The sequence below is a fragment of the Anastrepha obliqua genome, chromosome 6 (assembly GCF_027943255.1).
Source record: "Anastrepha obliqua isolate idAnaObli1 chromosome 6, idAnaObli1_1.0, whole genome shotgun sequence".
NCBI lineage: Eukaryota > Metazoa > Arthropoda > Insecta > Diptera > Tephritidae > Anastrepha > Anastrepha obliqua.
Genome location: NC_072897.1, coordinates 68,804,270 through 68,876,358, shown reverse-complemented (window position 1 = coordinate 68,876,358; position 72,089 = coordinate 68,804,270). Strand labels below are relative to the sequence as shown.

Genomic DNA, 72,089 nt, shown 5'->3' with positions numbered 1-72,089 from the left:
TGCACCGCTGTTACCAGCGAACTGGGACCGGTTTCTAGTGGAAGGTCCAACGATCATTTTCCCCACCAGCCGATTTGGTTGATCGCTTGGCAGACGCTTCGCTCGGGAAGGCTCATTACTTTTCAATCGAACCCTATATATATTTATGAATTGCAGTGCCAAAATTCTAATTGGTGTTTTAAATTTTTAAAGCCAGGAATAGGTGCATTATGCCTAATGGTCTTTAAAATGAAAGCTGCTCCTTGTGGAATGAGTATGAGTGTATGAGAGGGAAACAATCCAAAATTTTTTTGGACGATGCCCAATATTAAAACAATACTGCTGAACTTTCTTGGAAAAGACCATCCTTAGCACCGAAATAGTTCATGTTCTAAATGGTGTAAATGATTATCAATGGACAAACTTAATACATTTTATTACTAGCGATTAAAGGTACGGACATTTTATTATAGATGAATAGTTTTGTAAATAAATATATACCAAATTTTTCCGGCAGACGTCTTTTAAAGTCATTGCCGTATATTCATTTAAATGAAGTAAAAAATATTGTAAATATTTTGGTAAAATTTTTGTGAAAAATAATTTTTTTATCTACATATACCTTCTACTCAAATATGAACGAGACGTTACGGCAAAAATAATTTTTTTGTTTTTTGGTAGGACTGTTATAAGCTCACATGGCAAATTTCAGCGTGATATGTCACATAGTTAGTTTTCTGTGCTACTGTAAACAAGTCATGCTCGAATGTGTTCTTCGAATTTAACGATGGAAATTCAAGTTGAACAAAGAATTTGTTTGAAATTTTGTTATTCCAACAAAATGTCGGCTTCAGACGCCTTAAAAATGTTGCAGACAACCTATGGGGACTCTGCTCTATCGCGTGCACGTGTTTTCCAGTGCTACAAATCGTTCAAAGAGGGCCGTACATCAACCCAAAAAACCACGCCAAGGTCGCTCAAAAATTAAGGTTATGCTGACTGTTTTTTTCGATTACGAAGGTGTGGTGCACTCGGAGTTCCTTCCGCAAGGCCGATCGGTTAACGCTGAATATTATTTAGACGTTTTAAAGCGTTTGCGCGAGAACATTCGTCTTAAAAGGAAGGAATTGTGGGACAACAAGTCATGGTTCTTGCAAAAAAATTGTACTAAGCGGATGGACCATTTGAAGCACAGTCGCGGTCAACATTTGCATAAAATAATCTTCAAACATTAAATTATATAGACTCCACTATCGATTTAAATAAAAATGTCAAGAATTTTTCTGAATTTTACGTATGTTTTTTTGAAAAACTTCTCTTAAAAAATCACACTTTATAATTGGCGCGTACACCTTTTTTGGGTGTTCGGACGAGCTCCTCCTCCTATTTGTGGCGTGCGTCTTAATGTTGTTCCAAAAATGGAGGAACCTACAGTTTCAAGCCGATTCCGAACGGCAGATATTTTTATGAGGAGCTTGTTCATGGCAGAAATACACTCGGAGGTTTGCCTTTGCCTACCGAGGGGTGGCCGCTATTAGAAACAACTTTTCCTTTATTTTGGTCTTTCAACGAGATTCGAACCAACGTTCCCTCTCTGAAATCCGAATGGTAGTCACGCAGCAGCCCATTCGGCTACGGCGGCCAACTTGTACATAGTTCACTGTTAAGAAGTTCCCCGCTGTCGAGTTGAGCGAGGTGAAAAAGTCTTCGCAGTTTCATTTCATTTTTGACAATTTACACTATTCGCAGCCCGTGCGACTTCTCTACACATTAACGTTCTCTGCAGTAGGCTGTAATTGTTTTTTGGTTTGCTAATTTTTTTGGTGGTTTTTGTTGTTTCTATATTATTATCTGGAGAATTACGTGTTCTCTTTGGAAGAGAAAGTTCTTTGTTGTTCTCACCTACTTTTGCCTGCATAACTATGTTTGGACATGTAGACATGATTAGCGAGTATGAGAAAATTGAAGAGTTTGTAGTAGCGGTTCTGCTTGTTAATGCTGATGTTGTAACTGTTGTGGTTGTTGTTGCGCTTGTGAGAGCTACCAGACAAATGGTGGGATGAGAAATGCTGATAAGAACAATTGGAGTTTGGCATTGCTCATCTCATTCCGTGAGAGAAGAGTTGTGGGTATAGAGTTAACGGCGGTAGAGAGGTGAGGTTTTACAGCTGATGATTTATGCTGAAAACAGTGACCGACGTATGTAGTTCATTACCGCAGCCCCTAACGAGCACAAAACTGAGCAAAACTCATCCCGTAGAGAGCAACTGCGTTCTTTTAGTTACATATTTACACAATACATCGGTTTGTGTGTGTATGTGTTTGGTTGTATCTACACAATGTTGCCATTGATATTTTTGCTTACACACTTTTCACACATCTGCGTTATCAGTTAAAAATTTTCATTGTTTAATAAACCAAAGCCAAAAACCAACAAATGCAAATAGTTCATTTATCTATAATTAACATTATTCAAGAGTTTTTTTTAAATTATTTTAATACAAATTATATTTTTTCTAAGTTTATTTTGTAAATGATTTCGAAATGTACTGCTTGGCAAGACTGTGTGGTGAGAGAGCAATCAGCTGACAGGGTTCTACGGGAATTTTCAAAAATCCTGCGTTAAAATCTACGATACTACGATACGGAAAGTAATTTTTCATTTACATGGGGTTCTCATTAGTTTGATCGTAACAGCTGACAGGGGACTGCGTTTGCGTCGGTGACTGTTTCCAGCATTACTCTTTATTTCACTTGCCGAGAACGGAACATTGTAGCTGGATTTGGCACTTATTAGTTGCTTTTGTGCTGGTGAACGGAACCTCTCTTTAGGAGGAGAGCGCCCCACAGGCATCTTAAATGTTAAATTTTTCACAAGTTGTTTTTATTATTTTTATGTTTTTATTTTGTTTGTATTTATATTTACAAAACAAAAGTTGGGCTAAGATAGCACAAGATATATTGTGTTGCAGTATTAAAGCCAATATATCGCTGTTTGTTTTTATATATTGTACGATTGGTAGATTCACTACGAAACTTTCTCAAAGCAAGAGCTAATACCGGGTGGGCCATATAGCGTTAGCTTTTTGAACCACCTATTTCTTTGAGAATGGTAACACAAATGACATGTCAAATGTGTTCATAATTTACTTAAAGGTTTGACATTTACGAAATGGGACGCTATACGCTTGAACTAAATTGGGAAATATTGAAAACCTATTTCCAAAGTGGTGAGTCTTCTTTTTCTTCCGCGGTTACAGTAAATGGCGAGCGTTACCGTGACATGCTTAACGAGTTTTTGTTTCCAAAAATTGAAGAGGATGACATGGACGACATTTGGTTTTAACAGGATGGTGCACCTTGTCACACTGCCAGAGTTACACTCGAACTTTTGGCTACCATTTTTGAATTCCGATATCAATTGGCCGCCTCGGAGCTGTGATTTAAGCCCGTTGGACTATATTTTGTGGGGAGCCGTTAAGGGCAAATGCTATGCGAACCATCCAGAGACGATTGATGCTTTAAAACACGAATTCGGAGTTGCCATTCATGAAATTGCCCACTGTAAAGCCAGTTGTGGCAGTAATTTGAACGATATTATTTTTCATTCATAAATGACAATGTTCAATCTTCAAAATAAAAAAAAGTTTGAAAAAATATTGATTAGTTTTTTTTGAAGTGAAAACTTCTTTAGAATCGTTGGGAGTGATTTGAGACTCGATGAAACGAAAAAGCGACACCAAAAAGAAGAAGAAAAAAGATATACGTATATATATGTATGTATAGAAAATGCTTCATTACCAGGCACACAGAAGGATGGCATAAGCAAATTTAAATTTGTGAATTTATATATGTATGTATATATGCGGATATATGTATATATGGTGTGTGTATGTACATATGTGCCTCGCCACAGCAAAACATACGGTAAAATTTCTCAAGAAATCCAGCGCGCATTCATAGGCACAGCGCACATTCATAGGCACAGCATTGCATGTACAGTAGGGCAGGTCGATTTAAAAATCGCTCATTGCTCTATGAAAATCGTATTCTAGGGATCAAAATAAGAAACTTTGCCGAAGGAACCATACCTCTAAAACGAATTCTGATGTCCCCCAATTTCAAAATATCACCATTTTTGGCCTTTACACGAAAAAATCAGCTAAATGGCTATGTTTTTTCTTTATTTTTATTTATTTATATTGTAATATTATCTATTTTTTCTCTTAAGAAATTTATTTAGTCAGAACATATGTAAATGAATGAATGTGAGTTATAGAAAAGAAACTAAAAAAGTTCGACCCATATTGGGGGACATCAGAAATCGTTTTAGAGGTATGGTTCCTTCGGCAAAATTTCTTATTCTGATCCTTAGAATATGATTTTCACAGAGCAATGGGCGATTTTTTTGCCTTCCCACAAATCGATCCGGCCTAATGTACAGTAACCTTGAACAGGCAGCTGCGGTTGTCGAGCATTTAGAAACATATATTTACATACATATATGGATGCAAACATATTTACGGAGCCGGGGGCACTCGACTTGACAAAAATTGAATATTGGCAAATAATTCTACGCGAAATATTCCAATATTGACTATTTTCGAATTGTCGAGAAAATTAGCATATGGGCGGCTCGTTTTATGAATGAAAGTACTTGCTCTTAGAACTATGAGCTCGAATTTATAAATCAATTTTTTGATGATGAGTTTTTGTTGCACAGTACAATAGTTGAAACTGTTCGGCGCTGCCGCGACTGTTCAGCGCTATGGCAACTAGGATGATGGCCGCTACGCCTGCGCCTATTAATGCATTTTGTTCTTGTAGTCGCTAGGCATAGAATTTTAGCTTTGGACGACATACGCATTTACAGGAATAAAGTGAGTGGCCTGTGTGTGCGGTTGTATGTAGATGCATATGTGTATATTAATAAGCATTGTTTTGCTGGAAGTTCAGAACACAAATATGTATGTACGTACATAGGCTAGGCCATAGTATAGCATACATACATATGTATAAAAAATTCAAACCAAGCGTCCTACGAATGTTTGCGTGTATGTTAGTACGTCTGTGTATTATACGCGTTACGACGCTCATAATAGCAACCGCGTGTGCTGTATTGCGTCCGTATTTTTATATTCGTAAATATTTTCATTTTTAAATATTTACCGCAATTATGCCGAAAAAAAAATGCAGAAAAGTGTCGTGAATTTCGACAGAAAAAAAAACAAAAAGAAAATAAAACTAAACATAAGCCACTCGTATCATTTGTTGAAATTGAAAACATTGAGGATGAATAACAATAAAATGAAGAAAATAAAATATGAACTTTATAGCAATATTATAATGAACCTATAATTATCCCGCTCCTAATGCTGCTTTCGTCTCATTCTCTCTCAGTTTGTTTTACGGAAGGTTTCACTTCTATCGCGTCTAACCGTTAGACTGGTATTTTTTTTTATAGCCGATTCGAAAAGCAAATTTTACATGGCCCACCCTATAAAAGCACGTCTAATCAATGGAAAAGTTTAACTGGATGAGTATGAAGATACAATGCAGATTAATAAGGCCCTAGGATATTTTTTACGCAAATTCATTTTGGGATGACCGCCCATCATAAAAAAACTGAGATACAATAAAATTATAGCTTATATCATTTGAATTATTCGATTTTCATTTATAATGGAAAAAATAAGCAAGTCAGTTTATATTCATATTATAATAAATAATATTCTCTTTGCTGCCATGGAGGTAAAAAATGGTTTCTTAGGCTGGCCAGTCTCTGTAGACGAAATAGTTAATAAAACGAAAGGAAATAAATAATGACAGGATTTCAAATGAATATTTCAAAAAATTCAACCAATTTTATTAAACCTTTTGGCTTATGCAACTAATATTCTTCAAAATAGGACCCTTGAGCGGCAACACACCGCTGGTAGCGGTCCTTCCACTGCAGGAAACATTTTTTAAACTCATCCGCCGGAATCGCGTTCAATTCGTCTGTCACAGTTTTTTGGATCGCCTCGATGGAGTCGAAACGACTCCCCTTCAGCTTTCTTCAGGCGCGGAACAAGAAGAAGTCCGGAGGGGACAGATCTGGGCTGAAGGGAGGGTGGGGAAGCACCGGAACCCCCATCTTGGCCAATGCAGTGGTGCAGAGGAAGGCGGTGTGCGCCGGCTCATTGTCAAATTGTTGACGAGGTCGGGTCGAACCAGTCACGATTTCCCGCACATTGTAATAAGTGAAATTAAACTCTTCACTGATCTCACGTAGACTGGCATGACGGTCAATGCTCAAAAGTTCACGCAAAATATGATCGAGTAACGTTGCTCCAACGATCGCTGCATTTTCGCCACTGCAAAATCGTAACACACTTTTAAAACAGCTTTCACGCGCGGAGCGATGTTGACTGCACCGCTGTTACCAGCGAACTGGGACCGGTTTCTAATGGAAGGTCCAACGATCATTTTCCCCACCAGCCGATTTGGTTGATCGCTTGGCAGACGCTTCGCTCGGGAAGGCTCATTACTTTTCAATCGAACCCTATATATATTTATGAATTGCAGTGCCAAAATTCTAATTGGTGTTTTAAATTTTTAAAGCCAGGAATAGGTGCATTATGCCTAATGGTCTTTAAAATGAAAGCTGCTCCTTGTGGAATGAGTATGAGTGTATGAGAGGGAAACAATCCAAAATTTTTTTGGACGATGCCCAATATTAAAACAATACTGCTGAACTTTCTTGGAAAAGACCATCCTTAGCACCGAAATAGTTCATGTTCTAAATGGTGTAAATGATTATCAATGGACAAACTTAATACATTTTATTACTAGCGATTAAAGGTACGGACATTTTATTATAGATGAATAGTTTTGTAAATAAATATATACCAAATTTTTCCGGCAGACGTCTTTTAAAGTCATTGCCGTATATTCATTTAAATGAAGTAAAAAATATTGTAAATATTTTGGTAAAATTTTTGTGAAAAATAATTTTTTTATCTACATATACCTTCTACTCAAATATGAACGAGACGTTACGGCAAAAATAATTTTTTCGTTTTTTGGTAGGACTGTTATAAGCTCACATGGCAAATTTCAGCGTGATATGTCACATAGTTAGTTTTCTGTGCTACTGTAAACAAGTCATGCTCGAATGTGTTCTTCGAATTTAACGATGGAAATTCAAGTTGAACAAAGAATTTGTTTGAAATTTTGTTATTCCAACAAAATGTCGGCTTCAGACGCCTTAAAAATGTTGCAGACAACCTATGGGGACTCTGCTCTATCGCGTGCACGTGTTTTCCAGTGCTACAAATCGTTCAAAGAGGGCCGTACATCAACCCAAAAAACCACGCCAAGGTCGCTCAAAAATTAAGGTTATGCTGACTGTTTTTTTCGATTACGAAGGTGTGGTGCACTCGGAGTTCCTTCCGCAAGGCCGATCGGTTAACGCTGAATATTATTTAGACGTTTTAAAGCGTTTGCGCGAGAACATTCGTCTTAAAAGGAAGGAATTGTGGGACAACAAGTCATGGTTCTTGCAAAAAAATTGTACTAAGCGGATGGACCATTTGAAGCACAGTCGCGGTCAACATTTGCATAAAATAATCTTCAAACATTAAATTATATAGACTCCACTATCGATTTAAATAAAAATGTCAAGAATTTTTCTGAATTTTACGTATGTTTTTTTGAAAAACTTCTCTTAAAAAATCACACTTTATAATTGGCGCGTACACCTTTTTTGGGTGTTCGGACGAGCTCCTCCTCCTATTTGTGGCGTGCGTCTTAATGTTGTTCCAAAAATGGAGGAACCTACAGTTTCAAGCCGATTCCGAACGGCAGATATTTTTATGAGGAGCTTGTTCATGGCAGAAATACACTCGGAGGTTTGCCTTTGCCTACCGAGGGGTGGCCGCTATTAGAAACAACTTTTCCTTTATTTTGGTCTTTCAACGAGATTCGAACCAACGTTCCCTCTCTGAAATCCGAATGGTAGTCACGCAGCAGCCCATTCGGCTACGGCGGCCAACTTGTACATAGTTCACTGTTAAGAAGTTCCCCGCTGTCGAGTTGAGCGAGGTGAAAAAGTCTTCGCAGTTTCATTTCATTTTTGACAATTTACACTATTCGCAGCCCGTGCGACTTCTCTACACATTAACGTTCTCTGCAGTAGGCTGTAATTGTTTTTTGGTTTGCTAATTTTTTTGGTGGTTTTTGTTGTTTCTATATTATTATCTGGAGAATTACGTGTTCTCTTTGGAAGAGAAAGTTCTTTGTTGTTCTCACCTACTTTTGCCTGCATAACTATGTTTGGACATGTAGACATGATTAGCGAGTATGAGAAAATTGAAGAGTTTGTAGTAGCGGTTCTGCTTGTTAATGCTGATGTTGTAACTGTTGTGGTTGTTGTTGCGCTTGTGAGAGCTACCAGACAAATGGTGGGATGAGAAATGCTGATAAGAACAATTGGAGTTTGGCATTGCTCATCTCATTCCGTGAGAGAAGAGTTGTGGGTATAGAGTTAACGGCGGTAGAGAGGTGAGGTTTTACAGCTGATGATTTATGCTGAAAACAGTGACCGACGTATGTAGTTCATTACCGCAGCCCCTAACGAGCACAAAACTGAGCAAAACTCATCCCGTAGAGAGCAACTGCGTTCTTTTAGTTACATATTTACACAATACATCGGTTTGTGTGTGTATGTGTTTGGTTGTATCTACACAATGTTGCCATTGATATTTTTGCTTACACACTTTTCACACATCTGCGTTATCAGTTAAAAATTTTCATTGTTTAATAAACCAAAGCCAAAAACCAACAAATGCAAATAGTTCATTTATCTATAATTAACATTATTCAAGAGTTTTTTTTAAATTATTTTAATACAAATTATATTTTTTCTAAGTTTATTTTGTAAATGATTTCGAAATGTACTGCTTGGCAAGACTGTGTGGTGAGAGAGCAATCAGCTGACAGGGTTCTACGGGAATTTTCAAAAATCCTGCGTTAAAATCTACGATACTACGATACGGAAAGTAATTTTTCATTTACATGGGGTTCTCATTAGTTTGATCGTAACAGCTGACAGGGGACTGCGTTTGCGTCGGTGACTGTTTCCAGCATTACTCTTTATTTCACTTGCCGAGAACGGAACATTGTAGCTGGATTTGGCACTTATTAGTTGCTTTTGTGCTGGTGAACGGAACCTCTCTTTAGGAGGAGAGCGCCCCACAGGCATCTTAAATGTTAAATTTTTCACAAGTTGTTTTTATTATTTTTATGTTTTTATTTTGTTTGTATTTATATTTACAAAACAAAAGTTGGGCTAAGATAGCACAAGATATATTGTGTTGCAGTATTAAAGCCAATATATCGCTGTTTGTTTTTATATATTGTACGATTGGTAGATTCACTACGAAACTTTCTCAAAGCAAGAGCTAATACCGGGTGGGCCATATAGCGTTAGCTTTTTGAACCACCTATTTTTTTGAGAATGGTAACACAAATGACATGTCAAATGTGTTCATAATTTACTTAAAGGTTTGACATTTACGAAATGGGACGCTATACGCTTGAACTAAATTGGGAAATATTGAAAACCTATTTCCAAAGTGGTGAGTCTTCTTTTTCTTCCGCGGTTACAGTAAATGGCGAGCGTTACCGTGACATGCTTAACGAGTTTTTGTTTCCAAAAATTGAAGAGGATGACATGGACGACATTTGGTTTTAACAGGATGGTGCACCTTGTCACACTGCCAGAGTTACACTCGAACTTTTGGCTACCATTTTTGAATTCCGATATCAATTGGCCGCCTCGGAGCTGTGATTTAAGCCCGTTGGACTATATTTTGTGGGGAGCCGTTAAGGGCAAATGCTATGCGAACCATCCAGAGACGGTTGATGCTTTAAAACACGAATTCGGAGTTGCCATTCATGAAATTGCCCACTGTAAAGCCAGTTGTGGCAGTAATTTGAACGATATTATTTTTCATTCATAAATGACAATGTTCAATCTTCAAAATAAAAAAAAGTTTGAAAAAATATTGATTAGTTTTTTTCGAAGTGAAAACTTCTTTAGAATCGTTGGGAGTGATTTGAGACTCGATGAAACGAAAAAGCGACACCAAAAAGAAGAAGAAAAAAGATATACGTATATATATGTATGTATAGAAAATGCTTCATTACCAGGCACACAGAAGGATGGCATAAGCAAATTTAAATTTGTGAATTTATATATGTATGTATATATGCGGATATATGTATATATGGTGTGTGTATGTACATATGTGCCTCGCCACAGCAAAACATGCGGTAAAATTTCTCAAGAAATCCAGCGCGCATTCATGGGCACAGCATTGCATGTACAGTAGGGCAGGTCGATTTAAAAATCGCTCATTGCTCTATGAAAATCGTATTCTAGGGATCAAAATAAGAAACTTTGCCGAAGGAACCATACCTCTAAAACGAATTCTGATGTCCCCCAATTTCAAAATATCACCATTTTTGGCCTTTACACGAAAAAATCAGCTAAATGGCTATGTTTTTTCTTTATTTTTATTTATTTATATTGTAATATTATCTATTTTTTCTCTTAAGAAATTTATTTAGTCAGAACATATGTAAATGAATGAATGTGAGTTATAGAAAAGAAACTAAAAAAGTTCGACCCATATTGGGGGACATCAGAAATCGTTTTAGAGGTATGGTTCCTTCGGCAAAATTTCTTATTCTGATCCTTAGAATATGATTTTCACAGAGCAATGGGCGATTTTTTTGCCTTCCCACAAATCGATCCGGCCTAATGTACAGTAACCTTGAACAGGCAGCTGCGGTTGTCGAGCATTTAGAAACATATATTTACATACATATATGGATGCAAACATATTTACGGAGCCGGGGGCACTCGACTTGACAAAAATTGAATATTGGCAAATAATTCTACGCGAAATATTCCAATATTGACTATTTTCGAATTGTCGAGAAAATTAGCATATGGGCGGCTCGTTTTATGAATGAAAGTACTTGCTCTTAGAACTATGAGCTCGAATTTATAAATCAATTTTTTGATGATGAGTTTTTGTTGCACAGTACAATAGTTGAAACTGTTCGGCGCTGCCGCGACTGTTCAGCGCTATGGCAACTAGGATGATGGCCGCTACGCCTGCGCCTATTAATGCATTTTGTTCTTGTAGTCGCTAGGCATAGAATTTTAGCTTTGGACGACATACGCATTTACAGGAATAAAGTGAGTGGCCTGTGTGTGCGGTTGTATGTAGATGCATATGTGTATATTAATAAGCATTGTTTTGCTGGAAGTTCAGAACACAAATATGTATGTACGTACATAGGCTAGGCCATAGTATAGCATACATACATATGTATAAAAAATTCAAACCAAGCGTCCTACGAATGTTTGCGTGTATGTTAGTACGTCTGTGTATTATACGCGTTACGACGCTCATAATAGCAACCGCGTGTGCTGTATTGCGTCCGTATTTTTATATTCGTAAATATTTTCATTTTTAAATATTTACCGCAATTATGCCGAAAAAAAAATGCAGAAAAGTGTCGTGAATTTCGACAGAAAAAAAAACAAAAAGAAAATAAAACTAAACATAAGCCACTCGTATCATTTGTTGAAATTGAAAACATTGAGGATGAATAACAATAAAATGAAGAAAATAAAATATGAACTTTATAGCAATATTATAATGAACCTATAATTATCCCGCTCCTAATGCTGCTTTCGTCTCATTCTCTCTCAGTTTGTTTTACGGAAGGTTTCACTTCTATCGCGTCTAACCGTTAGACTGGTATTTTTTTTTATAGCCGATTCGAAAAGCAAATTTTACATGGCCCACCCTATAAAAGCACGTCTAATCAATCGAAAAGTTTAACTGGATGAGTATGAAGATACAATGCAGATTAATAAGGCCCTAGGATATTTTTTACGCAAATTCATTTTGGGATGACCGCCCATCATAAAAAAACTGAGATACAATAAAATTATAGCTTATATCATTTGAATTATTCGATTTTCATTTATAATGGAAAAAATAAGCAAGTCAGTTTATATTCATATTATAATAAGTAATATTCTCTTTGCTGCCATGGAGGTAAAAAATGGTTTCTTAGGCTGGCCAGTCTCTGTAGACGAAATAGTTAATAAAACGAAAGGAAATAAATAATAACAGGATTTCAAATGAATATTTCAAAAAATTCAACCAGTTTTATTAAACCTTTTGGCTTATGCAACTAATATTCTTCAAAATAGGACCCTTGAGCGGCAACACACCGCTGGTAGCGGTCCTTCCACTGCAGGAAACATTTTTTAAACTCATCCGCCGGAATCGCGTTCAATTCGTCTGTCACAGTTTTTTGGATCGCCTCGATGGAGTCGAAACGACTCCCCTTCAGCTTTCTTCAGGCGCGGAACAAGAAGAAGTCCGGAGGGGACAGATCTGGGCTGAAGGGAGGGTGGGGAAGCACCGGAACCCCCATCTTGGCCAATGCAGTGGTGCAGAGGAAGGCGGTGTGCGCCGGCGCATTGTCAAATTGTTGACGAGGTCGGGTCGAACCAGTCACGATTTCCCGCACATTGTAATAAGTGAAATTAAACTCTTCACTGATCTCACGTAGACTGGCATGACGGTCAATGCTCAAAAGTTCACGCAAAACTTGATCGAGTAACGTTGCTCCAACGATCGCTGCATTTTCGCCACTGCAAAATCGTAACACACTTTTAAAACAGCTTTCACGCGCGGAGCGATGTTGACTGCACCGCTGTTACCAGCGAACTGGGACCGGTTTCTAGTGGAAGGTCCAACGATCATTTTCCCCACCAGCCGATTTGGTTGATCGCTTGGCAGACGCTTCGCGCGGGAAGGCTCATTACTTTTCAATCGAACCCTATATATATTTATGAATTGCAGTGCCAAAATTCTAATTGGTGTTTTAAATTTTTAAAGCCAGGAATAGGTGCATTATGCCTAATGGTCTTTAAAATGAAAGCTGCTCCTTGTGGAATGAGTATGAGTGTATGAGAGGGAAACAATCCAAAATTTTTTTGGACGATGCCCAATATTAAAACAATACTGCTGAACTTTCTTGGAAAAGACCATCCTTAGCACCGAAATAGTTCATGTTCTAAATGGTTTAAATGATTATCAATGGACAAACTTAATACATTTTATTACTAGCGATTAAAGGTACGGACATTTTATTATAGATGAATAGTTTTGTAAATAAATATATACCAAATTTTTCCGGCAGACGTCTTTTAAAGTCATTGCCGTATATTCATTTAAATGAAGCAAAAAATATTGTAAATATTTTGGTAAAATTTTTGTGAAAAATAATTTTTTTATCTACATATACCTTCTACTCAAATATGAACGAGACGTTATCAATAAAACGGTCCGCGGATGACATACGGCAAAAATAATTTTTTTGTTTTTTGGTCAGACTGTTATAAGCTCACATGGCAAATTTCAGCGTGATATGTCACATAGTTTGTTTTCTGTGCTACTGTAAACAAGTCATGCTCGAACGTGTTCTTCGAATTTAACGATGGAAATTCAAGTTGAACAAAGAATTTGTTTGAAATTTTGTTATTCCAACAAAATGTCGGCTTCAGACGCCTTAAAAATGTTGCAGACAACCTATGGGGACTCTGCTCTATCGCGTGCACGTGTTTTCCAGTGCTACAAATCGTTCAAAGAGGGCCGTACATCAACCCAAAAAACCACGCCAAGGTCGCTCAAAAATTAAGGTTATGCTGACTGTTTTTTTCGATTACGAAGGTGTGGTGCACTCGGAGTTCCTTCCGCAAGGCCGATCGGTTAACGCTGAATATTATTTAGACGTTTTAAAGCGTTTGCGCGAGAACATTCGTCTTAAAAGGAAGGAATTGTGGGACAACAAGTCATGGTTCTTGCATCACGATAATGCACCAGCTCACACATCACGTCTTATTCGCGATTATTTGAACAAAAATAATGTTAATATCGTTCCGCAAGCACCGTATTCGCCTGATATGGCTCCATGTGACTTTTTCCTGTTTCCCAAGCTCAAGTTGCCGCTCCGTGGAAAACATTTTGAGACAATTGAAGTCATAAAAGAGAATTCGAGGAACACACTCGAGCTTGACTTGTTTACAGTAGCACAGAAAACAAACTATGTGACATATCACGCTGAAATTTGCCATGTAAGCTTATAACTGTCCTACCAAAAAACAAAAAATTTATTTTTGCCATATGTCATCCGCGGACCGTTTTATTGATAACGTCTCGTTCATATTTGAGCAGAAGGTATACAAGGTAAAGTCCAAAATAATTGGTTTTAAATCGGTACCGAAACATTTGAATTGATGAAAAAAGTTTATGGCGGTGATTGTCCATCGCGTGCCAGAGCTCGTGAGTGGTTTACACGTTTGAGAGATGGTTGTGAAAAAACCGAAAACTCCATCAAAATTGTTTGTAAATTTATCAAAAATGAACCGAAGTCATCGTTGAAGTTCATGGAATCGGATTGGAATATCTCCAAAACATTGATTTATCGCATTTTAACCGATCATTTGGGCTTACGAAAGGTCTGTGCACGTGTCATTCCGCACAAGTTAACTGAGGACCAAAAATTGCTCAGAATTCAACATTCGGAAGACCGCATTAAAGAGGCGAGAAAATACGAGAACTTCCTTCACAACACTGCAACTGGTGATGAAACGTCGTGTTTCCAACACGAACCTGAAACTAAGTGTCAAAGTGCCGAATGGAAGGCCCCAGGCGAGCCACCACCAAAAAAATCGCGTTTGGAAAAGTCAAAAATCAAGTCGATGCCGCTAGAAATCGCAATTTAACCATCAATCACTCACCGTATTCGCCTGATATTGCTCCCTGTGATTTCTACATATTCGGAAAATTGTATTTGGTCATGAAAGGAAACCGTTTTGCGTGCGTAGATGCCATCCAAAAGGCTTGTACTGACATTCTGAAGGACATTCCAGTCGATGACCTGAAACACTCTCTTACCTATGTATGTATGTAAATAGACCTGATAATATGTTGTTATGGAGGCAAATGCAAATGTGTCGAAATCAAGACATATTGTGTACAAGCATTTCTATGAATGAAAAATCCCCAACCAAGTTTTTAACAAAATATTTCAAAGTGGTTTTAAGTGAAATTGGTTTAGCCACAGCAAACTCTTAAGGGCTAACAGGTGTTATCTATCGCTATCGAGAGATGATTAACGATTTTTATGGCCGGAATTGGATGGTATTGATCTGGACAACGTTTATTAAGCCATTGATCTTTTACGGGCAAAGTTTCCGGATCGTGTTATCACTCGAAGAGGTGTGATTTAACACCTTGACACTTCTTTCTTTGGGGCCACGTGAAAGAGAAGATCTACGCCATCAGCCCAGGGCCAATTCAAGACCTCAAATATGGAATTCGTGAGGCTATCGAGAACATAGGGCAGCCACTTTGCAATTCCGTTATGGAAGATTTCATGAAAAGGATATTGTCCTGTAAGCGTGGTCGTGGTGGTCATTTGCGGCGTGCCTTCCTCTTTATAATGAAATAAACATCCCATCATTTATATTAAAAAATAGCATTTTTCTTTGAATATCAAAATAACACCTCTGTTTGGAAAACCCTAAGCTATTCACTGCGACAATATTTCCCTAGACCCATATAAAAAATAATCCATACATATGTACTAGCATATATAATTGGCGCGTACACCCTTTGTTTTGGGTGTTTGGCCGAGCTCCTCCTCCTATTTGTGGTGTACGTCTTGATGTTGTTCCACAAATGGCCGTAGCCAAATTTGGCGGCCGCCGTAGCCGAATGGGTTGGTGCGTGATTACCGTTCGGAATTCACAGAGAGAACGTTGGTTCGAATCTCGGTGAAAGCAAATTTAATAAAAACATTTTTTTAATAGCGGTCTCCCCTCGGCAGACAATGGCAAACCTCTGAGTGTATTTCTGCAATGAAAAAGCTCCTGTGTACTAGCATCCCACATACAAAATAATTTTTTTTCGAAATCGGTTTAACCATTGAGTAAGTAATAACATAGAGTCACAATCACGGAATTTTTGGTAAACGGGCATATCTATTTATTTATTTATATCAATAAAACAGAGTAGAAGTAAGGACTTTTAATAGTACTTCAACATTAGTATTATATATTCACGTACAACTAGAATGATTTTAACATGAAAGTTTCTTAATCTAAATTTTTACACCAGTTCATTAACAAATCAATTCAGTATATGTAACTTAACTATTTATAATAATAAGAATATAAGGCTTTGGTAGTAGGAAAAGAGAAGAAGGATTTAAACAAAAAGTAGTAAATAGAGAATATAGAGAGAAATTCAATGCAATCAAACTCTTTTAAAGTAATTATAGACTTGTGCCCTTAAGATAAATCTGTAAAGTCCAGCCTTCACAGTGTCGGGTAATTCGTTCCAAATTCTAACAGCGTTAATGAAAAGAAATCTAAATGATGCTAGGTTATTATGGTAAATGTTGGAACGAAGAAATTGTGGTGTCTGCGAGACCTTAGTGATATCAACTTCTCTTGGGGCAGGGAGGTGACTTGAATAAAGTAAGTTTCAACATAAATAAGGGGTGATTTTGAAGCTATTATCTTTATAAACAGTTGGTTTAAACAGCTGATGCACGTTTCTTGTTTTGTTTCACTGTCAAACATCTTCAGTTTGGTCTATAATTTAACCATGAATCGTCTTACAAACGAACAACGCTGGCAAATCATTGAATTTTATTATAAAAATGCGTGTTCTGTTACGAAAGTTTAAAGTCGAAAAATTGTGTTCAGCGACGTAGCTCATTTTTGGATCAATGGGTACGTAAATAAGCAGAATTGTCGATTTTGGACTGAAGATCAGCCAGAAGAATTGCAAGAGCTACCAATGTATCCAGAAAAGGTCACAGTTTGGTGCGGTTTATGGGCTGGAGGTATCATTGGACCGTGCTTCTTCAAAGATGCCGCGAATCGTAACGTAACTGTGAATGGTGAGCGCTACCGTGAAATGATATCCAACTTTTTTTTACCCAAAATGCAAGAGCTTGGCTTGCATGACATGTGGTTTCAGCAGGACGGTGCCACATGCCACACAGCACGCGTAACTATGGACTTGTTGAGAGGCGAGTTCGGTGAACATTTTATTTCACGTTCGGGACCTGTGAATTGGCCACCCAGATCGTGCGATATAACGCCTTTAGATTATTTTTTGTGGGGCTATGTTAAAGCTCATGTCTATTCAGACAAGCCTGCTTCCATTAACGCATTGGAAGACAACATTAAAGCATTTATATGTGAGATACCGGCCGAAGCTTTGGAAACAGTATGCCAAAATTGGACTAAGCGGATGGACCATTTAAAGCACAGTCGTGGACAACATTTTCATGAAATAATCTTCAAACATTAAACTATATGGACTGTACTATCGATTTAAATAAAAGTATTGTGCATTTTTCTGAATTTTACGAATGTGTTTTTGAAAAACTTTCCTATAGCTCTTAAAAAGCCACCCTTTATATAATTTCTAGCAGACAAATAACTGTTAAGGCAACAGCCCAGTAACCTTGTTTCCCAAACAGAGATATGATCATATCTACCAATCCTTATTAAATGCCATATTAAGTTTACAGTAAGATGTGAAGTCAAGTTTGCTATATATAACCTCAGAGTAGGTAATAAGAGACATAATTAGCTGGAGAACTAATTTACGCCTCCTTTTCTCTGGCGTGAATGTTGCAGACTCTCAGCTTACGGAATGTAGCATAAATATTCCCCAAAACCATATTAATATGGTCAGCGCAGGTAAGTTTTGTGTTAAGAATAAAACCCAAATTGTTTACCTTATCCATTAAGGCAAAGGCCTTATCCACAAAGGCAAACGCGTTCAAACATAGGGAGTTATCATTAGCCCAAACAGAAATAGCAGACAAATCACTGTTTATTTTGAAACATAAATCTTCAACGAGACCAATACGACTGGACAAGTATGGTACAATTATATATGTATCATCAGCACAAGCATGGACATTCACATACTGACAAACGGTAAAAACATCATTGAAAACAAGACTGAATAGAAGTGGACCGGGGATAGGCTCTTGGGGAACACCAGTGTGTATATATTTCTGGTCTTAACCTTCCGCGTTCTCCTTGGTCGAAAGCCAATAGTGTTTAAATTTCAAACATAAACATTTAGAAAAATCAAGTAAACAAAGTATAGTCAAGTCTCCGTTGTCAAAACTAAGGTAAATATTTAGTATAATGTCTATTGCTTTGAAAAAAAAACGGTTAAAAGGGGGGGATAGAGGGGTGTATCCCCATCTTAAAACTGAAAACCGCACCTGCCAGAGGCTTATAGTTTTTAAGTAATTTAATGTTAAAGTTCTGTAATTTAGCGAAAAGTTGGTGTTGCCACACACCTGAAATAAAAACGAAGTTCGTATGCAGGGATGTTCAGTGGAAGGTTCATTGTAAAACTGCAGTATTTTTTGCTGTAATTTAAAATTGAGAAATATTTTTGAAAATAAAAACATACAACTCATCGAAACTTAAAAACAATGATATTAAGCGCATCACAACAAATAATAAAGTAATTAAAAGCCAAAAATTACGGCTTATGAGTGTATTGTATTGCTTCGATCAGTTTTACAAACGGGTCCTCATGCCTTTTGTAAACATATTTTCTGCACAAAAATTCGATTATCATGTCTGCAAACCAAATAGGGTGGTCGTAGTTGTCGTTAATAAAAATCTCGTTTCCTTTAAAAAAATAACCCTCATCAGTCCAACTCCGGCTACGCAATCCACAGTATTTTGGCGTAGAGCTCCTTTCCGTGTTAAAACCATTGAGCCCAAAATTAAAACGTCATATAAGTGTATGTAGTAAGGAGGCACAATAACCCCCATCCCCATCATTAACACTAAACTCAAATACTTAATTTTTGTTCATATTTTTGTGTTCATTTGCAGGCATCCTGCAACACCATACCTACTGTTGTCATTCCAATCTTCTTCTTATTCGCGTTTAAAATTGGAAAGTGATTGTATATAAATGCATTTGCATTTAATTTTAATAAAAATAATTCGAATATAAGGAAAAAAATAAGTAAAAACACGCGTGTGAGTGTATATTTGGTGAATTTTAGTGAAGTGTTAAAAAATATGTAGCGTAATGTGGCATATTATAGTGAAGTTCCCGAGGGCATTTTGAAGGCAAATAATTACGAGATTATTAAGGAGTTATAATTTGGAGTTACAAAGAGTGCTTCTTAACACCTCGCTAACATCTCCACCAAGTTTAGTTAATAAAGACATTATAGGTTGCCAAAAATTGCCCAATTATTCTAAATTCCAGCCAAAACTAATTGTAATATCGCCCAGTATTTTAACCATTGCTGTCAAACAACTGTGACTTTGTTTGAAGCCAGATTGTAGTGGAGAAAATATACGATTGACTACAAATGATGAAATTTGCGTGGGCATCAAGTTTTCGCAAACATTGGAAAAAGTGGGCAGTATGCTGATAGGTCTATAGTCTCCAGCATAAATAGGATTTCTCTTTTTTTGCGACTGGGAAAACTATAGCCTTTTTCCATACTGCTGGGAAACATGAACTAGTCCAGCAATTTATTTTATTATATGGGTCCTACATATTTTATAATATATTGGATGACTATACGTCATCATTGCCTACAGCATTAGGCTTTATTTTGGATAGAGCTTTCAGGACATCTACCTCACTAACTGTCATAAATTGAAACTGTTTTCTCTTGTCGAAATGTGACGGATCAAGTTTTGAGTAACTGTACCAACGTTTTGTTTCTCGTATTATTGCAGTGGTTTCATTTCGGATTTCATTGTACCGGTGCCAGGAACTTGTTGCGTTTTCTAATCTCAGATCCAACTTTCAAGTGCACCAAGGACATGAACTATTTAAAACATTTACAGAACGAAGCGGAACATGCATGTTAAATAACGAGGACAAGTAAAGGTTGAGGAAGTCAAGTTTATTATCAACAGTACTAAAAAACCAACAGTTATTCCAATTTGTAAAGCCCATGTTTGAATACAGAGCGAACAGCGAGAACATTCAACCATTTAAAATCACGATACTGGCACATAAATCTGGACGATTCATCACATCTAAAGTACAAAATATTAATTCATGGTCAGAGATAAAATCAGCTTAGTTGTTGTTGTTGTTGTTGTAGCAGCATAAACATTTCCCATACACGTGCAGAGAATGCTGCTGGAGTGACAGTCCTTGGCCGGATATAAATTCGGGTCGTTCCGACTATCGTGGGACCGAAAATCAGCTTGGTCGAAGTCACTGGTTATAAAATAATCAAGAAGACTAGGTTGGGAGTTATTTGCATATCTCGTTAGTGTAATTCTGTTAACAACATAAAATCCTGCTATTGCCAACTGGTCAAATAGTTTACTACTACTAGGCTCATTTTTAAAAGGTTTATATTAAAATCACCAAATAACATTTTTTTGTCTCGTAAATTAAGACAAATTCAAACAAGTCAAAAAATATTGTATCAAAAGAAATACTTTTGTTAGGATTCCAAACACATGCAATTAAAATTTTATTCATGCCATCAGATACTTCAGTAAATAAGTATTCATTTTCGCAGTTATTTGAGTTTGCTATCAGTTTAAATTTCAGACTTCTTTTACAATACACTGAAACGCAAATTATATCGACTGCAAAATCTCCAAAAGTGCACCTACTAAAATCAAGATTCTCTTCGTGCATCAAAATGTATTACATTAAAACCATCATTTTGTTTGCACATAATATTATATCAATGAGAATTTTCTTATTTTCATTAACGCTGGAACTCAGTTTACCGAACATACCTATAAATTTAAGCAATACTGAACAAAAACAGAAACAACAAAGCACAAGCACGCAAAAGTGTATGTATGTTTGCAAAAATGCTTGGCATAAACAAAGATAAAAGAGCAAGAAACACAAAAAAAATGGAGAAGTTAAAAGAACAGAGAAAATTAAGAAGTAGCACAAGAAGTAAGAGTAAAGCAATAAAATAAAGGAAGAGAATAAAATAGGAGAGAGTATAAACATAAACACATATTAAAAATTCTGAGTAGCTATTAAAGAGCATTAGGTGGCTGCAGCAACTGCATTTTGAATGCAGTCATTATTATACGGAGTAGAGTTGCTCTGCTTATTCAGTCGAGAGGCGGAGGAAACTTGTGGTGCTGGCATATTAAGAGTGGGACACAGACTACCAAAAATATTATCAATATTCTCACCATCCATGTGCGGCAAACCATTGAGGATGAGATCGGTGGAGACGGCTTGATTTTAGCACTCATCCAGCTGAGTCTTCAGTAGGGCAATTTCACCCTGTAGTTGACCATTCAGTTCAATTTGTGCTTCAGCTTTCCCCACACGTTCTTCCATTATTTTAATGGCTTTTCGAAGATTCGCCAGCTCAGCCGCTATTTCGCCAAACTGCTGCAGTACTCGCTCTTCGGAAGTTTTCACTCATTCGGAAATCTCTTCGATGATATTCCTTCTCTGCAACTCGAGTTATTCGTCTATCCGCTCAAGCTAGAAAGGAGGTGGCGAGCTCCCTTTTTTCTTCGCTTTAGTTAAAGTGCTCACGCTGTTATGGCGTGTAATTTTTCCTCTTGTAGTAATTTTTTGCTTGTTATAATTCGCCAAAGTTTTTACTTTAGTGTGTTTTAACACATTATTTTCACGGTTACATAATTAGAATACTCAATAAGTGTTCAAAGAGACACGTATTCGCTAAAAGCAATACAAATAAGCTGGCTACAAACTCAAGTAAATAAGAAATAATTGCAGCGCATAAAACATAATAATTTTTGTTGACACTGCAACTAGTTACACATAAACTAACGACCAGTACAATTTTGTTAACATACAAGGAATTTTGTAAAAAGATTTTCATAGTCCCTTCCTTAAGTTAACAGCCATCATGCCGGATCATGTGGTTTGATTCGATGGAATCGGCGGGTTAGGCTTGAGGTGGTGAAGAGTTTACTAGCTTCCTCCTTCACGTGCCTTTGGAGGTCACGATGAATATCCTTATTGCGAACGAACCAAGGTGAGTTGAGAATATCTCGAAGGATTTTATTCTGGAATCGTTGAATATTTATATTACTTTGAATGGCGCAACTGCATAGTTGCGCGCCTTAGGAAAACACAGGCTTTATAGTTTGTTTACATGTATATACATAGATATTTTATTATAAAGGGTTTTCCAATAACAGGTGTTATCTATCGCTATCGAGAGATGACGAACGATTTTTTATAGCCGGAATTGGAGGGTATTGATCTAGACAACGTTTATTTTCAACAAGACGGCGCTACGTGCCACACAAGCAACGAAACCATTGATCTTTTACGGCAAAAGTTTCCCGACCGTGTTATCTCTCGAAGAGGTGATCACAATTGGCCACCGAGATCTTGTGATTTAACACCTTGTGACTTTTTTCTTTGGGGACACGTGAAAGAGAAGGTCTACGCCAACAGCCCAGAATATTGTCCTGTAAGCGTGGTCGTGGTGGTCTTTTTCCCTATGTTATTTTCCACTATTAACGGCATACCTTCCTCTTTATAATGAAATAAACATCCGATCATTTATATTAAAAATAGCATTTTTCTTTGAATATCAAAATAACACCTCTTATTGGAAAACCGTTTATATAGTTAGATAGCTTTGATCTTCGTACAATTAGCCACTTCATTTTTATTATCTTCAGATGGATTTTATGCCGTTTAAGTTTAACATGCTCCTTTCATCGAGGCTTAGCATCATGCGTTATGCCAAGGTATTTTGTATTATTTGCATGTGGTATTGCGGAACCTAGTAGTATTATTGGATGCTGATTAACTTTTTTGTTACTGAAGTTTACACGAGCTGACGTGGTATTGTTCAATTTTATGCGCCAAGTCTTCGCCTATTCCTCAATAGCCTTTGTTGCAATTTCAAGTGTGGGTGCGGCTTCCAATAGCTAGGATGGCTGTGCCGTCTGGAAAAGTATCAATCAAGCTATTCGGGGTATCGCCAAGTCTCTGATATATAAAAAGTATAAGAGCGGACCAAGAATGCTTCCTTGTGGTAACCAGCGTTTCATTCTTGAAGATTAGAGCATTCATTTCCATGTTTAACACGAAAGTTGTGTTCGCTCAGATACGACTCTAGAAGGGAGCAAAAATCATTTGGAAGGCAGGTATTTAGTTTATTTTATTTAGTGGAGATGGGTTGTATGATTAAAAAACATTATTAATTTAACCAAACTTATACAGGATAATTTTTTTAACAGCTCCGCTGTAATTAAATCGAATCCGGCAGCTTTTTTATCTTTTAGTTGTTTTATTTCTCTTTTGAGTTTTTTATAGAATTGAATGAAATAGGGGTGTTTTCGTTTTCAGTAAGAGTGTAAAAATTTTCTCATTGATTTTCGTTGGGTTAGAAAGTTTTTGTTAAGTGCTTTGCAAAAGCTATTGCCTTGCCCTTGTCACTTTTTGATTGGAGGAAAAAGACAGTTTGGTTTTTAAATATTTAAGAAACTTCCAAAGTGAGTTTTAATCAGGTCGTAAGCTTGAAGTGTATTGATTTATTAACTCATTTTTAGTCAAATCTATTTCACTATTCAATTCTTGTGATGCTTTTTTAAGTTTTGTTTTGTCACTGAGCGAACGCGTTTATTGCCATTTTCGCCGTAATTTTCCTTTGTTTATGATGAGCTGCTTAATTTCTTTGGGGTAGTTAGCTCTAGTTGTTTTCCTTTTGAAATTGGGTGCACTCATGCGGCTCTCCGAATTTCTTGGACAAACCTTTGAACTTCTTCCTCTAATTGATCTTTGGTGGTTACCAAGTAATCATTTTGTTGATTATGTTGGAATATATGAATATTCAACATTATAACAATAATGTATTTAATGTGACTTTGATACCCCTGGCGCCATCTTTCGGGAATTAAATGTGTGCGCGCACCAGTACACATTGTACAGCAGAGACTATGATGTAGTTATAACAACAAATATAGTTATCATACATGACTTCGTGACAATAAAGATTATTTAATCGTTGACCAGTCAATAGAGCGCATCGTCACTTTGTTTAAAGGCAGAGTCCAATTTGTACATCATGGTAGCAGAGCAAGGTTCGAGAAAAAAATTTGTGCAAGAAGCTGATGCGCTTGGATTAAAAGTGAGCACATGTTCATCGCCCAGAAGGCTGCAAGTCCACGAGGCATTTTGAGGTTAGCACATGTTTGCTAAATTGAAGACGACACTACAAAGTTTGGCTTCCGACGAAGATAAATCAACTGACCACTTAGTTGAGGAAATAAAAAAAGAAGATTTCGAGTTAAGCAGAGAAAACCGGAACTTTTTGAGAAAAAGTTTTTTGAAAATTTTGAAGAGGACTCTGATCTTGAAGACTATAATCGAAAATAATTGGAAAATTCAGGAAGAAGAAGAAATGGCTAGGCAAGCAAAAATTGACGACGTGAGTATTCCAGTGTTTGATGGGGCTGGAAGTTTCGACTTTTAAACATTTTGGAGTATAAGGAGTGCCAAGGTCCAGCAAAAAGGGAAAAGACCGCCGCCGACGATGAAGGTACGTGGAAGAAAAGCGACCTAAAAGCCAAGACAATCGTGATAAGCGCTCTGTCGGACAGACAGTTAGAGTACATAAATGAGTGCACATCGACTTACACAATAATGTCGAAATTAGAAAAAATGTGCTCAACGCAGTCAACTTCACTACAAACTATCAAGAGGTAAAAATTAGAAGAAGTGAAATTGAGGAATTACAGCAATGTTGACGAATTTCTCGTTGACTTCGAAAAGGCATGCAACGAGTTGAAATCAGCTGGGGCCACATTAAAAGAAGAAGAAAAAATGCGGTACCTGATAAAAGCCCTACCACCTAACTACAACTACATAGGAGACTTCATCGACCTGGTGCCTGAAGAGTCAAGGACTGTCGAATATGTGATGTCCAAAATTAAGGAAAAAAACTTGAACAAAAGTGATTGTAAAAAAAAGACCAATGTGAGCACTTTTAGTGCAAAGACAAGAGGAGAATGCTTCTAGTGTGGAAAACTTGGGCATTATCAACGAGACTGCTGGCACAAACCGCAAGGCAGCTACGGACGAGGATCTCAATACAGCCAGGGCAGAGGAGCACAATCAAACCCCAGAGGACATCGTGGTACACCGAGAGGCAGAGGCGCGTCGCAACGAGGTTACGGTCGCGGCAAAGGCCAAGGACATCAGGCGGCAACATCCACCAGCGAGCAGCACCAGGAGCTGTCTTCTGAGGCGTGGGCAACGCAAGTGGTGAAAGTGAATGCGAATGATGTTGTGAAAGATGTGTGTGAGAATGAAAATGAAATTGAATGGTTGTTGGATAGTGGTTCCACAGACCACATCATCAACAATGAAGATTATTTTTCTAAGTATATTGGTTTAAAAAATCCTATTGAAGTAAGATTTCCAGATGGAAAAAATTTAAAAGCAACAAAAATAGGAACAGTTAAGACATTATTCAAAAATTATTATAATCAAGTAGAAGTTGAACTAAAAAATGTATACTTTGTTAATGGCATTCGAAAGAATTTGTTGAGTTCTTCTAAAATAACTGAAAATAGTACAATTGTTTCAAGAGGTCAAAATGTAAAAATTTATAATAATGATAGAAAGTTGATAGCTGTTGCAAATACAATAGATAGATTATATATAATGAAAAGTTTTATGCACAAAAAAGAAAAGAATGAGATTTATGCAAATGTAGTTAGACTAACAGATAAAGAAAAATGGCATAGAGCGCTAGGCCACGTAAATTTTCAATATTTAAACAAATTAGTAAATGACAAATTAGTAGAAGGATTACCTGAAAAATTGGAAAATAATATAATGAAATGCGCAAATTGTATACAAAGCAAAATGGCTAATGTACCGTTCGAAAATAAGCGAACTAAAACTTCTGAAATTTTAGAATTAATTCATACCGATTTATATGGACCACATAATACCTCTGGTAATCGTGGTGAAAAATATTTTCTTACATTTATAGATGATTATAAATAGTAAATGCGCGAAAATTTACTGTATCAAAAGTAAAGATGAAACTGCAGAATATTTCAAAGAATTTGTTAATTTAGTCGAAAATAAATTCAATAAAAAAATTTAGATGTGACAATGGTAGAGAATACGTAAACAAAGAAATTGAACAGTTTACGAAAAATAAAGGAATTGAATTATTACCATGTCCACCATATGTTCATGAATTAAATGAAGCAAAAATAAATCACAGCTTTTGGCCTGGAATAATGAAAACAGTCGCTTATTTGAAAAACCGTGCAATAGCCAATACTCAAGAAAACAAAAAACCATATGAAATATTTTTTGCCTAATGTAAACATTTGAAAATTTATGGAAGCAGAGTTTTTGTCAGATTACCCGAAACTTTGAGAAAAAATAAATGGGATGATAAAGCAAAATTGGGTCTACTCGTAGGTTACAATGATAATAGTTACAGAGTCTTAGTAAATAATAAAATAATTAATGCCAGACACGTTCAAGTAGTTGAAGAGGGCACAGAATTAATTTGATTAGAAAAAAATAATAATAATGATGACAGAAATTTTGATGATGAAAATGTTGTAAATTTGAATCTAGATAATGATCTGAATGAAATAAATGAAGATAATGAAGATGGTTTTGATAATGCTATTGATAATGATACTGAAGTAAATAACGAATCAAATGTTTTACAAAATAACAATGAGAAAATAGTTGAAAGAAGAGCGTCAGAGAGAAAAAGAAATCCTGTGAACAGATTTGGTAACCCTGTAATACACCATATTTATGTAAACCATGTAAACGCAAACGTACCTAATACATTTGATCAACTCCCAAGAATCCAGATAATGGAAAAAGGCCATGAATTCAGAGATAGAAAGTTTAAATAAAAATAAAACATGGATAGTAGTTGAAAGAGCTAAAGATAAGAAAATTATAGATGTGAAATGGATTTATAAAAAGAAAATTGATAATACTTATAAAGCAAGATTAGTCGTAAGAGGTTTTCAACAAAAATGTTTATTCGCCAGTCGGCAAAATGCAAACTTTGAAAATTTTATTAAGCTATTGTTGTTCACATAATTTATTCATAGATCAAATGGATGTTGAGACAGCTTTTCTTATTGGTACTGTTAAACCTAAAGTTTATATTAATCAACCTAGAGGCTATGAAACAGATAAAAATAAAGTATGCAAATTACAAAAAGCGTTGTATGGTCTGAGAGAAAGTCCAAGAGCCTGGTATGAGTGTTTTCATCAACATGTAAAAAAATTAATTTTGTCAAAAGTAATTATGACTACTGTTTGTATGTAAATAACACAGGCAAAGATCCAATATACATTTTAGTTTTCGTAGATGATCTTTTGATAAAAAGAAAATTGATAAAATTGATTTTCAATGAAAGATTTAGGTAAAATTAATAATTATATAGGAATCGATATAAATTATAGTGATGACAGAAAAACAATGACATTAAGTCAAACAAGATATATTGAATCTTTGGCTGTAAAGTACAATTTGGAAAATTCAAAATTATATGATACTCCAATGGAAAGTAATTTAAAATTAGAACAAGCGAGTGAAATCGATGAGAGAGTAAAGTACAGAAATTTAATTGGTGAATTATTGTACATTAGTACAGGCACAAGGCCAGATATTGCTTAGAGCGTTAATTACTTAAGTAGATATCAAAGCTGTTATAATCAAACGCGTTTTAAATATGCTTTAAGAGTATTAAAATATTTATACAAGACTAAAAATTTAAAATTAACGTATTCAGATAAAAATATAATACAAAAGATGGACATTTAGATGGTATGGTTGATTCAGATTATGCAGGAGATAATGTAGATCGAAAATCTACAACGGGACTCGTAATAAGATTATTTGGTAATTTGATTTATTGGAAAACACGTAAACAAAACACAGTAACTATATTAAATGTTCAACTTTTGCAGAGTATACCGCTATGTCGGAAGCAGTAACAGAAGTTTTATTTTTGAGAAATTTGTTGAATGAATCATTTAATTTGAATATAGACAAACGTATAAAAATATATGAAGATAATTCAGGCGCAGTAGCAATCGCAAAATTTGGAAATTTCACAAAAAGCTCGCAGCACATTGAAGTGCAGTATCATTATATTAATGAAAATTATGAAAATGACGTGATTGATATTGTAAAAATCGATTCTGAACGTAATTTAGCAGATATACAATATTAACAAAGAGTTTAAACAGAATTAAATTTATGAAAAATAGAAAAGAGCTAAAGTTGATTTGAGTTATTGCAGACTAAAACATTAATTGTAAACCTTAGAGTACAAAGCAACAATGAAATGATACGCGTAAAATTTGAAAATAGAATTATTTGATGTAAGGTAAGAATGAATACTGATGTAAAATGTTGAAAATTCAAGGAGGCGTGTTGTAATATATGAATATTCAACATTATAACAATAATGTATTTAATGTGATTTTGATACACCTGGCGCCATCTCTCGGGAATTACATGCGTGCGCGCACCAGTACACATTGTACAGCAGAGACTATGATGTAGTTATAACAACAAATATAATTATCATACATGACTTTGTGACAATAAAGATTATTCAATCGTTGACCAGTCAATAGAGCGCATCGCCACTTTGTTTAAAGGCAGAGCCCAATTCGTAGTTATTACATCATATATGAAGAATTTTCGCAAAGCCAATATTTTTACTAATATATGAAGCGTCGGATTACTTTCTTTCTCGATTCTTATTTCACTAATAGTTAAAAATAATGGTGAATGATAAAAATTGCGATCAGAACCTGCGGCTATTTGAATCAAATTAGTTGACAGTTTTTTTACAATAAAAAAGTCGATCAGGTCTGGAGTTTTGTAGACATCAGTTGGCCAATATGTTGGTTTCGCCGTTGAAATGAAGTCACATCCAGTTTCTCGCGCTGCTTTGTACAACTCACGTCCTTTCACTGTGGTGAACGTGACCCCCAATAAACATTTTTTGCGCTAAAATTTCCACCAAATACGAACTTAAATTTGTGCAATTTGTGGGTGTCTTGTATTCGTCTGAGGATATATTGTATCTTGTATGGCAATATACTATATTGTATCTGGGTGGGCAATATATAGCAGTGATTGGAAGTGGTTGGTTTTTTGTTTTAGTTGTTACATTTGTGGCTTGGTATGTTTCTGTACTTAGTCTTTTGAATACTGCGGGGATATATAAGTCCGCTTTAAACGCGCTGGGATGGGATTAAACCGTAGGTTGTAGTCAGTACTTCACACATGTGTTTCGGTTAACATAACCTAACTAATTTGTGCTTGATTTACGATCATAAGTTTAAGAGTGTTCTTCGTTCATACACTGTAAGCAATATTGTAAGTTTTCTCTACGTGTTTTAGTGAAAATTTTTTCTGCTTCTCATTACGAAAGGAAAAGGTAAATTGCAGTTCACATATACATATAAAAGAATAAATTGATCTGTATGCATATTTACCTTGTTTTGTTGCATTGGGACATATACATCCCTGCAGTGCCGTGGTGTGGGATGTAATTGTCCCAGCCGTTTTCTATCAAACGAATTTAGTTTTTTTACTGAAATAATTTTAGGATTAATCGAACACTGTCTAACGAAGAAATTGAGGACGAGCTTGATAATTCATCTGATATGGAGGTGGATCCTTACCAAGATAGTGACGATAGCAGTGACACAGATTATAAAGGCTCTGATGCCTCCATATCTTCTGAAGTAGATAGCACGGATTCTTCAGATGATGAAGATATACAGATGCATGAAAATGTACAAACGGTAAATGAAGATAGTGATTACAACTCTGAAGATATAAATTTCACTGATACAGCTCCTGCACAATCAACAAGCAATAGTAAGTTTATTTGGCACGGCGGTATTGACAATTTTTCCCCAAACATGTTACTGCCTCAAGAGGACAAGCCAGTTATAATGGTTAACCTAACCAGAGGTTCCACCAAGCTTGATGGTTTTTATAAACTTTTTCCAAAGAGTCTCATAATGCAGATTAGTCATTAATATGCGTCTACTGAAGCTCAATAATGCAAAGGTGGCATCACCAGGAGAAATAAAAATTATTCTGGGCTGTTCATATAATCTTGTACCACGAATGCATCAGTATTGGTCTCGCAACAAATCCCTCCGGAACGCAGCAATATCAGAATGCATATCCCGAGATCGTTTTATGCTACTGATATTAAAATTGTATTTCTGTGACCCCGAAAAACCTCCAGATGCATCAAAAACGTATTACATTGAAGAAGTTTTATCTTGCTTGAAATATACATTTTTGAAAGCGAGAACTGACAGATGTGCTCAATCCATTAATGACAATGACGAAATTCAAAGAGAAGTCCCGTCCAAAACAGTATCTCCCTCTAAAACCTCAAAAGAGGATTCAAACTTTGACAAGATGCGATGCAGAAACCAGGTATATTTATGACACAAACACATATAGTGGACGGGAAACTGAAGTTACTGATGGAACTTTGGCAGAGCGTGTGGTTCTAAAATTGGCAGAAACAATTATGAGTTCAAACGTTGCTTTGTGTTTCGACCATTTTTTCACTTCAACACGTCTACTTGACACTATAAAATTTCTTGATATAGGAACGTTTATATCAAACCGTAAAAATGCACCTAAGTTTCAAACTAAACTAAAAGAAAGAGGTGAATGTGAAATAGCGTATGTGATGAAAGGATATTAGCAATCTAGTGGAAAGACACAAAAGACGTGCTACTTATGAGCAACTGCCATAATGCCACTATTGACACCACAGTTCGAAAAATGAAAGATGGTACTGCTAAAAATATTGAATGTCCTGAAGCTATGATTTTCTACAACATATATATGGGTGGCATAGATCATGCAGATCAAATGATTATACGATTTAGATAGAAGAAGTGCGAAATGGTGGAAGAAAGTATTTTTAGATTGCTAATGATCAGTGTTTATAATTCGTATATTTTGTATCAAGAAGTCACTCGCGAAAAAAGTCCATTTATCGATTTCATAGTACAGTTTAGCTGAAGAGTTGATAAGTCAAGGACAATCAGAATCTTTGTACAAACGAACCAGAAGACAGGGTAGGATTTCAAAGAATGTCAAAGTTTTCGCAAGTGTTGGAGATCATCTTCCAGTTGAAAAAGGCGGCCGAAACAGATGCGTGAGATGCCAGTCTAGGAAAATTGAAAAACGGACTAAAATCATTTTCCAACAATGTCAAGTAGCTTTATGTATTGATTACACAATTCCATACATAATGTAACAGTTTCGATAAAAATAAATATTTTTTACTCTTGAATACCTAAATTTGTGTTCTGATTATTTACTGCTGGGATATATTTATCCCATAATTAAACTACTGCTGGGACATATGTGTCCCAAGGTATTTTTTCGAAAACTATATTTTCTAAAATTCTGAAATTATGTAAATATGTTCCTGTTGGCAACGCAGTTTTGGCTATAGTGGTGTTGACAACACTGTTTAGGTTATGGCCGTTGTTGGCAGCGCAGCTGAGATATAGAACGTGCTAGGGTGAAATCTGACAACCATTTTTTGATCTTTTAATTAAATAAAATAGTAAAGAAAGCGAAAACGAAGTTTCATTTCATCAAAATCTGGAAATCCAACAGTGGCGACGAGGATAAACGAAAAAAAGGTTAAAATGAATCCAGACCAAATGCAAGCATTTTTAAACGAAATGCAAAGACAAAGGGAGCAAGATAGCGCTGCTATGCAAGCTCTTATAGCACAGCTCATTTCATCGAGATCTGGTGACACATTCGATGGTCCAAAAGTAGATTTGCAACCAGAGCGAACAATGGATACGCTAGCGTCCAGCATCACTGAATTCGTTTATGACCCTGAACTTAACCTCACTTTTGAAACGTGGTACGCTCGCTACGAAGATTTGTTCTTGGTAGATGCCAATAAGCTCGATGAAGCAGCAAAGGTCAGACTCCTATTAAGAAAACTAAGCACTAGTGTCCACAGCAAATACGTTGACTATATCTTACCTAAACACTCAAGAGAATTTGATTTCGCCCGTACTGTAGACAAATTAAAGCAATTATTTGGAAATCAAAAATCTCAATTAGTATGAGGTACAACTGCCTTCAAATGAAAAAATCATCACACATGAATTTTAGCACATACGCAGCGGAGGTAAATAAACAGTGTGAAAGTTTCAAACTAAGTAACATAACGTTGGATCAATTTAAATGCTTAATATTCGTAATGGGACTTAAAGACGAATCAGACTTCGATATAAGAACCCGAATGTTAACTAAATTGGACACAGAAGCCGACAAAATTAATCTTGACGCACTATCAAGAGAATGTCAACGAATAATAAATTTAAAATTGGACACAGCACTAGTAGAAAAAAAAAATTACGAATCGCAGGTAAACAAATTGATTGCGAATGAGCAAAAATTAAAGAAGCCGAAAACACCTTGTTGGTTTTGTGGAGCCATGCACTACGTACGTGATTGCACTTACAAAAATCATAGCTGTGAGAAATGTTACAAAATGGGACACAAAGAAGGATATTGCAAAATAAAATCAAGATCGACAGCAAAACAAAGCACCTGCAACAAGGGTCAAAATAAAGGTTACAACAAAGGGAGAACAAACACACAACATTTTCGAACGAACAGTATATACCAAGCAAACAGTATCACAACAATGTCGCAACGTAAATATGTGAATGTGAAAATCAACAACGTGGAAGTCAAACTCCAGTTTGATACAGCGTCCGACATCACAATAATTTCGAAAGCTAATTTCAAGAAATTAGGTTTGGCAAACACCAAGGAAGTTACGCATTCTGCGAGAAGTGCAACTGGTGAGTTACCCCTGTACACACAATTTGTGACCAAAGTGGAGCTGAACGGAATAACAAAACTCCTGACGTGTTTTGTCACTACAATCAATCTTAATGTGTTTGGTTTGGATTGGATATCTGCATTTCAACTCGAGGATATGCATCTCAGTACTATTTGTAATCATATTTCGTCAAAAAAACAGGCAAGTATCGTTCCAATATAAAAAACTTTCGATAAATCACTACTTAAAGATTTTTATCCAGCACTTTTCGACAAACAACTAGGCCTCTGTAATAAAACTAAAGCGCATTTAGTTGTAAAGGCTAACTGTCAACCTGTTTTCCGTCCGAAGCGAGTCGTAGCTTACGCAATTCAACACCTGGTTGAAGCAGAATTACAAAGACTGCAAGATCTAAACGTAATTTCTCCAGTTAATTACTCAAATTGGGCTGCGCCAATTGTGGTAATAAAAAAGCCAAATGGCAGCATACGCCTATGCGCTGACTTTTCGACAGGTCTAAACGATGCTTTGGAAACTTATCAATATCCTCTGCCTCTACCTGAAGACATTTTCGCTAAACTTAACAATGCCACAGTTTTCAGTCATATCGATTTATCTGACGCATTTCTCCAAGTAGAAGTTGACGATTCTTCCAAAGAGCTTCTCACAATAAACACCCATATGGGTCTATTCAGATATAATCGCATGGTATTCGGCGTTAAGACATTTCCAGCAATTTTCCAACAGATAATGGACCAAATGCTGGCAGGTTTAAACAACACGGCGGCATACATCGACGATATTTTTGTTTCGGGTAAGAACCAAGCAGACCACGACGCAAATTTGCGCGAAGTCTTACTTCGTATACAGCAATACGGTTTCAAATTAAAAGTAGACAAATGTAAATTTTCTTATCACGAAATGGCCTACTTAGGGTACGTTCTCAATAAAGACGGCATTAGTCCAGATCCAAAGCACATTGATGCAATCAAATATATGCCAGAACCGACTAATCAATCAGAACTAAGATCATTTTTGGGTGCGATAAATTTTTATGGGAAATTTATTAACCACATGCGAGATTTTCGAGGTCCCTTAGACGAGCTGCTACAAAAGAATAAAACGTGGCGTTGGACAAACGTTCAGCAAACATGTTTTGATAGCCTAAAAGATATTTTATCATCAAAGCTTCTACTAACACACTATGACCCAACAAAAGGTATAATAGTGGCAGCCGATGCATCTAACTATGGTCTCGGAGCTTGTATTTTCCATGAATTTGAAGACGGCTCATTGAAAGCGATTTGTCATGCATCAAGATCGCTTACGCCAGCAGAAAAACATTACAGCCAAATAGAGAAAGAAGCACTGGCAATTATTTTTGCAGTTACAAAATTTCACAGAATGATTTTTGGTCGAAAATTTAAACTACAAACTGATCACAAGCCTCTACTTGCCATATTCGGTAATAAGGCGGGAATCAGTGCACACCAAGCAAATAGACTTCAGCGATGGGCAGTTAAATTGCTTGCATACGATTTCGAATTAAAATTTGTATCAACAAATAGTTTTGGTTACGCTGACGTTTTGTCACGCTTGATAAGCAATACACTCAACCCGTCAGAAGATTATGTTATTGCAGCAATTGAATTTGAATCTGAAATAAAGCAAATTTTAGATGAATCGATTAACAAGCTGCCGATTACAAGTAAAATGGTCAGATACGAAACAGCGAAGGACCTTATACTTTCAAATATTGTTAGATATATAACTGAAGGGTGGCCAATCAAATGTGACAATATTGACTACAAGCCGTACTTTAACCGGAAAGACAGCATAAATATAGTCGAAGGTTGTTTAATGTTCGGTCGACGAATTATAATACCAACAATTTTCCAAAGGCGTATACTTAAAGAAATTCATCGTGGTCATCCAGGAATACAGTATACTAAAGCCATTGCGCGCAACTACGTGTATTGGTCGAACATCGACGCTGACATTGAAAATATGGTCAAAACCTGTCCGAACTGCACCGCAGCGGCCAAAATGCCAACGAAGACGACTTTACATCCCTGGCCAAAGCCTTCCGGACCATGGGAGCGACTTCATATTGCTTATGCTGGTCCAATTGATTCGTATTATTATCTTGTAGTTATCGACGCGTATTCAAAATGGCCAGAAGTAATTCGAACAAAATCCATCACAACAGCGCTAACGATTTTTAGTTTGAATGAAATTTTTGCTAGATTTGGATTGCCGAAAACAATAGTATCTGATAATGGCACTCAATTTACCAGTCACCAATTCCAGCAATTTGTAGCAGAGCACGGCATTCAACACATTCGCAGCAGTCCTTACCATCCCATGTCCAACGGTCAAGCTGAGAGGTTTGTGGATACTTTCAAACGGGCACTAAAAAAGTTGAACGGGGAGGGGGTATCTGCACAAAATCTTATAGTATTTTTACAAGTTTACAGATCCACACCAAATAAGCAGAACGAAGAAAACAAATCACCGGCCGAAGTGTTACTCGGAAGACAGATACGACTAAAACTCGATTTGCTTAAGCCAACTTTTTCTACTGAACCTGCAATTTATAGCGATAAACAACTTAAAATGAAAAATCAGTTTAATAGAAAGCACGGTGCTAAGCAAAAGCATTACGAGATCCAAGACGTTGTTTTTATAAGCGTTCACAAAAGCAAAGACAGTTTCAAATGGATGAAAGGAACGGTAGCTGGACGCATGGGGAAAGTTTTGTACAACATACGATTGCAGAATGGTAAGATTATTCGATGTCACGCGAATCAAATGCGAAAATGTTTTGAAGGAAGCTCATCAGTGATGGAAAACGAAGCTGTATGCAATGACAAAAGACTGGCGGAAGCGTTTCAATTATATGAAATCGCACCACAGCATGTTTTAAACTATAATCCTACACCAGCTAATAATCCAAACGAGGCGTTGGAACAGTTGGAACAGGTACCATTACCATCACAATCTGAGATTGGAACAACTAACAATGGGCAGTCACGCGATAATGATATGCAAAGCATGGGGACTGGAAACCAAACCACATCAGTGCAACCTTATGTACGACCGCAGCGTATTCGTAAGCCAGTAGACCGTTTTAAACCAACTTGAGAAAAAACTTATCCGATAAATATACTAAAAAAAAAGGAGGTGTTGGCAACGCAGTTTTGGCTATAGTGGTGTTGACAACACTGTTTAGGTTATGGCCGTTGTTGGCAGCGCAGCTGAGATATAGAACGTGCTAGGGTGAAATCTGACAACCATTTTTTGATCTTTTAATTAAATAAAATAGTAAAGAAAGCTGATTGTTCAATTTGTGAAGTATTTGGGCGAGAATCTGATCATTTTTTGTTGTTATGTTACCTTCTTTGAGAATTTCAGCAAAACATGATTTTCTTGTTTTCTCAGCATTGGTTTGAGTAACTTTATTTAAAGTATGGATAACCTTATTATTACGATTTGGCAATCGTTGCTTATCACGATTTTTTTGCAATTCCTTCGCGACTATACATCTCATGTAATTAGCGAGATATTTTTCTCCGCAGGTTCAACATTTTGGATTTTGGTCTGACGGTTTTTTACATTCAGATGTCCTATGATTTCCACTGCACTTTACACATTTTGGAGTTTTGTTACAGTAGTTCTTAGTGTGACCAAATGCTTGAGAACTATTACACTGGGGAATCAGATTTGAGTCTTTAACGGGTTCAAGAACAACAATTGAGTGGAGAACATGGTTTATTTTGTAAATCTTGTAGATGTGTATATTCACTTGAATCAAAAGTATCCATAAACATATTTAAAGGTTCTTTACTTTTCCATTTTAGCTTGGTGGCGGTATTTAAAGCATTAAAGCTTTGATCACTTAGGTCAGTTATAACTGCTTCAATTTAACAAGTGTTTTTTATCACCATTTTAATTGGTCGCGTTTGCATTTTAGTTACTGACTTAAAGTCGTCACTGTGTGTAATATTTACAATATTTTATAAATATCATTGTTTAAAAATTACTATAAAATAATAGGTTTTAAGCCAATTTTTTTATTGCGATACTTAATTTCTAGTAGTTAGTGTGATTTGATAACATGATGGGCGGAGAACAGGTTCATATTTTTGGTTGCCATTTTTCGCGGCGGAGATTTCAAACACGGGGAGGTCGTTTACAGTGTGCACATCGGATATGAGATATACAGGAAATCTCTCAGCTTTCTATTTCTTTTTTGGTCTTTTATTTTTGTTTAAAATCCAATCGGTTTCTTGAACTAATTCCTCTTCGGCGGCGGAGTGCGAACATTTAACATTATTATTTATTTGAATTTAATCAATCTCGGCTATTAGACATCTCCTACGCTTATTCAATTGCTATTCCTTAAATATCTAAAAATCTTCGATATTGCACAAGTCAATACAAGATCGACTTTTGTATGTCTTCTACAAGCTATTGACAGTCACACTTCTTCAACTTTTTTATTACATAGATGCTTAAGCACTAATCCAGTGGAAGATATAATTATTGAAATTATGTTTACTTCCCTCGCTTATATCCGTTTTAGTTCTATGGCCAAAGCTGCATACTTTAATATTTTAGGAAAGTATGTGCTTTAGATGTTGCGATTAAGGGGGAAGTCTACTGTGAATTTTTCAAAAAATCGATTTTTTTTTATTAGCTTAAAAAATACTTTGAACCCTCTTAAATAAGGTACAATATGTGTTACAGCTGGCTAAATTTTTCTTCGTTGAAATTTCGACCTTTTCCCGAAGCGCTCCAAAGCTCGTACCTGCTAATACTGAAACTTTAAACGCATTTTTCTCGAAACTAAGTTTTTGTATACGGTGTACACGATATCTCGAGTTCTGATAAATGAATCAGCTTAAAAATTTAATTATATATTCTCTGTAATAGTGTCTCTCGTCTGACATAGGATTTTTTTGATATCGTTATTTGTTAAATTGTTATAAACAATAGTAACATCAATTTTAGGCAAAAAAAAAGAAAGAAATTTCAAGAATTTTTTTTTCAACGCCAAAATTTTTTATCGACATAATCCTACGTCAGACGAGAGTCAATACTATGTATATGATAACAATATTTTGTTTTTTTGTTTTAGATCACCGAAACGTAAGATTTCATGTACACCGTTTAGGCACCTAAGAAAAGCGGACCTGCGCTTGCAGAAGTGCCACAGCGTCCATTTTGAATATTTTGACTTAAAATTTTTTTTTCAAAAACTTAAATATATAGTAAAGATAAGAGTTTAAATAGATTTTATGTACGAGCAATATTTTGTTAGAAATAAAATCCGGAAAATAAGCCTGTTTTTTCCCTTGTCACAGTAGACTTCCCCCTTAAGAGGCACCGCTATATCATATACTTCGATTGTTTTATTTGTCTTGTAGAAGAAGATGATGTCAGGTTTGTTGGCAACTGCGGTTTGATTTGTGGATATAAATCTATCCCATTACAGATTAAAATTTGCATTTTCTATTTTCGCCATTGGTTCATATTTAAAATACAAGACTGTAAGAGACCGCGTTTTATCGCAAGTTGTTGGTGAAGGATCTTTGCTATATTGTTATGTCTCATGATATATTCCGGTGGGGCAAATACGCTATTTTCGGCAATTACATGGTAAATTCTTTCACTGTAAATGTCGCAACTTCGGCACCTATCTTCTATTACCTCGCCATGTATCGACCTTCGGAAATTTCTTGTAGGAATACCTCGGTCCTGGATAGCGATTGCGAAACCTTTTATTTCAGAAAAAAATTTTCCTCTTTTTAACCATCACATAATTTTAATACAAGAACCGTGGATGTCCAAAGGACAAATACAGGGCTTGGGAGATATAAAGGGGGGGTCTGTCCTTTATAAAGAGGGATGGGTTCGTCCGCGTACGGGTATCATTATGCCGAAAACGGTCGATTGCATTTAGTTAAGACTATTCTGTTGTAAAGACTTAGCTGCAGCTAAGATAAAGTATCGAGATTTAAAGAGGTAGAGACAATCGTTGTATCGACCTTTTTTCCCTACGACTCTATTATCTCTTCCCCCACGAGGGAGGCTATAGAAGTCGTAAAATACACTGAATCCATGGGATTAGGCCTTATTGTGGGGTGCGATTCAAATTCACAGGACACACTCTGAGGTAGATCAAAATGTAACTTAGGGGAGCTCATGGGCATAATTCTGTCATCTCGCTTAGTTATACACAACGTTATCTCCAGCATGACTTTCGTAACAAGCAGGAGACAGGAAGTGATTGATATAACATTAGCAAACTACAAAATACCACATCATATCACTGGAAAGTACTCGATAAAGGTTGCCGAGGCTACCTTGACGCCAGCAGGCCGAAATCCTCGAAAAGCGGTTTGGTCACGGTATGATGATCTCATTAAAGAGTTTATCCTCGACGTTCCCAATCTCCGGACAATAACTGCCATCAGTTCAGAGAAGAGCTCAGCAAGCTCGTGCAAGGTCCTCCAAAAGGACCGGGCGGCTAAGTTTAACTCACTGCTCAAGCCTGTTGGTACTTATACTGACTCAAAGTCAGATGTGAACGATGTTCTTTTTTTAAACACATTTCCCCAGATGGGATGTACCGAATCATGCTCAAGCGGGGCGGAGAACAACTAATGAAGGTTCTGAAAAGAATCTTTACGGCACGTCTTGCGCACGCTTATGTTCCATAATCGTGGCGTTTGGTGAAGGTTTCATTTGTCCCAAGCCAGGCAAGGACATCTATGCCTTACCACAATGTTTCAGACCTATAAGTCTTACATCGTTTATGCTTATAAGTCTGGAAGGTATGGTCGAGAATCCCATTAGGACGAGGGTTCTAAGTCACAACCCTCTCAATGTCAGACAACACGCTTACCAAAGTGGAAAATCTTGTGAATCGGCTCTACACGAGTGCATCAGCATCGTCGAAATACGGTTGGAAAACAAGAGAGTTCACTCTTAGTGTGTTTGTGGACATTGGAGGAGCTTTTGACAATGCTATCTTTGATTCTATGTGCTCTTCTATCAGAAGGCATGAAGTAGAAGAAATCATTGTCAGATGGATTCACTCTATGCTATCGAAGAGACTGCTTATCAAAGATGGAGGAAGTGATGAAGGAGACAAGGTGGAGGTTAAGAAAGGCTGCCCACAAGGAGGTATAGGTTGGCTGCGGTAGGAAGTATGACGTTTTGATTCCAGATAGAGATCAATGGTTAAGTCCAGAGAACCTACACCGACGGATCCCAAACCAGCGATAGTAGCGGATCTTGATGGTACTTAGGCGAAGGAACAGATGGCTACGGTATTCTTAACGGAAGTCTATGCCATCTTAAATGTAGCATACCAGCTAATTGAGAAAAAGTGGAGGGGTAGTAGTATTGGAATTAGTGACATTCAAGCTGCACTGAGAGCCCTTGCTAACCCACGTTGCTCTTCGAAATTGGTCGGTGAATGTAAGACAAAACACAACAAAGTTTCTCTTATTTGGGTGCCTCGACACTGCGATATTACAGGGAAGGAGTTGACTGATAAACTGGCTGATGAAGGTTCTGCCAGGCCACCACTGGGCCCTGAACCCTTCTTTCCTTCCTGCAGAGTAGCTAAGTGCTTTATGAAAGAACCAAACAGGAAATTAGTCACCTTTCTCCTAAAACTGGTAGGTGTAATCACAAAGAACAACACCTGTGGTCAGAATATGACTACCATGGGAATCATCGACGACCCAATATACCTGTCTTGCCGCGGAGACGAGGACACTGCAGAGCACTTTCCCTGCAGCTGTCCGACATTCTCTAGAATCAGACTTAGGCTATTGCAGTGCGATGTCCTGAGTATGGATAAAGTTCATACTCGTGAATCCAAAATATTCGCAGAAAAAAGACCACCAACCAATTTGCCCGTCTTACCATTCATATTGTATCTATCCTGTCTCTCTATTTCACTGTAATCTATCCCGGCGTAGTACAATAGTCTTCCTGACTGGGTGTATCGACTTCTCCAGCCCCCCACAAATCTAATCTTAATCTAATCTAATCTAACCATAAATTGGATGCTCCATTTCATTTTAAGATTATGGGGTTAAGCACTGTTTGCCTTCCGTGCTGCAATCATTTCTCCTGGGTATTTAACCCCCTCAGGTACTGAGAAATCCAGCTCCATCTGAGCGGGGTAAGGCCATTATCTGCCATAGCGATAGCCTTAAATAAATGAGACTCGCTGCTAAGAAAATAAGAACGTAGCTTTGACGTTTGCGAAAAGTGTACACGTGCTATATTAATTATGCCACTCCTACCAACGTTTCGAGAGAGCGATCTTCTTTCCACGGCGCTTTGAGGGTAGTGGTTCCGGAACTTAAGAAATGTGGTGCGTATAAGCTCCACTTCATTATTCCAAATAAGTAAGTCACAAAAGGAATGGCACAGGTATTAATTGCTTTGCATTTATTTGCACTATTCAGACTCGTGTTCAGCTTTGAAACGTGCCTCAAATATGTTAATGAGGCTTTGCTTTACTAGTGTGTGGTTGATTCTTTAAGTTGCAGAAATCCTAAATATTTATAAGATTCGCTGCTATGTAAGTTGTCTATAATGTCTACTGCGGAATTTTCCTCGGTTTCACCAAGCTGAGCTCTAATCAGATGTATTATTTTGCACTTATCTATTCCAAACTCCATTCCCACGTCATCACTAAAAGCTTTAGTGGCATCTATCAGCTCATAAAGCGTTTGCTTTTTGTTTTCGCAAAGTTTTAATCATTGAGTAAGTAGTAAGATAGAGTCACAATCACTAAATTTTTGGCAAACGGTCATATGGACGCGGTAGGTCGCGTTAGAAAAACAGTAAGGGCGAACCATTGAAACAAGTTCAAGACGCAAGAAATAATGTCTTTGCTCGTATACACAAAAACAAATCGACACAAAGCAAATGCAATGCCGATTTGACTTAGCCTAGGCAATCGTACATACATACAAGGTGAAGTCCAAAATAAACAAGACTAAAGTCATAAAAATGTTTTTGATGTCGTCATCTTTTTAATGGGCTAGTGCGTTGGAAGTTACATCCCTAGCTGACTTCCCGGGAAGGCTTGGTGACATTCGGTCTAGTGGAAGCGAAGTTACTGCGTCTCAAATGTCAGAATGTTTGGGTCATCGGTACAAAAATAAGTTTCGAACAAAGAGCTAATATCAAATTTTGTTTTCAAATCGGTTAATCGTTTACCTAAACATTTGAATTGTTAAAAAAAAGTTTGTGGCGATGATTGTCTATCTCGAGCTAGAGTTCATGAGTGGTTTACACGTTTCAGAGATGGTTGTGAGGACATAAATGACAAAGAACATACTGGACGCCCAAAATCAGTAACCACCGAATACTCCATCGAAATTGTTGTAAATTTATCAAAAATGAATCAAAATCATGGTATAAAATTCATGGAATCGGACTGATCATTTGGGCAAACGAAAGGTTTATGCACGTTTCATTCCGCACAAGTTAACTTAGGACCAAAAATTGCTCAGAATTCAACATTCTAAAGACTCCATTAAAGAGGCGAGGAAAGACGAGAACGTCCTTTACAACATTGTTACTGGTGATGAAACGTGATGTTTCCAACATGAACATGACAACAACAACAACAACTCCAACTCTGCTGTCTGCCCGGCGAAAATTTCGTAAAGGGAGGATGATGAGCTGAACCTTCGCCCGAGCACATCCAATGGTGTGGCCAAGCCATCTTATAGCGAGAAGGCTGCTCAGGAAGGCCATCTGCTGGATTTCGGATTCGGATCTGTCTACAACGGATGTCCTGTCCTACCTACGAAGGGTAGTAACCAGGAAGGAAAGGAAGAGGCTTTTCTTGTGGTGCGAATGGACGAGGCCAGTGTTGATGTCATGGTCTCTCGATGAGTAGCTCAAACTTTGGTTCCTGTAATTACTGTCGCTTGAGGGTGACACAGATTAACTTGCAGCATTCAACAGTGAGAGAGCTCTGGGCCTTAGGGCCGCCTCTGTGACTTCAGCGCGTTGAAAGGGGCCGCGGTATTATAGGAGTTTGAGTAGACCTAGGATCGGTCTTATAATATCATCTCATCTCACTGGGACGGGTCTTGAGCAATTCTGTTACCAAGACCTGGTAGCGGCTGAGGTGTGTTGTAAGGGTAATAGCAGATGGCTGAGGTTTGTGATTTCATCAGGTTAATTTCCTTACGATGCCCTGGAAGCGCCACCATCTGGGAAGACCACTAGTCTCGCGACATTCTGTGAGCGACGCAGTCTGGTCTCATTCTACCCTACGATACAAATGCACAACATACAATCTGGAGCAGCAGCAAATGCAATGAGCGGGCTTTTGGCTGTTCGAGTTTATCGTTCCTCTTGTCTAAACATACACAACAAGCACACACAGCATACGTTTGTTACTGCTAGAAGGCAGGAGGTGATTGATCTCACCTTATCAAATTCAAAACTTGGGTGGTCAATTAGGAACTGGAGAATCCTTGCAGCAGATTCATGCTCGGACCACAGGTATATTGAGTTTCAGTGTGGCGAAGAGGTACAAATACCATTGGCCTCTAGAAACCTCAGAAAAACAGACTGGCAGAAGTTTAGTGGGGTGTTGCGTTGCTTTGACGTGACGCCACCAAGACTTCGGAAAGAACAGGGTACTGAAGTGGCTGTTGAGAAACTCAGCGCTACCTTACTTGAATGTTTTGAATCAGCCGGTCCAATTCGACCTCTCCTTGATCAGACTTCCGTTCCGTGATAGAACCGAGAGCTCCAAGCATTAAGCGGTGGGTTGAGAAAATTTCTAAACCGGGCCCTCAAGACTAATCTTGCTTAAGACTGGGAGCGATACCGTCATTTGCAGAGGAACAACAAGAAGCTGATTCGGGAGTTGAATAGGGCTTCTTGTGGAGGGTTCTGCAGCGGTATTTAATCTCTAAGTGACCCGGCGAAATTGGTTATGATCCTGAAAGGGGATCCAACCGCCAAGCTAGGGTCACTTAGGAAATCTAATGGCTTCTTCACGGAGAAGGAAAGTGAGACACTCAGCTTGATAATGGACACTCACTTTCCAAGTAATCAGATAAGCATTGGCCGGCAATAGCCTTTAACGAAAGAGGGTGTTATCAGAGCTGTTACACCTTCTCGGCGTGACTGGTACGTTGCCAGATCTGTGGTGAATGAGGCCGCCATTGGATATGCCATCGAATCTTTTGGCGGCTAAAAGTCCCCCGGAGCACAAGGCATTCATCCTGCAAGGTTGAATAAAGGCAAAGGGCAGCCCTGCAGTCCTATATACCACGCTTTTGGAGGATGGTGAGGGTCGCCAGGCAGAGTTGACTACACTAGCCCTAAAAGCCTTAGACCCATCAGAATGACCTCTTTCATGCGTCAGGAATCGCCAGGAGTGACTATGCTATGAACATACTTTTTAGATATAGGGGGGGCTTTTGTAAATGCCACTTTGGACGGTATATGCACCTCTGCCAAAGGACGTGTCGTAGATCGGGTGCTAGTGAGTTGGATTCGTTCAATGCGGGCGGAGGAGGATCTTCTTGTGTTATCTTGAGTTAATAGAGGCTGTTCCTAAGGTGGTGTGCTGTCGCCATTGTTCTGGGCCACAGTGATCTACTCACCTCTTTAAATGATGCTGGAGTCTGCACACAAGCATATGCGGACGACGTTGCCTATTTGTTAACGGGCCCTTCGCTTATGAACATCTGTAGAAAAGTGAAGAAAACTCTGGATATGATTGACACTTGATGATGTGCTAATGGGCTGTCGGCACACCCCACCAAAACTGGCATTTTCCTTTTTACCAGATGGAGGAAGCTTGATGGACTCGTTCTTTCTAAGCAAAAAGGGGTCACAATTCAGCTATCCAAAGAAATGAAATGTCTTGTAGTAATTCCAATAGCAATCTTCTGTGGAAGTCACACGTTGAAACATCCAAGGCACTGACAGCTTTCTGCCGGTGCATGGGTGCCTTTAGGAAAACGAGGGGTCGTTCTCATAGCAAGATCCTATGGATCTACACGGCTACGGCAAGACCTATTATCACCTATGCATCAGTGGTATGGATGAGCAGACTCTCTCTCGTGGGAGTCAGGAGGACCTTATCAGGACTACAACGCACTGTGGCCATTTGTCGCACCGGAGCTTTCCCGATTCTTTCAAGCCCGACTTTAGATGCTTTCATCCAAGGAGAGGCATTCAAGGTCATCTGCAGACTTAAACACAATGGGAACTGGTACGGCCCCTCTCCAGCATTGGGCAACAGAGAAAGCATGGACTTCGATCCAATGATTCCCTCCATGCCCCTTGACTGCATGCCATCAAAAGCCATACTTGAAAAGAGATGTGTGGTGCTGCCAGAGGCACAAATGTGGTCAAACTCTGAAGCACTGTTTTCGCATTTTCACGGATGGCTCCAGGACCGAGCACGGCTTCGGCTCTGGTGTCTATGTGGAATCCAGTGGGATAAAACTGCACTTTGTTCTGGGAATGCATGCATCTATGTTTCAAGCGGAGGTATATGCTGTTCAAGAAGCGATCAACTTTGTTGGAGAAAACAAATGGAGAGGCAGATCTATATGTGCCTGCAGCGACAGCCAAGCTGCCCTCATAGCCTAAGACAGCCCCGCAACCCCATCAGGGGTAATCGAGTCCTGTAAATCCAGGCTGAACTATGTCGGTAGACATAATAACCTGATGCTCACATAGGTCGCGGGACTCGTGGATATCGTAGGTAACGAGACCTCTAACTCTTTAGCTAGGATGGGCTCTGAGGCCAACGTCTTTGGCCCGGAGCCCGTTTTGCTACTCCCTTCTGCAGCCATCAAAGCCACGGTTAGCAAATGAGCTACTACAACCCACAAACGAGTTTGGCAGTCTGGGAGAGGCTGCAGAGGCCACTTTCTGTGGGCAAAGTATATGGAAAAGGTAGGCATCTCAGACAGTGTACTCTGCCCAGCTCGTGCGCAGTAGGGTGAGACGGCGGACCACTTCCTCTGCGTCTGTCTCGCCTTTGCCCGAATCAGGCTTAAGGTCTTTGGCACTGATGTGCTAAGAAGCGATGACCTTGGCCCCTTGGAACCACAAGATCTACTCAGAATTCCGCGGAGGTGCGGTAGATTTAAAGAAAATTAAAAGGGAATCCGAGTGCAGTACAATGGACTTAATTGTGTCTGAGTGCTGTACTTGCTAGTTGGACCGAAAAAAAAACAAGCGTCAAAGTGCCGAATAGAAGGCCTCAGACGAGCCACCACCCCAAAAATCGCATGGGTGCTCACTCGTAATTACGATTCCAAGAGAATTGTCCAGAAGGAGTTCGTGCCAACGGGTCAAACCATCAATGCAATTTTCTATCTCGGCGTTTTGAAACGTTTGTTGCATCCCATTCGTTGTATTCTCCCTGAATACCGCACAGGAGGAAGCTGGCGCTTATTGCATGATAATACATCAACTCATCGATCCACTCTTCTGACTGATTTTTTAACTAACCAACACACTCACCGTATTCGACTGATAAGGCTCCCTGTGCCTTCTACCTATTCTGAAAATTGCATTGGCCATGAAAGAAAAACGTTTTGCGTCCGACATCCTGAAGGACGTTCCGGTCAATGACCTGAAACACTCTTTCGAAAATCTTTTAAATCTCCCAAATAGTATATTGAGGTCCCCTCTGGAATAAATACCTCGAAGTTATCAGAACAAAGCTCCTGCCGTTTCTAATTTAGCACAGTTTTGTTTATTTTGGACTTCAGCACAAATTTTTCTGCTATATTTTAATTTTTATCTAAATAATTGTATGTCACATTTATAAAACAAATATTACATATTGCACATCTTAATACTTTTGGAAAACTTATGATTAAACGAATTCTTGTATTTGCAAATGGGATCGTGCGTATGTATATATGTACATTTGCAGATGGTGTACAATGATGTTGCCTATACAAATTAATTAAAATAATAAAAGAAAATAAACGGATGTATGAGCTGGTTTGGCCACTCCGTTGACCTACTCGGGTTCTATTTAAATAGACATTTTCAATAGAAATCCTTAGTGTTTCCCAGCTGCCACCACGAGGAGGTCGAGTTGGGACTTGGCAGCGCTTTTATTATACATTATTTTATATTTTATTATAATATGTTACATTATGAAATATTTTAATATATTTCTCACATTTATGTTTTCAGAAAGCACTGTCTAAGCACTGTGCAAGTGTACGGTAAACGTACTCGTATGTACATATCACTTGGGTGTCCGGGTTCTTTATTGAGCCACTGTATATTCATGCATACATTTGTATGTACGCATTAATGTACCATATTTGATGCTATAGCGAAATTATGATTTGCCTATTTCTGATTTTTGTGGGATTTTTATATAAAACTGGCTGACCCGGCGAGGCAATAAAAAAGCAGATTTTTGATTTTATTAAGTAAATTTTTTTATTAATCAAGTATTTCATGAAGCTGTAATAGATTGTACTCTTCAGTTAAGCACCTTGTGATACACGACATTTTTGTTTTATTATCAGGTGCAAGAACAAACAACGCAGATGGTTTTCCGACCCGTGAACATGCTACATAAGATTGACCATGTGAGAAACATTGATTTTCTAGATTCAGACTACAAACTTTCAAGGAATGGCCTTGTGATTTGTTAATGGCCATGACGAATGTAAGACGGATCGGAAATTGAAGTATTTTAAACTCAAATGGAAGATCGGTTGGGATCATCGGGATCCTCGGAATGAGAACTTCTTCACCTTCGAACTTTCCTTTGAGTATCGTCGCGTAAATCACATTGTTCATCAATTTATTTACCACCAAGCGCGTACCGTTGCAAAGTTTTGGTGGGCTTATGTTTCGAAGCATGATTACTACGGAGCCAACTTTTAGGCGTAAATTGTGCGGTGGTAAGCCAGGCACATCCAAGGAGTTTAAAAATTCAATTGGATAGTTGGTGGCTTCATCTTCATTTGTTACATAGTAAATGGATTTGAATGAATGCATTGTTCCAATGATATATTTTTGAATTATGTAGACATCTACATCTTTATTCTGAGCCGCTAAAATTGCTCGCTCACTCAACCATTCTTTATTTTTGTAGTTATTAATGATGTTTGGGAATACTTTATTGATAAGTTCGTCTTTTGATGAGACAAAGATACAGAAATTCTGAGGAAATGAAATCAATCCGTTCGATTCGTCGTGCTTCTAATGCACGTTTATGCGCCATTGTGCATTCGTCCCAGATGATGATTTTCGATGCTGATAAAACTTTGGCCATTGCTGAGTTTTTGAAATATTACATGTTGGTTCTTCAATTTTTTGAAGATTTAACGGCAATTTTAATGCTAAATAAGCCCTACGGCATCCTTCTAACAATGTGGCTGCTATTCCAGAAGAAGCCACTGCAAGCGCAATGTTGGATCTTGAACGAACAGTGGCTAAAATTACTGACATGAGGAATGTCTTACCATTCCCCCAGGGGCATCAAGGATATATAAACCACCATTTCCATCATCAATTGCCTTCATTAATGTATCATAAACTTCTTTTTGTTGGCGATTCAACAGTGGTACATTCGTTTGAATTACTAAATCTAATTCGTGGTGATCATATTCACGTTCCCGTTCCAACTCTCGATTAAATGCGCAATTCATTTCACGATTTGACGCTGGCATTCCTAACCTGACTAATAAACTACCGCACATAAAGTAACACATGTCTTCGATCAAGAGTAAAGCCCGATTATGTATCTCCTCATTCATCTCAAGATCCGGATTTCTGGAACTGACACAAATTGTATGTAAAATATCTTCTGACATATTATATTATCCTTGTATTTATGCCATAGGTTAGATGGGTTCGATGGAAAGTATGTCGAAATAATGATAGTAAATAATGTGCATATCTGACTTGGAGATGCAGAGATAATGGCTTCAATGATTGTCGTATCCCAATGGGTATCGCTTTCTAGTAAATTGAGTTCTTCACATGCAGCACGATATGTTGGGAATATTGTACCATTAACACTCCGTAGTGACTCAAATGACGTTGGCCCACGCACATTTTCCAGCAACAACCGCAAATAGAAGCATTCATCATTCTTTGGATGATTTGTTTACATACGACCAAGAGCATCAGTAGAACACACATCCGCAATATTTCGTATCCTTCTTGCATTACGACTTTGTCGGGAAGTATTCGATCGCCTTGGTCGCGGCATTTATAATGAGGATTCAAAGAGAATACTGATTACTGTGATTATATATTTTTGAAAAAATTTATATTATAAAATTTTCTACTTAACCACTGACAAAATTACGTTTAGCTGTCATTTGCGTTTTGTTATTCCATATCAGATGCGTTTTTGTTATACCACATTTTATAGTGACTTCACGGAAAGGCGTTCGAAAGGGATAAAGAGTACCCTATGTCCGTCTCCTGGTTCTAAGCTACCTCTCCACCAATTTTCAACCAAATCGGTTCAGCTGTTCTCGAGTTTTAAATAGTGTAACTAACATGACTTTCTTTTATATATACAGATATTTTATTTAAATATTTATGTCGCATAAAAGTGGATAATTTTATGCCTACCATACATTACCATTAAATGTCCTATGTTCTTCTATGGAGGATTTTATTTATCAAGAGATCAAAGATTTGGTTTATATACATACTAGTATGTAACCCCCGAAAATCGGGTGGGCTTTTTTCCCACGGAAAGTAAACAGCATATGTGACACTTTTATATTATGTATTAAAAGTTATGATGATTAGAAAAGTGTATATTTTTATTCATATGTAATATGTAAGAAGTTATGCATATAACATTTTGAAAATTTTTTTCAGTTAAATCAGTAATTTTTTTTTTAAACTACTTCATTATAAACTACATTCAACGTCAAGTTTTCGTTATTGCCCATTTGAACTCGTATATTTTCCCAGGATCTAACCCGGCTTAACGCAACATAAAGTTGGCCGTGAGCAAAGCAATCCTCCTTTAAATGAAGCCCCACCCTTGATAATGTTTGCCCCTGGGCCTTATTTATTGTTATGGCGAAGACTATTATAATGGGAAATTGGCGGCGTTTCAACGTAAAAGGAAGTGTGGTTTCGCTCGGCTGCAAATTTATACGAGGCAATAGAAATCGCCTTCCCTGAGCCTCTCCGCATAACACTTCCGCGTGCAAAAAATTCGGATGCATTTGTTTTATGATAAGTCGTGTGCCATTCACCAATCCTTCTGCTAGGCTTAAATTGCGAATCAACATTATCACTGTTCCAATTTTCAATTGAAGCTTTTGCGGCCGAGTTCCACAAAAATTGAGGGAGTGTAAAAGTTCCACAGGGAATCTTACCTGATCTTGTGAATCTTGTGAAACAATCGTATCAGCGCTGAGATATGTGCGCTCTTGACCAGGTAGCATATTGACTATACTCGAGTTTATGATGGCACATTGATCATTTTTTGGATATAATATGGCTCGGTCTTTTAAATTATCGATTTCTATTATTCCATTATTTGGTTGGAAAATCCAGTCAATGAGGTTTCCGTTTTTTTAAAGAATTTGATCAGGAATTTTTACTCTTGATGCATTGTCTTGCCCTTCGCCGTGTCCTATGCGCAAAAGAAAATTACAATAGTCGGGTTCTTGACTGCGCATATTGATTGTGAGCTTAAATTATTTAAAAAAAATCCACAAAGAGCAACGCTTTAAACAATTACCAACTATGCCAGTTCGCGTACTTCTCGGTACCACAGGCAAAACTTGCCTAAAGTCTCCACCCAGAATAATAATTTTCCCACCAGAAGGCGTCTCATTTTGGTGAATATCGCGCAAAAGATTAAAGAGTTCTTTGCCCATACAATGCTGAAAGAGAGCTGAACAAAGCAAACGTACTCCAGAGAACGTTAAATATAGAGAATTCTCACGAGCTACGAATAGTGTGAATTGTCAAAAATGAAGTCTAACCGCCGCCGGGGTGTGGTGAAACTTTTAACAGACATGTTTTACAGCGATTTCTCCTTTAGCATATTGGCCTTGCACAGTTTTTGGCCTCTGTAGGAAATCAAATTGACGAATAGCCGACGGCATTTTGCAAAGTATTTGCTTGTGCATTTTTATGTTCCCTTGATAAACGAAAATTTATTCAATTTGTATTTTCAGACAAAGGTGATGAAGAAAAAATGATTGAATATTTATTATATGCGCCAACATTTCAAATCAAAGTAACTTTAATATTTTGATTTAATTTAAAAATATTCATTATAAAACGACGTCTCACATTTTGGTATGTGCGTTTTAGTAAATTTAAAACTAAACAAATTTGATGAAAATTTTTACTAATTTTTTGAGTCGAAATTAATTCATAGCATACAAGTGTTTTGGTATATCGACATATGTGTGTATTTACATTTGAATATGCATTTATTTGTTCCTTTGGCAAACCAAATCTTTTTCAATTTACATTTTATTACAGGGAATAATAATATACATACATTTGTATGTATGCATTTTCTAGATAGTATAAAACTTTAAAATAAATAAAGGAAAACTTCAAAGAAACGTATTTGCATGTATGGGACAACTAAGTTCAGTTGTATCCCAGCAAAACCTGCGTGACCGAAACTCTCACACAATTACACTTTTTTGTATGTTACTAACACATATGCACTCGTATTTCTTTGGAAATCGACTTTTTTTTTTATTCTCCGTCACCTTTGGCAAATGTGTAAGCAGTAAGCAAACTTTATTCATATATTTTTTCTCATTTTTGCATCAATAGAAAAAGAAGAAAAGAAAACGACAAGTGGCTGTCAAAGCAAAGAGTCAAAAAGATCAAAGTAGGCCGCGAATCAAATTGTCAACCTTTGGCAAATGTGTAAGCAGTAAGCAAACTTTATTCATATATTTTTTCTCATTTTTGCATCAATAGAAATAGAACAAAAGAAAACGATAAGTGGCTGTCAAAGCAATAAGTCAAAAAGATCGAAGTAGGCCGCGAATCAAATTGTCAAAAAATTGTCATTGATATTCATATTGTGCGCGCAAATTTCGCTCTGAAACGTTATAATTAAAGTTAAAAGTTATAATTATATACAATTATTATACAATATTGTATTGTGGTGTTTTTGTTGTGTTTTGCTGATTAAAAAAGGGGTAAGTACCTATAATGAATAAAAAAACTTTTGCAAATTTAATGAGCTGCGAGAACAGAGAGTGGAGGGCAAGTGCGGAAAAATATTCGCGAATGCTTAGGGTTTGTGATGATAGTGAAATTTTTTTGGAGGAGAGTAGCTCAGACTATTCCAATGTGTCAGTAATGTCCAGTGAAATTAGCGGTAGTGCTCCCGAAAATGATACGGTGGAATGTGATAGTGCGCTTGAAATAAAAAAATGGGCTATAGAAAATAGGGTGTCCCATAATGTAGTTACACATCTACTTCAAGTGCTTAGGAGAATAGGCGTCAAAGATTTGCCCCTGTCAGCTAAAACTCTTTTTAAAACAAATAAAAAAAAAGCTGTGATTCAATCCATTCCAAGTGGGGAATTTTTATATCGCGGTATCCAATACCATTTTAAAATAGGCGCATTTGCTTTTCTTCACGATAAGGATGAAGTACAAATTGACGTAGGCATTGATGGGCTTAAGTTGTATAACAGTTCAAGTAAAGTTTTGTGGCCCATCCTTGGAGCAATCGTTGGCTTTCCAAACGAGTACCCTTTTACCATTGCTTGCTTTTCTGGGACGGAAAAACCGTGGAACGTCAATGATTACTTAAAAGATTTTTGTGAGGAAGTAATTTATTTGAAAGAAAACGGACTTCAAGTGGGATCAAATCCCATAAAGAAAAAGTTTGATATCCGTTTATTTTGCTGTGATACACCTGCCCGTGCCTTTGTCACAGGTGTACAGTCTCACAATGGTAAAAATAGTTGCTCAAAGTGTGATCAAGTAGGAAGTTATGTAAATAAAAGGATTTGCTTTTCGAAAAAAGTTCATAACCTACGCTCTGATGTTTCTTTTAAATATAGAGCAGAACCGGCACATCATAGTTCTACTTTTAGAACTTGCGAAAGCATTTTAGAAAAATCAGGTTTTAAAATGGTGTCGCAATTTCCACTTGATCCAATGCACCTAGTCGATCTTGGTGTAACTAAAAAGTTGACTCAGTTGTTAATGAAGAGAGCTAATGTCACTAAAATTAATGAAAAAATTAATTTTTTGTCAAAATATGTTCCTACAGATTTTGGTCGCGTGTGCAGGGATTTCAATGAAATCAATAATTGGAAATCGACGGAATACAGACAATTTTTATTGTATATTGGAATTTTTGTATTAAAAGACTGTATTGGTAGTGATTTTTACTTTCTCTTCCTCCTATTGCACACTGGAATACGGCTATTATCAAGCCAAAAATCATTAAAAACTGAAGCAGACGTAGCACAGAATATTTTGCAGGAGTTTGTTCATTTGTTTGGGCAAATCTTTGGTGACTATTTAGTTAGTTATAATGTGCATGGGTTTTTGCACATAACAGATTGTGCTAGGCAGTATGGAACTCTTGATAGTTTTTCGGCATATAAGTTTGAAAACTATATGCAATATTTAAAGAAAATCGTTAAAAAGCCAAACAAAATTCTTGAGCAAATACATTTTAGGCTAGAAGAAGGAAATGATGTCGAGAATATTTCAAAAATTGGTCTTTCAAAATTGATCACAAAAAAGAAAAAGATTCCTACTGTTTTAGCAGAAAAGTTGGGCCTGTCAAAATAATAGGTATAGGTGATTATTTAATAGGATACAGTTTTGGCAAATTAGAAAACTATTTTGACCAACCGGTACAATCTGCTCCGGCACTAGGTATAATACTAGGTGATCAATTAGGTAATGAAGAAATAAAAATACCCAAAGAGGACATTGCATACAAATACTTTTGCATACCCCATGAAGGCAAACACTTACTTATACCAGTTCTGCATCACCTTTTCCACGTTTTTGAAAATTAGATTTAACATTTAAAATATTAAGAAATTTGATACTGCTGTTTTTTTATGCTATTATTACAGATATGGAGTTTTTGTTCAGCGAAGAAACCATTGGCATTGAGGCTCAGCAGCCAGTTGGCGACAAGGGTATTTTAAATGCATATATATATATTATATTTATATTGTTAATTTAAACTTAAATTTTTAATGTTTCCCAGCAGTTGAGGAATTGTTAAAAACGGTTTTAACAAACCAAGCAAAACTATTGGAAAACCAGAAAATAGTTATGGACCAATTCTTTCATTTCGGCAAGCGACTAACTAATTTAGAAAACATATTTAATGAAAATGTACGTATTTAGCGGCATACCACTGTCGTATCAAACTATTTATTTACATTCTTATTTTGATAACTATACAGAAAATCGAAGCCAGTGAGCAGCTTACAGAATTTAAGACGGTGCGTGAATGTAAGGTCTTACTCCGCAGGATTCATCATTCTGTTTGTAAAATGACTGGAGAAGAAGTGGATGAAATTCAAACGGAAATATCGTCCACATTACCATTGCAAACGGTAGCTGCAGCTGAAGAATTTGAAAAAAAGCTGCTGCAACAAGAATATGTTGAAGCAATGGTTAGTAAAAAAATAATTTCTTCGTTCTTGTCTAATAGATGTTTTTGTTTTAATTTTTAGAAAACTTTACTTTTGAAAATTAAGGGTCCTGAAACGACTGTTGACGATTTGCTTCGTCAACTTTATAGTGATGAAATGTTGTCGCTTTGCAACTGGGATGGTAGGGGCAACAAGGAAGCATTGTCCCAATATTCTCTTGTTTCGGACATACTTTTTGGTAGGTAAATTTGTACTTTCTTTTGTTTTTGGTTATTCACTTTATTTAAAATTATAATATGGTAAATAACTAGTTCTAAAATTTTGCACAAAAATTAAAAAAAAAATTAACATATATACATATATACACCGCATCTATAACATTGTATCTGTTTTCTTGTTTCAGATATTTTTCAGCTATGCGGACGAACAACTTACGAGAAGAACATTCGTAGGTCAATTGAGCTTAGTCACCACCGTTTTAAGCAGCGAAATTATCGGCAGCGGAATTTAAATCCAAAATAATATTTAACACTTAATATATATAAAAAAGTTATATGTAAATAAATTATTAATTAGAACTAAAAAAAATGTTAAATTAACTATTAATCAATGAATGTATTTACCTTTTGCCTTCGAATATTACAGTTTATACTATTTTCACACTAATTTTGCCTTAATATAATTTTTTAAATATAATTATAATATATATAAAGAAGTAGGTATACTAATAACTAGTAAATAAATAAATTAATAATCAAAAATACTAATCAAATTAAATGTAAACGTACTTTTGTTATTAAAATAGTTTCGTGAAAACACAGTTTCTTAAATATAAGTGTAAATATATTAATAGAGCTAAATAAATGTTATTTACGTTATATTTGTCGTCAATTTGTAAAAGAAAACCATTAAACTAAAACAAAATGAAATAAATATAAAAAAAAAAAAAATTTGTTTGTGATTCGAACCAAGGATTTTGGATTGGAAAGTTGCATTGCTAGCCGCTCGGCTATCGCGCTATGCTGCCGGCGCTGGCCTAAAAGTTATTTTGTTCGTCGCTACGTTTATATGAAACTGGCACTGGCAAACGAATCCATATGTATGAAAGGGATAAAAAATCACACGTACACAAAAAATTTGGCACAATTTTCCCAACGGCCTTAACAAAGTGATTGTAAAGGGGCGGGGCTAGTGACAGTTTAACGACCACGCGTGCAGGTCATGTGCAGGGTAACATGACCACCACTCTTCTTGCTGGGATCTTTATTAAATATAGTGTTGCACGCATATGTGTGCACTGAAACAACATGCCCAGCAAGAAGAGTGGTGGTCATGTTACCCTGCACATGACCTGCACGCGTGGTCGTTAAACTGTCACTAGCCCCGCCCCTTTACAATCACTTTGTTAAGGCCGTTGGGAAAATTGTGCCAAATTTTTTGTGTACGTGTGATTTTTTATCCCTTTCATACATATGGATTCGTTTGCCAGTGCCAGTTTCATATAAACGTAGCGACGAACAAAATAACTTTTAGGCCAGCGGCGACAGCACAGCGCGATAGCCCAGCGGCTAGCAATGTGGGCTTCCGATCCGAAATCCTTGGTTCGAATCACAAAAAAATTTTTTTTTTTTATACATTTATTTCATTTTGTTTTATGATATGTTTATGAGCAGATTTTTTTCATGGTAGAAATACACTCGGTGTTTTGCCATTGCCTGCTGATGGGCGACCGCTATTAAAAAATGTTTTTATTAATTTTGCTTTCACCGAGATTCGAACTGACGTTTTCTCTGTGAATTCTGAATAGCAGTCACGCACCAACCCACTCGGCTACGGCGTTTGTTTACTTTGACTGATTTAAAAATGAGGAAAAATATATGAATGAAATTTGCTTACTGCTTACATATTTGCCAAAGGTTGACAATTTGATTCTCGGCCTACTTTGATATCAAAAAGAGAGAAAAGATATCTTTTTGACTTATGGCTTTGACAGCCACTTGCCGTTTTTTTTGTTTTTTTTTTTTCTATTGATGCAAAAATGAGAAAAAATATATGAATGAAGTTTGCTTACTGCTTACACCTTTTCCAAAGGGGACGGAGCATAAAAAAAAAGTCGATTTCCAAAGAAATACGAGTGCATATGTGTTTGTAACATATAAAAAAGTGTAATTGTGTTAGAGCTTCGGTCACGCAGGTTTTGCTGGGTGTATGCTCACTAGCGAGAGCTCAAAATAAAACGGTAGACTTCTCAAGAAATCCAGCGCGCACTCATAGGCGCTGCGCACATTCATAAGCACAGCATTGTACATATACACATATTTACGTACATATATTGATGCATACATATGTACGAAGCCGCGGGCACTCGACTTGACAAAAATTGAAGATTTATCAAATATTGGCAAATAATTCTACGCGAAATATTCCAATATTGACTATTTTCGAATTGTCGAGAAAATTGGCATATGGGCGGCTCGTTTTATGAATGAAAGTTCTTGCTCTTAGAACTATGAGCTCGAACTTATCAATGAATTTTTTGATGATGAGTTTTTGTTGCACAGTACAATAGTTGAAACTGTTCGGCGCCGCCGCGACTGTTCAGCGCTATGGCAACTAGAATGATGGCCGCTACGCCTGCGTCTATGACTGCATTTTGTTCTTGTAGTCGCTAGGCATAGAATTTTAACTTTGAACGACATACGCATTTTGAGGAATAAAGCGAATGCCCTATGTGTGCGGTTGTATATTAATAAGCATATGTGCATATGTGTATATTAATAAGCATTGTTTTGCTTGAATTCAATATTTATATTTGCATATGCCATCTTCCTGTGTGCCTGGTAATGAAGCGTTTTGTATATAGAATTTTTTGATTTGTTTGAAGGGATATGGGCACCAAGTGTACATACGCACATACAAATATGTACATGAGTATTCAAAAGAAATTTGTTTTAGCATTTGTGAGGCAGGAATTTGATCATTAGGTTATTTACATGAAATATAAGGCGATGCTCGTGAGGTAGGTCATGTTGCTTCAGTGCACACATATGCGTGCAACATATATGTACATATTTAATAAAGATGCAATTGAATTTAGTTGTCCCATATATGCAAATACGTTTCTTTGAAGTTTTCCTTTATTTATTTTAAAGTTTTATACTATCTAGAAAATGCATCCATACAAATGTATGTACATATATTATTATTCCCTGTAATAAAATGTAAATTGAAAAAGATTTGGTTTGCCAAAGGAACAAATAAATGCATGTTCAAATGTAAATACATATGTCGATATACCAAAACACTTGTATGCTATGAATTAATTTCGACTCAAAAAATTAGTAAAAATTTTCATCAAATTTGTTTAGTTTTAAATTTACTAAAACGCACATACCAAAATGTGAGAGGTCGTTTTATAATGTATTTTTTTAAATTAAATCAAAATATTAAAGTTACTTTGATTTGATTTGGCGCATATAATAAATTCAATCATTTTTTCTTCATCACCTTTGTTTGAAAATACAAATTGAATAAATTTTCGTTTACCAAGGGAATATAAAAATGCACAAGCAAATGCCTTGCAAAATGCCGTCGGCATTCGTCAATTTGATTTCATACAGAAACCAAAAACTGAGCAGAGCCAATGTACTTGTACATAATTCACTGTAATCAGCTCTGTTAAGAACTTCCCCGCTGTCGAGTTAAGCGAGGTGAAATAGTGTTCGCGGTTTCACTTCATTTTTGACAATTCACACTATTCGTAGCTCATGAGAATTCTCTATATTTAACGTTCTCTGCATCGCTGTTATTAGAATGAGAGCTAAACAAAGCAAACGTACTCATATATATGCGTATATTTGTGTGTCATCCCGCTTTGCATAGACATCGCTGTTATCAATATGAAAATTTTGATAACTTTACACGCAAATATTTCATGAACAAATTAACCAATTTTAATTTTTATAATTTTCCGGAAATATGCTCATCAAAACCTTTCTTTTGATATATATTTCATATCTGTACATATTGTACACATAGTTACTAAAGTATACATACGATAAAATATTTCTTATTTAAAAAAAAATTAGAATTGTTTTTCTTATTTTTTGTATCCTACACTAATAAATTAAATTAATCTTATTATTTTAACAACACCCTGTATATTTTTTTGCCAGCGTTGATAAAATATGTACTAAAAACACTAATAATGCATCCCAGTAATGTTACATAAGTATACATACGCGAGTAGTTTTTTTTATACGCCGCTAATAATACCGTTAGAAATTTTATGAAAATGCGTTTTGCTCATTAATAGAAGATCAGTGTTACGACTGATATCAGTTTTTCCAGACTTAATTGTTATTTAAGATAAAAAACGTAAAAAATGCCTAAAACTAAAGAAATCTCCGAGGATATTCGTAAAATGGTTGTAAAAGTAAGGCGCGAAGGAAAATCTTTACAAGGAATTGGTGAAATTTTAAATTTAACAAAACCTACTGTACAGACAATAATAAAAAATTTCGAAAATAATGGAAATTATGCGAACAAACATCGATCAGGTCGCCCACGTAAGCTTACTGAAAGACTGGAGCGGACAGTGAAGGATAATCCAAAAAAAAGTGCGGTTGCAATTAACAATGAAATAAGGTTGAATCACGATATTGAGGTTTGTAGCCAAACGGTACGTCGTTACATTAAGAGGAATGGGTTTTTAAGAAGAGTTGCCCGAAAAAAGCCCCTACTGAGAGCCGTAAATGTTGTTAAACGGTTGGAATATGCTGAAAAGTATAAAAATGTCCATGTTAGCGATCCAACATTTTGGGAACGAGTTATATTTACGGACGAATGCAAGTTTATGGTATTTGGAGAAGACGGGCGCGCTAAAGTTTGGAGAAAACCAAACACGGAGTTTTTGCCACAAAACGTTAATGCAACTGTGAAACATGGTGGAGGATCTCTTATGGTATGGGGATGTATGGCAGCAAATGGTGTTGGAAATTTAAGGTTTATAGAAGGTACTATGAATAAGACCATGTACAATGAAATTTTAAAAGACAGTTACATTCCCAACACGCAAAAACTTGGTCTCGCAGAAAATGCTATATTCATGCACGACAACGATCCCAAGCATTCCTCGAATCTGGTGAAAGAGTGGCTGCTATATAACGTAAAAAATAAACTGGAACATCCACCCCAATCACCAGATTTAAATGCAATTGAACATTTTTGGGATCATCTGAAAAGAGCCTTAAAAAAACGAAACATAACGTCCATTCCATCATTAAAAGAGGCTTTAATTCAAGAATGGAATTTAATATCGGCAGAAACAACAAGAAAATTGGCACTGTCCATGCCAGCTAGATTATCTGCTGTAGTAGATGCCAAAGGAAGCCATACGAGATACTAAAATATATATTTTTTTAATTATTAAACAGCCGTATGTATACTTTAGTCACATAGCGAATAAGTGTAATTTAACAAAATTACAATATTTAAGCATATTTAAGTGAAATTTACATTTTTGTTTATTTTGTTTTTATTAATATATGAAATAAAATGCTTTTAAGTTTAACATTTATATATCATGTTTGATTTCTTACCAAAAAATAGGACTTACGCTCCCGTATGTATAATTTAGTAACTATGTGTAGTTTAGTCAGAATAAGCGCCATGTTTTAAAATAATACTATAGATACTATAGAAGAAGATTATTGCCATCACAACAAAATTCTGAAAAAAATTCGCAACACCCGTTGGGGTGAATGAATACATATTTATTAGTAAGGAGAATAAAACAAAACAATTATTGAGAATCCAAATGTATACAATGCGGTGCAGAGAACGTTAATGTATAGAGAAGTGTCAATGACAGGAACGTATGGAATTTCGAGGGGTACTCGTCTCGCGAAGACAATTTCACCATAAACACATTTTTCAACAAAAATTAACAGTGAGGGGCTGAATTATGTAAATTTAGCAGCAGTGATAAGAATTTCTTGGTGATTAGAAGCAAAGAATGTTAGGTAGCTTTTTAATATGACCTATATACATATATATTTGAATTTTTCCAAATCATCCAAAATTATATACATATGTTATGTCTGTCTGGTGTCTGAAAACTTTGTTGAATTCCCTTCAACTGAATCAAAATCCTCTATAGAAAACGCTTCATTAACAGGCGCACAGGAAGATGGCATATGCAAATGTAAATTTGTGAATTTTTATACATTTGCGTATATGTATATGCTGTGTGTATGTATGCTCACTAGCGACAGCTCAAAATAAAACGGTAGACTTCTCAAGAAATCCAGCGCGCACTCATAGGCGCTGCGCAAATTCATAGGCACAGCATTGTACATATACACATATTTACGTACATATATTGATGCATACATATGTACGAAGCCGCGGGCACTCGACTTGACAAAAATTGAAGATTTATCAAATATTGGCAAATAATTCTACGCGAAATATTCCAATATTGACTATTTTCGAATTGTCGAGAAAATTGGCATATGGGCGGCTCGTTTTATGAATGAAAGTTCTTGCTCTTAGAACCATGAGCTCGAATTTATCAATGAATTTTTTGAGTTTTTGTTGCACAGTACAATAGTTGAAACTGTTCGGCGCCGCCGCGACTATTCAGTGCTATGGCAACTAGAATGATGGCCGCCTACGCCTGCGTCTAGGACTGCATTTTGTTCTTGTAGTCGCTAGGCATAGAATTTTAGCTTTGAACGACATACGTATTTTGAGGAATAAAGCGAGTGCCCTGTGTGTGCGGTTGTATGTACATGCATATGTGTATATTAATAAGCATTGTTTTGCTTGAATTCAATTCACATATTTATATTTGCATATGCCATCTTCCTGTGTGCCTGGTAATGAAGCGTTTTGTATACAGAATTTATTGATTTGATCAATTGAACGTACATAGATAGATAGATATAGTTAGGGCATCAAGTGTGCATGCATATGTATACGCACATGCACATACGTCGATGCATATGCAAAAGAAGTTGTTTTAGCATTTGCAGGAATTCGATCATTCGAATATTTACTCCCTAATATTGCATGAAATATGATAAGGCGATGCTCGTGAGGTAGGTCATGTTGCTTCAGTGCACACATATGCGTGCAACACTATATTTAATAAAGATGCAATTGAACTTAGTTGTCCCATATATGCAAATACGTTTCTTTGAAGTTTTCCTTTATTTATTTTAAAGTTTTATACTATCTAGAAAATGCATACAAACAAATGTATGTATATTATTATTCCCTGTAATAAAATGTAAATTGAAAAAAAAATTGGTTTGGCAAAGGAACAAATAAATGCATATTCAAATGTAAATACATATGTCGATATACCAAAACACTTGTATGCTATGAATTAATTTCGACTCAAAAAATAAGTAAAAATTTTCATCAAATTTGTTTAGTTTTAAATTTACTAAAACGCACATACCAAAATGTGAGAGGTAAATTAAATCAAAATATTAAAGTTACTTTGATTTGAAATGTTGGCGCATATAATAATTTCAATCATTTTTTCTTCATCACCTTTGTTTGAAAATACAAATTGAATAAATTTTCGTTTACCAAGGGAACATAAAAATGCACAAGCAAATGCCTTGCAAAATGCCGTCGGCATTCGTCAATTTGATTTCATACAGAAACCAAAAACTGAGCAGAGCCAATGTACTTGTACATAATTCACTGTAATCAGCTCTGTTAAGAACTTCCCCGCTGTCGAGTTAAGCGAGGTGAAATAGTGTTCGCGGTTTCACTTCATTTTTGACAATTCACACTATTCCTAGCTCGTGAGAATTCTCTATATTTAACGTTCTCTGTGCTGTGCTCATTAGAAAGGGAGCTAAGCAAACCAAACGTACTCATATACATATGTATATGCGTATATTTGTGTGTCAACCCGCTTTGGATAGACATCGCTGTTATCAATATGAAAATTTTGATAACTTTACACGCAAATATTTCATGAACAAATTAACCAATTTTAATTTTTATATAATAATTTTCCTCAAATATGCTAATCAAAACCTTTCTTTTGATATATATTTCATATCTGTACGTGTTGTAGTTTAGTCAGAATAAGCGCCATGTTTTAAAATAATATTATAGACTAGCAAACCCGGCCCGCTTCGCTAGGCATATTAAAATAGAATAGATATGGTTTAGAACAGAAAATATATGGTGGAATCATTGGAATTCTTGGTATTAGATCGTCTTCATTCTTGAATTTGCCAATTAAAATAGTTGCTTGGATAACATTATTCATCAATCGTTTGACTACTTCATTTTGTTCTTGATGTTCTTCTGATGTCGCTTTATTCCGGGCATTTCTCATGCGCCTATTATTATTTGTCGAACGATCATATTACGTGATTGTCTTGGCATTTGTACTGTAATAAACATGATTGTAATTATGGTATTCTGAGATTTTAAAACATGTTTTTTTTTCAATTTTGTGGACTATATTTTCGATGCATATGTGTTTAAAAGCCCAAGTCCACATGGTCAGGATTATTTTATTTTGTTGTGATTTTCTTAAATCATCTCTTTTCTTCTGAAAATTGTTGACAATTTGCATGATAAGACTATTAATTTTTTCATCAAAGTTACGCATTTTTCGTGCTCTTCTTTTGCATCCTTTAACAATTTCTTTTGTTTATTCATTTTTTTTACCATTTTTTTCACTCATGGTGTATCGTAGCTTATCGCATATGAACCGAAAAAATAAATCCATAAAACATAATTTCATTTGAACATTCGGATTTCACATTAAATTCTCAAATTTCGTAAGAAATTATTCATTGTTCCAAAATCCACTCCAAAAAAATTCACAAAAAATGTTTACACTTTGCACTTACGTCTTCTCCTTATGGCGTCCAAATCAGAAAGAAATATTGACACATTGTAACTCACACTGTCAATTTGACAGTTCAGTTCCACCCCAAGCGTTAAAAAAGTAAACGACATTATGGCTGGTTAAAAAGAACGCTGTACGCGTTGCCGGTGTTTCGAATTACAACCAAACCTTACGAAACCCATTATCAATACTTACTTAACAATGTGTGTAAGTTCGGTGTAATTCGGTGCAAAGACACGGCGGGTCCTGGTTTAGGCATATATTTCGAGACCCTAGTCATCAATAGGAAATGCAAATTACCCCGTATTAAAGCACTTATCAACAGCTTTCATTTGATACCCATATTGTACATACACAACCAAAGGTTACCCGGGTCCACGTTTTGACCTATATCTCGAGACCCTAGTCACGGAGCGGCATGAAAAATACTCTGTACTAAAACATTCACCAACAGCTCCCATTTGATATCCATATTGTACAAACACATCCTAGGGTTACCCGGGTCCACGTTTTGGCCTATATCGCGAGACCCTAGTCACAAAACGGTATAAAAAATACTCTGTACTATAGAAATCATCAACAGCTTCCATTTGCTACCCATATTGTACAAACACATCCTAGGGTTACCCGGGTCCACGTTTTGGCCTATATCTCGAGATCCTAGTCACGGAACGGTATGAAAAATACTCTATACTATAGAAACCATCAACAGCTTCCATTTGCTACCTATATTGTACAAACACATCCTAGGGTTACTCGGGTCCACGTTTTGCCCTATTTCTCTAGAGCCTGGTATCCGAATCTTAAAATTTCAAAACACACACCTTCTCCACATGTGTCTCTGCAATGTGGCAAAGTTTGGTTAAAATCGGTTGAGCCATTCTCCGTAAAGTTCATCACAACGCGAAAAACTGCTGAATTTTTATATATATATTTAATTCCTTTCTTATCGACTGTGAGTCTAAAGCTATGCAGTTATCGGACGTGATAAAGAAGTAATCGAGATGAAGAACTTATTTCGTGGAGGGAGCCTGACAAACGGCTACCCCACTCCTGAAACGGAAAGGTAACAACAAAATATACTGACATAATCAATATGTTACATACTTTTTCCCATATCGATCATGGATTGAAGGTCGAGCCTTGTTTTTCTGAATGAAAATTATTGTTTTCATTTAGTCAGTGATTTATAGTCCGATTTAATTGTGTTATATTTAATTCCTTCTTTACCGACTATATGTCCAAAGATAGGACAACATTGGCCTTGACACAGAATAGATACTCTCAGCACAGAAAAAGGAGACCGTGGATTATATTGACAGAATCAAAACGAGATCTAAAATTCCAGTTTGGTTTTTTTAGTTCATTTTTGTTGTGAATTGTACTTTAATCGATAAAATTTTATAAATGAATTTATGGTCATGATAAATTCCTTCTTTACTTGCCAAAATTTTGTTCCGTAAAATAATTTCAAAATTTATGTTTTGATTATTTTATTGTAATTAAAAAAATTATATCTTATATGAAAATTATTTCATCTTATATGAAAATTGAATAGAGTAAATTTGCGTGTATGTGACTTGTAGTATCTACGCATGTGTAAAGACTATACAAAGTGAGAATGCAACTACCCTGACGATTTAGCCTTCTATTCGTACTGCAGTGCCGCGTGCCCGAGCAAGTTCGAATTCGAAAGAGTAAGTCGTAGACTAACGAAATCAGTAAGAGTAACTCGGTGAGTGCAGGCATGCACAGACCGCGCGTCAGCTCTGTCTTTCTTACTCTTCTACAGAAGATCTAAAAAAGAAAATATTAGTCCTGGCAATCCTAATAAGGATAATGGAAAACTTTTATCAAATTATTGCATTATCATCGGTCCTTGATAGGTGTGCAAAGAAGCAGAAGCCAGTGAAAATTAAGCTCAAAGATTCCGTTACATTCATTGATTCATACATACATACATACTTCTGCTAAAATATGAAGGAGACGTTATCAATAAAACGGTCCGCGGATGACATATGGCAAAAATAAATTTTTTGTTTTTTGGTAGGACTGTTACAAGCTTACATGGCAAATTTCAGCGTGATATGTCACATAGTTTGTTTTCTGTAAACAAGTCAAGCTCGAGTGTGTTCTTCGAATTCTCTTTTATGACTTCAATTGTCTCAAAATGTTTTCCACGGAGCGGCAACTTGAGCTTGGGAAACAGGAAAAAGTCACATGGAGCCATATCAGGCGAATACGGTGCTTGCGGAACGATATTAACATTATTTTTGTCCCTATCGGAAAAAAGTTGAAGCGCACCTATTGAATAACCCTATATAAAAGAAAGTCATGTTAGTTACACTACTTATAACTCGAGAATGGCTGAACCGATTTGGCTGAAAATTGATAGAGAGGCAGCTTAGAACCAGGAGACGGACATAGAGTACTCTTTATCCCTTTCGAACGCCTTTCCGTGAAGTCACTATAAAATGTGGAATAACAAAACGCAAATGACAGCTAAACGTAATTTTGTCTTTGAATAAGTAGAAAATTTGATAATATTATATAATATTATTACACTTGGAATGCTTCATCGAAGAATTTTCAACGACGGAAGCAAGGTGATACGGTTACTGGTTATACGGATGTGCGTTATACTGATGCTCTTGGTCGTATGTATACAGTTCATCCAAAGAATGATGAATGCTTCTATTTGCGATTGTTGTGACTGTTAATGGTACAATATTCCCAACATATCGTGCTGCATGTGAAAAACTCAATTTACTAGAAAGCGATACCCATTGGGATACGACAATCGTTGAAGCCATTATCTCTGCATCTCCAAGTCAGATACGCACATTATTTGCTATCATCATTTCGACATACTTTCCATCGAACCCATCTAACCTATGGCATAAATACAAGGATAATATAATATGTCAGAAGATATTTTACATACAATTTGTGTCAGTTCCAGAAATCCGGATCTTGAGATGAATGTGGAGATACATAATCGGGCTTTACTCTTGATCGAAGACATGTGTTACTTTATGTGCGGTAGTTTATTAGTCAGGTTAGGAATGCCAGCGCCAAATCGTGAAATGAATTGCGCATTTAATCGAGAGTTGGAACGGGAACGTGAATATGATCACCATGAATTAGATTTAGTAATTCAAACGAATGTACCACTGTTGAATCGCTAACAGAACGAAGTTTATGATACATTAATGAAGGCAATTGATGATGGAAATGGTGGTTTTTATTTCCTTGATCCCCCGGGTGGAACTGGTAAGACATTCCTCATGTCAGTAATTTTAGCCACTGTTCGTTCGAGATCCAACATTGCGCTTGCAGTGGCTTCTTCTGGAATAGCAGCCACATTGTTAGAAGGATGCCGCAGGCCTCATTCAGCATTAAAATTTCCGTTAAATCTTCAAAAAATTGAAGAACCAACATGTAATATTTCAAAAACTCAGCAATGGCCAAAGTTTTATCAGCATTGAAAATCATCATCTGGGACGAATGCACAATGGCGCATAAACGTGCATTAGAACGTGCATTAACCGAACATTGAAAGATATACGCCATGACTCGAGATGTTTTGGAGGCGCAATGATTTGACTGTCTGGCTACTTCCGCGAAACACTGCCAGTAATTCCAAGATCAACGGCTGCTAACGAAATAAACGCTTGCCTCAAATCATCGAATCTATGGCGCTATGTGAAGAAACTTCAGCTGACAACAAACATGAGAGTTGCATTACTTAATGATACATCTATTGAACAATTCTCTAAGCAATTACTGATTATCGGTAATGGTCGAGTACCTGTCGACGAATCGAACGGATTGATTTCATTTCCTCAGAATTTCTGTAACTTTGTCTCATCAAAAGACGAGCTTATCAATAAAGTATTCCCAAACATCATTAATAACTACAAAAATAAAGAATGGTTGAGTGAGCGAGCAATTTAGCGGCTAAGAATAAAGATGTAGATGACCTAAACTACATAATTCAAAATGATATCATTGGAACAATGCATTCATTCAAAACCATTGACTGCGTAACAAATGAAGATGAAGCCACCAACTATCCAATTGAATTTTTAAACTCCTTGGATGTGCCTGGCTTACCTTCGCACAAATTACGCCTAAAAGTTGGCTCCGTAGTAATCATGCTTCGAAACATAAGCCCACCAAAACTTTGCAACGGTACGCGCTTAGTGGTAAATAAATTGTTGAACAATGTGATTTACGCGACGATACTCAAAGGAAAATTCGAAAGTGAAGAAGTTCTCATTCCGTGGATCCCGATGACCTCAACCGATCTTTCGTTTGAGTTTAAAATACTTCAATTTTCGATCCGTCTTGCATTCGCCATGAAAGTTTCTGGTCTGAGTCTAGAAAATCAATGTGATTTACGCGACGATACTCAAAGGAAAATTCGAAAGTGAAGAAGTTCTCATTCCGTGGATCCCGATGATCACAACCGATCTTCCGTTTGAGTTTAAAAGACTTCAATTTCCGATCCGTCTTACATTCGTCATGACCATTAACAAATCACAAGGCCATTCCTTGAAAGTTTGTAGTCTGAATCTAGAAAATCAATGTTTCTCACATGGTCAATCTTATGTGGCATGTTCACGGGTCGGAAAACCATCTGCGTTGTTTGTTCTTGCACCTGATAATAAAACAAAAAATGTCGTGTATCACAAGGTGCTTAACTGAAGAGTGCAATCTATTAAAGCTTCATTGAAATACTTGATTAATAAAAAAATTAACTGAATAAAATCAAATATCTGCTTTTTTATTGCCTCTAGGGCGGAACAAAGTTAGCCGGGTCAGCTAGTTAAATATAAGTCAGACGAACTGATAGTGTACTATAGAGGTGACCATTACATTGACCTGAGCAACATGGACAGTTTTTAATAAATACTGTAAAAGAAATGACTCAAGGAGTTCTATTAGATAAAATTTATAGTGAAGGGAATTTAAATAATATTTTGAAAATAATGGCAAGTAGAAGATTTGAAGATGGTTGTATTAGACCAGAGTATAGGAGGTTTAGATCGAAAGAAGATAAACCGGCAAATATATGTAATAATAGAAATCAGGAGAAAGGACCACGAATCCATCGAATAAATATCGAAATAGGAATAAAAATTTAGGCAATAGATTTGTTAATCAGTTTCATGGAGGGCAATGGGACAGAAATCCGTACTATCAGAACGTTACAAAACATAATTATTCAGGAAACCCTACTCAGGACTCGGGCCAATATCGCCAGAAGCCATTTAGGCAAAGCCAGGCCGAACCAATGAAAATTGATAACATTGAATCTAATATGAGTAGATTTTAATTGGCAGGACACCCTAACGAGCAGATTGGCAAAAATCGCTTAATCTCAGATAGGCAAAGCCAGGAAAGAACTCAACTAAGAAATAAAAGAGGTGAAGAAGTAAACAATTGTATTTTTTTTATGAAACGTCCTCAGAATGCTTACCGAAAATAGCAATAATGATTAACAATAGGAATTATAGTGCATTGATAGATACCGGAGCAAGATTTAGTTTAATTAATAGTGAAATACAAGATTTCCCAAAATATAAATTAAAGGGCCCAATATTATTTTCTAACATTTCTAAATGCCAAAATAAATGTTGAAGAGAAAAAGATAATTTAAAATCGGAAGGAAATTAAATTTTTAAATAATCCTTACAATTTTAACCAAGTTTATGCCCTTGAACCCACCAATTTTAGTTTGGACAGATTAAAACTAGATCACCTTAATACAGAAGTATATGGGTTCGAAATTGATTACTTTTAAGGGAAAGAAAACAGGATAGCTGATTTTTTAAACCGATTAGAAAATGGTGAAGATTCTGTTTCCGAAGAAACGAAGGATAAAGATAGCGGTATTTTGGGTTTATATAATATGGAAGAAGACGATACAATGGCAACCGTACATTCTGCGGAAGAGGATTTAGGTGACTATTTGTCAACTAAAGAGGAAAAAGTGAAATAATACAAGACTCAGATCATCATAACAAACCACAAAACAGAAGAACTAAGTACTACATGGAAAAAGGATAATATTTATTGCTGAAAGAGATCAGGAGGAAATGGGAAACATATTTAGGAAATATATTCTTCTTCTGACGTGGGTGCCGATACGCGAGTGCGCCGACTGTTTGTTTGAAGACAGGAGGTACTTCGTTTTGTCCTCGTTCACCACCAGACCCATTCGCTTTGCCTCTTTATCCAGTTTGGAGAAGGCAGAACTAACAGCGCGGTTGTTAAGGCCGAGAAATAGGAAATTAGGAAATATATTACGAAAGGAAAAATAGGGATTTATGCAGAAGTTTCGGACCACAGCTATAATAAAGTACAAGAGAAACTTATAGAAATGTATTCCAATGACACCCAGGAAAAATTTATTAAATGAACAAGAAGGGCCCAGGACATTGAAACCGAAGTAGAGGCAATAAAACAAATATCGTTGTATCATGTGCCAGAAAGTATGCACTCGGGCATACAAGAAACTTATAACCAAATAAAAAATAAAATTTATTTTCCAAAATTGATGGAACTAATCCATTAAGTAATTAACCAATGTGATGTATGTAAGGAAGTTAAATATGACAGAAAACCAATCAAGCAAAAATTCAAACTATCCGAAACACCGACAGATAAAAATCAAATAATTAACATAGATACTTTTGTTATGAAAAATTTTCGTTTTTTAACCATAATACACAAATTTTCAAAATTTGGGGCAGTTTACACACTGAGTGACAGGAATCCCATTATTATAATTGAGCAATTAGAAGATCATTTCGCGAAAATTGGAAAACCAATTAAAATTACAGCTGAATTCAAAGCAGAACGAATTAAAGAATTTTTGAGCCAAGAAGGAATTCAACTACACTTAACAAAGCCTAATAGCCATACGGGTAACTCGGATGTGGAAAGAATGCATAATACACTGGCAGAAAAGTTAAGAATAATATATAAATCAGAAAGAAACGTGCCAATAAAACAACTTATACAAAAGCAATTATAATGGTAGATATCATTCTACAATCAAAAGAACTCCTTGCGATGTTCAGAATGGTAAAACAGATATAATAAAAATAAAGCGAAATATTGAAGAAACAAAAAGGAAAGTCATAGACAAACTCAACATGAATAGGGAAGGGTATAGCGAAAAGAGAAAAGAAGGCTATATAAGAATCTATAAAGCGACTAGACATAAAGAATTACCAAAATTTAGAAAACTCAATCTGGAAAATATACACCTATGTAATATTAAAAGACCATTAAAATTTGCAGATACTAACTATGATATTAGTACTGACATGGATAGGACATAGTGACACCACGATAATTTTAACGGAACTAACGGACCAAACAGGATTTGTTGACATACAAATAAGAGCCCAGGGCATAGTTAAGGACAGTGATATAGTACTCCATATAATTGACGTTAAACAAATAGAAGATATTATTAACGAACTGAGAGAAAATATTATACAAGTAAAGACAATTAACAAAAATGTATTACAAACAGAATTATTAGAAGCGAGAAATAAGTTAATGACATTAATACCAATAGAAAAAAGACATAAGAGAGGACTTGTAAACACAATGGAGTAGCAAAATGGACATTTGGCCCAATGGACGATGACGACAGACAGAAAATTCAAAAACATTTAACACAAACGGACGAAATGTTGAATCAACAAATACACATAAGTGAACATTTCAATTTGGCAATGAAACAAATAAGAAATATTGTACAAGATGATAGGAAGGAAATTGAAAAAGGACTTAATAGTATAAATAAATTCATAGACGAAGAATATCAACAACATATGTACTTACAACAGATGACAAAAATTCAGTTAATAAAAATTAAAATAAAACAAATCCAAGACAATGTAGGTGCAGCCAAATATGGTCTAGTTCACCCAAATATTCTAACAAATCAGGAAATTACCAATTATAACATTGATTTCAATAAATTAAATATTTACAGCTAGAAATAGCAACTTTTAATAATGCCTATTTAATACTAAGCATTAAAATTCCAAAATCATTCATACAAATAAAAATAAGAAAATGGTACCACTACCAAATAAGAATCAAAAAGAAATAGAAGCAGAAATAGAGGAAGTTTTTACTTATAAAGATAAAATTATGAAATTTGAAGAAAATAAACATTTCAGACAACTAAAACCCAGCACTCATTGTATAATATTGAAAAATTGTAAATTAATATCAAGTAAAGAATTAGAAGTTATAACACTGCACGAAAAAAACAGTCCTAGTTAAAAATGCATTCAATTTATTTGTAAGCAACACATGTAACATGAATGACACTGTTTTAAACGGATATTACGCAATCCAATTTAACAATTGTTCAATAAAAATTAATGATTATTATTACTCTAATTGGATTGAAAGATTCGAAGGAAATATTATGAGATTGCAATATTACAATATAAAAATTTTACAGAAAAGCTTACATTCGAACAAATAGATGAAGAGAATAAAATGA

At 36.4% G+C, this 72,089-nt stretch overlaps 2 protein-coding genes across 3 annotated transcripts; both read left to right on the top strand.

Moving 5' to 3' along the window:
• Nucleotides 1-17,826: 17,826 nt before the first annotated feature.
• LOC129250674 (uncharacterized protein K02A2.6-like) lies at nucleotides 17,827-36,145 on the top strand. Its single transcript, XM_054890280.1, has 4 exons — nucleotides 17,827-17,839; nucleotides 25,115-25,388; nucleotides 29,750-30,024; nucleotides 33,252-36,145. The coding sequence occupies exons 1-4, from the start codon at nucleotides 17,827-17,829 to the stop codon at nucleotides 36,143-36,145; spliced, it is 3,456 nt and encodes a 1,151-aa protein (XP_054746255.1).
• Nucleotides 36,146-53,835: 17,690 nt separating this feature from the next.
• Nucleotides 53,836-55,227, top strand: LOC129250015 (uncharacterized). Of its 2 annotated transcripts, none has more exons than XM_054889664.1 (5): nucleotides 53,836-54,192; nucleotides 54,267-54,394; nucleotides 54,466-54,678; nucleotides 54,739-54,895; nucleotides 55,061-55,227. In XM_054889664.1, exons 1-5 carry the CDS (start codon nucleotides 54,129-54,131, stop codon nucleotides 55,177-55,179), a joined length of 681 nt encoding a protein of 226 aa, XP_054745639.1. In that variant the 5' UTR covers nucleotides 53,836-54,128; the 3' UTR covers nucleotides 55,180-55,227. The 2 variants fall into 2 exon arrangements, with proteins under 2 accessions (XP_054745639.1, XP_054745638.1); XM_054889663.1 differs by having other exon boundaries at nucleotides 54,264-54,394.
• The last annotated feature ends 16,862 nt before the right edge of the window (nucleotides 55,228-72,089 follow it).

Coding starts and splice junctions, on each gene's coding strand:
- LOC129250674 (XM_054890280.1), top strand. Junction 25,389..29,749: donor AGGCGTGGGCAACGCAAGTG/GTGAAAGTGAAT, acceptor AAATAATTTTAG/GATTAATCGAACACTGTCTA. Junction 30,025..33,251: donor TGCACAATCAACAAGCAATA/GTAAGTTTATTT, acceptor CACTACTTAAAG/ATTTTTATCCAGCACTTTTC.
- LOC129250015 (XM_054889663.1), top strand. CDS start 54,129: ATGGAGTTTTTGTTCAGCGAAGAAACCATTGGCATTGAGGCTCAGCAG. Junction 54,193..54,263: donor GCAGCCAGTTGGCGACAAGG/GTATTTTAAATG, acceptor AATGTTTCCCAG/CAGTTGAGGAATTGTTAAAA. Junction 54,395..54,465: donor AAAACATATTTAATGAAAAT/GTACGTATTTAG, acceptor ATAACTATACAG/AAAATCGAAGCCAGTGAGCA.